At 57.9% G+C, this 56,077-nt stretch overlaps 1 protein-coding gene across 1 annotated transcript; it reads right to left on the minus strand.

Annotated features, from left to right (window-relative positions):
* Window positions 1–21,040: 21,040 nt before the first annotated feature.
* On the minus strand, window positions 21,041–49,174 carry LOXL1 (lysyl oxidase like 1). Its single transcript, XM_014573149.4, has 7 exons — window positions 47,658–49,174; window positions 30,937–31,045; window positions 28,322–28,459; window positions 27,631–27,787; window positions 25,801–25,896; window positions 24,891–25,006; window positions 21,041–21,345 (listed from the first exon to the last, which is right to left on the minus strand). Exons 1-7 carry the CDS (start codon window positions 48,859–48,861, stop codon window positions 21,339–21,341), a joined length of 1,827 nt encoding a protein of 608 aa, XP_014428635.3. The 5' UTR covers window positions 48,862–49,174; the 3' UTR covers window positions 21,041–21,338.
* Between the last annotated feature and the right edge of the window lie 6,903 nt (window positions 49,175–56,077).

Genomic DNA, 56,077 nt, shown 5'->3' on the forward strand with positions numbered 1-56,077 from the left:
TGGGGGGAGGGCACCGGGACCCACACCACTGCCGAATGCCTGGGGGGGGCACCGGGACCCACGCCACTGCCGAATGCCTGGGGGGGAGGGCACCGGGACCCACACCACTGCCGAATGCCTGGGGGGAGGGCACAGGGACCCACACCACTGCTGAATGCCTGGGGGGAGGGCACAGGGACCCACACCACTGCCGAATGCCTGGGGGGGGCACCGGGACCCACACCACTGCCGAATGCCTGGGGGGATGGCACCGGGACCCACACCACTGCCGAATGCCTGGGGGGGGCACCGGGACCCACACCACTGCCGGATGCCTGGGGGGAGGGCACCGGGACCCACACCACTGCCGAATGCCTGGGGGGATGGCACCGGGACCCACGCCACTGCCGAATGCCTGGGGGGAGGGCACAGGGACCCACACCACTGCCGAATGCCTGGGGGGAGGGCACCGGGACCCACACCACTGCCGAATGCCTGGGGGGAGGGCACAGGGACCCACACCACTGCCGAATGCCTGGGGGGGAGGGCACCGGGACCCACACCACTGCCGAATGCCTGGGGGGGAGGGCACAGGGACCCACGCCACTGCCGAATGCCTGGGGGGAGGGCACCGGGACCCACACCACTGCCGAATGCCTGGGGGGAGGGCACAGGGACCCACGCCACTGCCGAATGCCTGGGGGGAGGGCACCGGGACCCACACCACTGCCGAATGCCTGGGGGGAGGGCACCGGGACCCACACCACTGCCGAATGCCTGGGGGGGGCACCGGGACCCACACCACTGCCGAATGCCTGGGGGGAGGGCACAGGGACCCACACCACTGCCGAATACCTGGGGGGAGGGCACAGGGACCCACACCACTGCCGAATGCCTGGGGGGGGCACCGGGACCCACACCACTGCCGAATGCCTGGGGGGAGGGCACCGGGACCCACACCACTGCCGAATACCTGGGGGGAGGGCACAGGGACCCACACCACTGCCGAATGCCTGGGGGGAGGGACAGGGACCCACACCACTGCCGAATGCCTGGGGGGGGCACCGGGACCCACACCACTGCCGAATACCTGGGGGGAGGGCACCGGGACCCACACCACTGCCGAATGCCTGGGGGGATGGCACAGGGACCCACACCACTGCCGAATGCCTGGGGGGGGTGGCACCGGGACCCACGCCACTGCCGAATACCTGGGGGGAGGGCACCGGGACCCACACCACTGCCGAATACCTGGGGGGAGGCACAGGGACCCACACCACTGCCGAATACCTGGGGGGAGGGCACCGGGACCCACACCACTGCCGAATGCCTGGGGGGAGGCACAGGGACCCACACCACTGCCGAATACCTGGGGGGAGGGCACCGGGACCCACACCACTGCCGAATACCTGGGGGGAGGGCACCGGGACCCACACCACTGCCGAATACCTGGGGGGATGGCACAGGGACCCACACCACTGCCGAATGCCTGGGGGGGATGGCACCGGGACCCACACCAATGCCGAATGCCTGGGGGGATGGCACCGGGACCCACACCAATGCCGAATGCCTGGGGGGATGGCACCGGGACCCACACCAATGCCGAATGCCTGGGGGGATGGCACAGGGACCCACACCACTGCCGAATGCCGGGGGGGAGGGCACCGGGACCCACACCACTGCCGGATGCCTGGGGGGAGGGCACAGGGACCCACACCACTGCCGAATGCCTGGGGGGGAGGGCACCGGGACCCACACCACTGCCGAATGCCTGGGGGGAGGGCACAGGGACCCACACCACTGCCGAATGCCTGGGGGGAGGGCACCGAGACCCACACCACTGCCGAATACCTGGGGGGAGGGCACAGGGACCCACACCACTGCCGGATGCCTGGGGGGAGGGCACGGGGACCCACACCACTGCCGAATACCTGGGGGGAGGGCACAGGGACCCACACCACTGCCGAATGCCTGGGGGGAGGGCACAGGGACCCACACCACTGCCGAATGCCTGGGGGGAGGGCACCGGGACCCACACCACTGCCGGATGCCTGGGGGGAGGGCACAGGGACCCACACCACTGCCGAATGCCTGGGGGGAGGGCACCGAGACCCACGCCACTGCCGAATGCCTGGGGGGAGGGCACAGGGACCCACACCACTGCCGAATGCCTGGGGGGAGGGCACCGAGACCCACGCCACTGCCGAATGCCTGGGGGGACGGCACAGGGACCCACACCACTGCCGAATGCCTGGGGGGAGGGCACAGGGACCCACACCACTGCCGAATACCTGGGGGGGAGGCACAGGGACCCACACCACTGCCGAATGCCTGGGGGGAGGGCACAGGGACCCACACCACTGCCGAATGCCTGGGGGGGAGGGCACAGGGACCCACACCACTGCCGAATGCCTGGGGGCTGGGGGCTGAGGGCGGGGGGCCAGCGCCAATGCCGGATGCCTGGGGGCTGAGAGCGGGAGGACCTGCGCCAATGCCGGATGCCTGGGGGGAAGGGCGGGGGGCCAGTGCCAATGCCGGATGCCTGGGGGAAGGGCGGGGGGCCCTGCGCCAATGCCGGATGCCTGGGGGGAAGGGTGGGGGCCTGCGCCAATGCCGGATGCCTGGGGGGAAGGGCGGGGGGCCAGTGCCAATGCCGGATGCCTGGGGGGAAGGGTGGGGGGCCCTGCGCCAATGCTGGATGCCTGGGGGGAAGGGTGGGGGCCTGCGCCAATGCCGGATGCCTGGGGGGAAGGGCGGGGGCCCTGCGCCAATGCCGGATGCCTGGGGGGAAGGGCGGGGGGCCAGTGCCAATGCCGGATGCCTGGGGGGAAGGGTGGGGGGCCCTGCACCAATGCTGGATGCCTGGGGGGAAGGGTGGGGGCCTGCGCCAATGCCGGATGCCTGGGGGGAAGGGCGGGGGGCCCTGCACCAATGCCGGATGCCAGGGGGGAAGGGCGGGGGGACCTGCGCCAATGCCGGATGCCTGGGGGGAAGGGCGGGGGGCCCTGCGCCAATGCCGGATGCCGGGGGGGAAGGGCGGGGGGCCCTGCACCAATGCCGGATGCCAGGGGGGAAGGGCGGGGGGCCTGCGCCAATGCCGGATGCCTGGGGGGGAAGGGTGGGGGGCCCTGCACCAATGCTGGATGCCTGGGGGGAAGGGTGGGGGCCTGCGCCAATGCCGGATGCCTGGGGGGAAGGGCGGGGGGCCCTGCACCAATGCCGGATGCCAGGGGGGAAGGGCGGGGGGACCTGCGCCAATGCCGGATGCCTGGGGGGAAGGGCGGGGGGCCCTGCGCCAATGCCGGATGCCTGGGGGGAAGGGCGGGGGGCCCTGCACCAATGCCGGATGCCAGGGGGGAAGGGTGAGGGGCCCTGCGCCAATGCCGGATGCCTGGGGGGAAGGGCGGGGGGCCCTGCGCCAATGCCGGATGCCTGGGGGCTGAGAGCGGGGGGCCCTGCACCAATGCCGGATGCCTGGGGGCTGAGAGCGGGGGGCCTGCGCCAATGCCGGATGCCTGGGGGCTGAGAGCGGGGGGCCTGCGCCAATGCCGGATGCCTGGGGGCTGAGAGCGGGGGGCCTGCGCCAATGCCGGATGCCTGGGGGCTGAGAGCGGGGGTACCTGCGCCAATGCCGGATGCCTACGGGGGCTGTGTGGCATCTGGCCCCCTGCTCCCACTGATGCTGAGGCAGAATTAAACCTTGGCCGGCTCTGATGGGGCTTGTCCCAGCGGACCCTGAGCCCCTGCAGCAAGGGACACTCCCCAGCTCCCTGGGAAGGCCGCTCCCAGCTCAGCTCCCCTTGGCGCCTCCCCCAGCTCTCCGGGTGCCGCCAGGAAGGCCACTGCCCCATCGCCTCCCGCGAGCAGCTGCAGGCAGAGCAGTTCCAGCCGGTGGCCAGGTGCCCCTCACGCCAGAGGATGCCCAGCTTGTTAGGCTTCCCTGATTGGTCAGGATTCCCCCCGCCCCCCGCTGCGGTCCCTGAACTCTTCCCTTCGCGCCCGTACTGCAGGGGGCTGCCAGCAGAGCAGGGCCAACTTTGTGTTTTGCATGTGAGCCCCATATGGTTCCCCCGGGCTTTGGGGCGTGCAGCTCCTCCCACGGAGGCTCTGTGTGCTGAGACGCACTGGGAGGGGATAGTGGCCTGCAGCAGACAGGTGGCTCCTCCTCGCACCCCCGGCAAGCTCTCCAACGCGGAGCCTGGCGCGATTTGCCCACAGCTGGGGCAGTTGCAAATTCTCAGTGGGAGGAGGGAGCTCCTGTCCTCCATGGCCAGCGTGGGGGGAGGAGGCCAGGAAACGAGAAACCTGAGAGCTGAGGCGGGGAGACCCGCTGTCGATTGGGTAATCAGCCACGCTCTCTGTGCTTGGGTCCCCCCACCACCACCACCAGCCTGAGACACCAGGTTGCAGGGGGCCAACCTCCAGGCGTGTCCCGGAGTCTCCAGCACTAAAAACCAGGTTTTCATTGGAGATGGTCATGTGACATCCAGCCAGAACCAGCAGCCTTCTGTCCCTTCCTGGCTCTTGCCAGCTGCTGGCCTGCCTACTGCACACGCACATGTGCCCTGTGCCACTCAGGGCTGCTGGCTGTCCCGCCCCACGGCCAGAGCCATTCCCGGCAATGGTGCCCGGTGCGGCCAGCTGCAAGAAATGGGAAAATCAGAACAGAGGTGGAGGCCCCTGGAACAGACCAGGTCTTGCCCAGCCCTTCGCTCCTCTCAGCTGCCCCTTCCCCATGTGCATTACATCAGGGGAGAGCCCCTCAGGGTATGTCTACACTACAGCACTAATTCGAACTAACTTAATTTGAACTAAGCTAATTCGAATTAGCGCATCTAGACTTAAAAACTAGTTCGAATTAGCGTTTTGCTAATTCGAACTAACATGTCCACACTGAGTGGACCCTGAACTGAGGTTAAGGATGGCCGGAAGCAGTGCCGGCAGGGCATCAGCTTAGGACTTAGGGTATGTCTACACTACAGCGCTAATTCAAACTAACTTAGTTCGAATTAGTTAATTCGAACTAAGCTAATTCGAATTAGTGCATCTAGAACTAAAAAATAGTTCGAATTAGCGTTTTGCTAATTCGAACTAGCGCGTCCACATTAAGTGGACCCTGAACCAGGCTTAAGGATGGCCGGAAGCAGTGCCAGCAGGGTATCAGAGGAGGACTTAGAGCGTGGAGATGCTGCCTCAGGCTAGCCGAGGGCTGTGCTTAAAGGGTCCTGACCCCCACCCCGGACAGACAGTTCTCAGGGGTGCCCCGCTTGCAAAGCAGTCCTGGCTTGGAGTGCCCGGACTACCCACACTGGGCACATCACAGCACTCGGCCATCAGACCGGCTACACTTGCCGCAGGCTGCCATCTGAGGAAAGGGGGCAATTGGGGGGCTGCAGGAGAGCTTCCACCCCCAGAAGCCCGCAGAGCCAGCCCAGTCCTCCCCATCGGGGGCTCGTACCCCATTCCTCCCTCACCTCCTTCCACTTACCCTTCCCTAGCCCCTCTTCTTGATGTACAAAATAAAGGACAATTGTGTTCAAAAATGGAATCTGTCTTTATTGAACAAAACTGGGGGAGACTGGGAAAAGGAGGTGGGAGAGGGGAAGAGAGAGGCTGGGAGAGGGGAGGGCAACTAAAATGATCAGGGGTTGGGAACAGGTCCCATATGAAGAGAGGCTAAAGAGACTAGGACTTTTCAGCTTAGAAAAGAGGAGATGGAGGGGGGACAGGATAGAGGTCTCTAAAAGGAGGAGTTGGGTGGAGAGGGTGCATACAGAAGAGTTCTTCATTAGTTCCCATAAAGAAGGACTAGAGGACACCAAAGGAAAGGAATGGATAGCAGGCTTCAAACTAGTAACAGAAAGTTGTTCTTCACAAAGCAAAGAGTCAACCTGTGGAACTCCTTGCTGCAGGAGGCTGTGAAGGCTAGAACTGGAACAGAGTTTAAAGGAAAGTGAGATCAAGTCATGGAGGTTGTGTCCATGGAGTGGTATTAGCCAGGGAGTAGAAATGGTGTCCCTGGCCTCTGTTTGTGGAAGGCTGGAGATGGATGGCACGAGACAAATGGCTTGGTCATTGTCTTTGGTCCATCCCCTCCAGGATACCTAGTGTTGGCCGCTGTCGGCAGACAGGCTACTGGGCTAGCTGGACTTTTGGTCTGACCCAGGACGGCCATTCTAAGCTCAGGGCTCAGGGTCGGGGGTCTCACTGGACCACCTTGATTTTCATGCAAACCTGCTCCTGGGTGGCCAGGCTGGCAGCTCTCCTGCCCTAGATGGCCACTTTCCTGTGCCTAGTGCGGAGGTCGTGGATGAGGTCCACGATGTCCGCACTAGACCAGGTGGGCGCCCGCCTCTTGCGGCCCCAGGCAGGCTCCCGGGAGTCACCAGCCTGATCCCGGGAAGAGGCGGAGGGCTGGGTAGCAGCGGGTGGCCGGCTCGAGCCATGCCAGGTGCAGGGTCTGCTGGCTGGGTGCTGGCAGGCTTGCACCTGGCCTGGGCACTGTAGCCAGCTCGTGCCCCTTTAAGGGCTCCAGGGCTGGGAGGGGGGCAGAAGAGTTTCCCTGGTGGTGCCCAGAGTGGCCACCAGGGAAAGCTGGGGAGGGCTAGCCTCCCACTAGTTCGAATTAAGTGGCTACACAGCCCTTAATTGGAACTAGTTAATTCGAACTAGGCTTAGTCCTCGTAGAATGAGGTTTACCTAGTTCGAATTAAGCGCTCCGCTAGTTCGAATTAAGTTCGAACTAGCAGTTTGCATGTGTAGCGCCTATCAAAGTTAATTCGAACTAACGTCTGTTAGTTTGAATTAACTTTGTAGTGTAGACATACCCTCACTCTGACCCTGCAGCAAAGGGAAGGTGACGTGAAAAGGGGAGGGGTAAACACTTGTGACCAGGTTGGGGCTGGAAGAAAGCACAGGTTATACCAGCTGGGTTTTGCTGGAGTCTCTCCTCTGGACCCTGCTGCTGTTGCAATGTTACCCTACCTCTGCTCCCACATCTACCCGGGTGTAACGCCCTCTGCCCCGCTCTCCTGCTGACTGGGGTTAGCGGGGTCCTGGGGCTGCCACTTACATGTGTCTTTGGGTATGTCTACACTGCCACCCTAGTTCGAACTAGGGTGGCTAATGTAGGCATTCGAAATTGCAGGTACACCTCGTTCCACGAGGAGTAACGGTAGTTCGAATTAGAGAGCCTAATTCGAACTACCTACTCTGTGCCGCATGTAGCTGCGGGCACGGAGTCCTCATTAAGGGGGTTTTAAAAATGGTGGCGCCCGGCAAGATGCAAATGAAGGCTGGGATATTTAAATCCCGGGCTTCATTTGCAACTTCGAATGCCTACATTAGCCACCCTAGTTCGAACGAGGGTGGCAGTGTAGACAGACCCTTTGTAAATAAAATCCTGCTCACCTACAGCTTCAGGCAGCTGCTGGGAGCCGGGGTTTTGGAGGACTTACTTTGCACCTCTGAGACACACGAATCCAGCTCCCCCGCTCGGATGCTCCTTTGTCTGAAGTGAAGATGCTTTCTTTTTTGAAAGTTCCAATAACAATATTTAACCCCTCTGCTTCTGCAATCACAAGCAGCTACCTGCTTTCACCTACAGTTCTTCAGCTGGTGAAAATCGGTGTAGCTTGTTGATTTCAGCTGATCAATACTGACGCAAGCTCGCAAGCTCGGTATCTGGTTCTGCCAGGGGCCATGAGTTCCTGGCCGCTGACAGCCTGGGCCTGCCGTCCTAGCAGCCAGAGGATTCTCTGCCTGGTGCCACTACCCCTTGGCCTGACCACAGCCAGAGTAAAATTAATCAACAGCTTTGATTACATGAGTCCAGAGTGTCTGAGCCCAGCCCCCTACACAGCCCGGCCCGGCCCCGAGTGTCTGTGCCCAGCCCCCTACACAGCCCGGCCCGGCCCCGAGTGTCTGTGCCCAGCCCCCTACGCAGCCCAGCCCGGCCCCGAGTGTCTGTGCCCAACCCCCCTACACAGCCCGGCCCAGCAGCTGGGGGCTTGTACTTGCAGCTGCCTTGCCTCCGGCTTGGGGGCAGGAACACGGCAGTGAGAGATGCTGCAGAGCCCTCATGAGCACCATCAGGTGGCCTGCCTACAAGCCCTGCAAGGAGGCAGCACCGTCTAGTGGTCGGAGCCTTGAGCTGGGAGGCGGGAGCCTGGCACTCCTTGGGTAGGGCTGTTTTCTCACGCTGGGCTGGTGGCAGCGAGGACAAAATGCTCGCAGGCTGCAGGGTCAGCCTGCTGGCAGGAGTCCAGCTTTCCAAGGGTTAATCAGTAAGCCCGGCTTGCAGCGCGTGTTATGGGCTGTGCCGCTCTGACCCAGCAGGGGCTGCTTTCTTGAGCCAAGGGCTCTGCGCGCCTGCCAAGCCTTCCCCTCCCGCCCTCCTTTTTCCTAATGACTCCACTCAGCGGGAAGGGGGGCCGTGGCCGGTCTGCTGGCTGACCCTCCCAGCGCCGCCCATCAGGAGATGCTCTCTGGGCTGGCGTGAGGGAGGGAGCCTGGCCGGCCAGCCTAGGGCATTCCGGGCGCTGTCTGCATTAGGGAAATGACACAGCGCTGTTTGTTCTGCTCTGCTCTTCCAGCAAGCTCCCCCGGCCTGGCTGCCTCTGCTCCCCCGGCCTGGCTGCCTCTGCTCCCCCGGCCTGGCTGCCTCTGCTTCCCTGGGCCAGCCCTCCTCATACGGGCCTCGCCATGGTCGCGCTCCCATCGCTGTCTTGCTGGCGGTCGGGAATGGCCGCTCTGTCGGGCACAAGCTCTGATTGGCAGCGGGGGCCTGGGAACTGATATTAGAGGCTGCAGCTGCAATCGGCATCCCTCTGCGCTAGAGGCAGGCCCTGCCCCAGGCACTTACAGGCTGCATGGCCAGGCCCAGCACACGCACAGAAGGGAGGGAAGTGACTTGCCCTCAGTCCCGCAGCAGAAGGGCCTGGATCTCTGCTAGGTGCTCTAGCCATTAGTCCACGCTGCCTCCTGATGCAGAAGCCTTTTCAGGAGTAGCCTGGGGGTAGCTGTGGGGAGGGGGACGTGGCTTGCCAGGGCATCTTGCGGCATCTTCTCTGGCTGGCACTGCAGGGGGCAGATGAGCTGACTGCAATGGGCCCTGCTAGTTTTCAACCCATGACTCAGGCTGGGAGGGGAGCTGCAGGATCTGGCAGGCCAGCCACAGCTGCTGCCAGCACCTCCCAGGCCGGGCTGATGGGATGGGGAGGCCGGGCTGTCACAGGGCCAGGGTGTGTCCAGGAATAACTGCACTGGGTGTGGTGGCAGGGCTCAGGCCCTGCCAGGAGCACAGCTAGTGAAGGGCTCTGCATCTCGCCTCCCCGCCTTGGCTGCGGCCTCTGGATGTGGGACTCAAGCACCTGAGAGGTTACCAGACCCTATTCCAATGGGAGGCCCATTGCAGCTGGCCCAGCACGGAGCCATGGCAACACAGCCAGGCGTGCTGGGGAGGGGGCGGGAGGAGGAGACAGGACCCCGGTAGAGTTGCCAGATGGTTTAACAAAACTGAACAGCCGCCCCCCTCCCCCTCGTCCCCTTCCAAAAAAAAAACACCCGGAAAAAATTGTGTTGAGAAAAAAAAAGGTGGGAGACCAAAGTTCTAAAGCAAAAAAAAAAAAAGGGCGCTGTGCCTTTAAATGGCCCCACACGCCTCACTCCCCCGCCCCCGCCAGATGAATGCGAGGAAAATTGTCCCCGCCGGGCTTCCATCCGAGGCAAACGGGAAATACCGGACATTTCACGTGTCCAGTATTTTGCCTTTTTACCGGCCGGGGACCCGAATAACGAACAGTCCAGGCGAAAACCAGACATCTGGCAACCCTCGACCCCTGGGGGCTGACGAGTGGGGGGCGTTAGCAAAGTTTGCTTGGCCGGGGGTACCATGCTGAGCTGGCGGCTGGGCCAGAAGGGCTCTGGCAGAGCTGTGCAGGGCGCTGGGCTGCAGCCGTGCGGGGGCCCCCTTGGGGTCAGGCAGCCGGGGTGGGCATTACCAGGGCTGCGTGAGGGCCAGGCCTGGATTGCAGGGCCCGTTTGGAGCTGCCTGGAGGCCATTTGCTGCTGCTCCTGGCTGCAGTGCCGCTCCCTCCCCAAGCCCGTGGCCAGCCCCTGGCCAGCGAGCGCCATCAGGGCCCCCCAAGGCAGCCACTTTCCCCGCTGCCCGCCCATCTGACAGGGCTCCCGCCAGCCAAGAGTTGAGAGTGGGAGGAATGTGCTGTGGGGCTGCCACACCCCCCTCATTCCTGTCCGACTCCGCCTGGCCCTGCTTTCCCAGGCTCCTCTGCAGGGCTTGCTTTCCAAGGGCTCCTTGGCTCCCCCGCCGGAGGCTGCTTGCTCTCTGGCTGGGGAGGAAGAGGACAGACCGGCTTGCGGTCTCTGTAGCAACATGGTTTGCTTGTGGCCTTTCCAGCGGAGGCTCTAGAAACAAGTCCCCACAAGCAGTGAGCAGGCTGGGAAGCGCACGGCCAGGTGCACAGCATACCTGAGCCGCGTTAGCCCCACACGTTCCCAGCGCTGCCGCAGCGTACGTGCCTCGCAGACCGGCGCCGGCTGCTGCTGCTACTGCAGGTCTCCAAGAGGCAGTGTTCTGCGGGCACCGCACGGGACCGGAGTCCGGCCTTTACCTCCCCAGGGACCTGGGAGACACGGTACCTCCCTGGTACCCTCAGCGCATAGCCTTGCTTCCCAGTACAGCCGGCAGGAACCAGGGCTGGGTTCAATACTGAGGGGAGCCTTTTCACCCAGACACCGCTCGAGCCCCAGCCAGTGACCTGGGAATGTTACGCTGTGAGGCAAAACCTCCCCAGTTGCTAGCACAGGCTCCGGATGTAGCAAAGAAACTGGTCATGGAAGGAGGGAACATTGCTTAGGGAACGTGCCACAGCAGGATTCAGACACAAAGCTGTGAGCAGGACACACACCCCAGAGCGTGTGGGGCAGAGTCTCCTGCCTTGTTTCATTGAGTTCTGCCACTAAAAGTTCCTTTTCTGTGCCCCTGTCTGCTCCCTCCCCAAGCCTCACCCAGGGCTGCCCTGGCCAGGGAGGACCCAGGGTTCAGAGGAGTTTCTGTGTAAGTTCCCCTCCCAACTGGGGAAGAAGAAACCTGGCTCCTCTACTGTCTGGGCACCTGCTCTGGCTGGCTGTCTGCCAGTCATGGTTCCTCCGGTGGCCACCCTCTGCTTCTCCTGGCCACTTCTTCAGCCACTCATGGGCAGCTGACTGCGGGCTGTCTCCAGCATCCCTCACACCAACTTCAGCGTTCGTTGGAGCGCTTTGCCATAGCAAACGGGGCGCCCAGCGGAGTCTAGTTAGCTCTGTCTGTGAACCGTGAGAAGGCGCAAGTTAAACCAGAGCAGGGTCCCTCGGGGAGCACCTGTCCTCTCCCCTCTTGCTTTCACAGGCTTCTGGCATGCAAGGTGCTGTCCGCGGAGGGTGGGCTGCTCATCGGACAGGCGAAGCACACGCCTGCTCCCTTCGCTGACACACTAATGACAAGGACATTGACACAGCATCTCTCTGCCCCTGCATTCAGTACGACGGTGACTCGGAACCCCGTCACTGCCAGAGCCTTTTACTCTGAGCACCACGGGTCTGTCTGCGGGATCGCTAAGCAGCGGAGGTGTGTTCCTGTCAATACTGATTGCTCCTGCAGTGACAACTAGCTGTCGGTAGAATTCATTTGGAAGGACGGTCTGACTGTCAGGTCAGAGCTTTCATTTAGAGGGGCATGTGCCCTCACAATGCAGCACCACTCTGAAAAGCCACAAGGAAAAACAGAGCCTTGGAAGTGGAGACATTGGGGTGTTTTCTGACAAAACTTCTGCCACTGAAAAATGCCAAGTTGGGGAAATCAAACCTGTCTCCAAGCAAGGGTGGTTGTTAATGAATCTCCTGCTTAGGGAAGTTTTGTTCCAAATGGTCCTGTTGCATCATTTTCTTTTAAAGAAAAGTTTCATATTTTGGTTCACAATGACTTTGTTTCAAAATTGTAGTTAAATATCTACGCAGCTATATATTGTAGTTAAAATGTTTCACATCGAGTTATCAACAGATTTGTTTGAGCCAATTTGGAGAGGATTTTAGGGGGTTCTTTTTTTTGGGGGGGGGGGGAATTATTGGTTTGTAGATATTTTCAGCTTCTTGGATTTTTCACCCTGATGTAGCATGGTGGACCATCCAAAATCACGGGATGGTGGGAAAAAACATTTTCTGCTCAGCTCTACCTCAAGCCCCACTGCCGCATTCAGGAGTAGTATGGAGAGGCCAGCTCTTGCGTGCAGTGCTATGGACTACACTAAGCGCGTTGAGTAATGGAGACTCATCCTTGTCTCCATGCGGTGGCTGTGAACACTGGAGTATGTAAAGTAAAAACTTCAGTGAGAAAAGAGGCACGTTTGTCGATTTCCTTCCACCAGACCTTGGGCTTCATCACCAGAGCTGCTAGGTAACGTTCCATGGGCCCTCCAGGCAGCCTGTTGCATCACGAGGCACTGGAATCCCCGGGGTAAAAAGCGCAGGGAGAGTAAGAGCCTGGTCATTCATACATTGCATGCACTGTGCTGCTCGGGCTCTGGTTCCCATTGTAGCCAATAGAGCTTTTCTTCGACCTGGCGTGGGATGAGACGTACAGCCAATCTCTCTTGTGTGCAGAACAGGCCCGAGCGTCCCACAGCTGCCAACGTGTGGCTCTGCAAGCGACAGGCAAGGGGCTCTCCTGGTGGCAGAGTATGAGGAGGTTGCTCGGCTGGCCAGGTGCAGTGTGGTACTGTCTTCCTGGGATGGACCTGCTAGCTGTTAGCCAGGTACTAGCCATTTCCAAACGAAGCCTGGTCTAAGAAGCAACCAGGATTTTACTGTTTGCATTTTGAGTGCATTCCTTGAGGGTCATAAGAACGGCCACACTGCGTCAGAGCAAAGGTCTAGCTAGCCCAGTGCCCTGTCCTCCAATAGTGGCCAACGCCAGGTGCTTCAGAGAGAATGAACAGAACAGGAAATCATGAAATGTTCCATCCCGTCACCCATTCCCAGCTTCTGGCAGAGGCTAGGGACACCATTCCTGCCCATCCTGGCTAATAGCCATGGATGGACCTCACCTCTATAGTTCTTTTTTGAACACTGTTAGGGTATGTCTACACTACCCCGCTAGTTCGAACTAGCGGGGTAATGTAGGCATACCACACTTGCAAATGAAGCCCGGGATTTGAATTTCCCGGGCTTCATTTGCATAAGCGGGGAGCCGCCATTTTTAAAACCCCGCTGGTTCGAACCCCGTTCAGCGCGGCTACACTGGGCATGAACTAGGTAGTTCGAACTAGGCTTCCTAGTTCGAACTACCGTTACTCCTCGTGAAATGAGGAGTAACGGTAGTTCGAACTAGGCGGTTCGTGCCCCGTGTAGCCGCGCTGCACGGGGTTCGAACCAGCGGGGTTTTAAAAATGGCGGCTCCCCGCTTATGCAAATAAAGCCCGGGAAATTCAAATCCTGGGCTTCATTTGCAAGTGCGGTATGCCTCCATTACCCTCCTAGTTCGAACTAGGAGGGTAGTGTAGACATACCCTAAAAGACTTTGCCTTCACTACATCCTCCAGCAAGGAGTTCCACAGGTCATCTGTGAGAGTCCATAGTGCAAGTAGAATAACAAGTAGCAAATGCTTTTGTTTGGTTTCTGAATATCGGGCTTGGGCTGAAGAACAGCCAGTCTCTAAAGAGATAAGCAATCATGCCTGAAATAGCAAGATGGGGGCATGGTGGATGCAAACAACTCTTTGGATTTTGTACTGTAGTCCCCTTATTAAAGGGGCCTCTGACTTTTTCTGGGAAGATCCTTCTGGCCCTAGAGACTACAATTCCCATGAGCCCTTCAGGAAAACAGGGGAAGTAAGGCTTGTCTGAGCATGTTGGGAGGGGGGCTCTGCAGTTCTGGGGCTCTCCATTTTTGAGACAGAGGAGCCAGGCTGCTGCGGAGGAGCCTTATCCAGTCCAGGAGCTGTTGGGTTGCAGCTACAGCCTGGGACTGAGGGCCTGCGGGGCTTGGATCTAGCAGGCTGCTTGAGGGGCTGCTGATTGCCCTAGAGGGGAGAGACTCTGGCTGTGCTGTGGCTGAGAAGGACACACAACAACCAGCACACAGGAGGAGGCTGTAAGTAACTGGGCTCTTTGGGAAAGTGCTGCCTGGGACAGACCTCGGAGATACAGACTAACTCTGGGTCCAAAGAGAGGCAGAGTGTCCAGTCCAGTGAACCAGAGCTGCTGGCATTTGGTGGAGCCTGCTCCAGTGCCAGAGGGAGTTTGCAGCTGGCTGCTCAGCTTGGACTCACACACACAGAACCTCCACTCCAGCTGCAGACCCCCAAGCACGCTCACGCAAGCGTCTGGGACTCTGAGTCCAGAGGAGGGCACACTCTGGGGTGGGATACAAGGTGGCAGTGCAAATGCCAGCTAGAGAAGTTCCTATTCCTTCTGTGTACTTTGTTAATTGATTGTATTCACTGTTCATCTGTTAACCCCTGTTTCTTTACGTTGTTAAGTAAAGGTGTGTTCACTCTAATGTAATCAATTACATGTATATGTAACCCCCAAGGAGATTACTTGGATTCTTGGGGCCCTGTCTGCTGGCAGCTCAGGGAGAGGCTCTGAGTTTGCCTTGGCTTCCCCTCCCTACCAGGGCCAGAGTCTGCCCAGCAACCCATAGGGCGTGAGATGCCCCTCCCAGGGGGAAGGAGAGACCATGGTTCAGGGGAGTCTGGAGCCAGCCAGGAAAAGGGGAGGACTGAGTGTGTGGGAGCTAGTAAGCCCCAGGCCTGCATGCAGGGTTCCCCCTGAGAACTAGCCCCTAGGGATCTGACAGCAGGATCCCTCAGCTGGGTTTATGTCTCCCCTGTTGATTCCCAGTTGTGGAGTTTGCTGGGAGGCTTCCCCAGCCAGGCTGTGTTGGCTCCAGCTTCCTGGGTGAGACCAGTCACAGCATGGTCAGCTGGGCTCTAGCAGCAAGTTCAGGGCTGCTGCCTGCTGGGTGGGTCTGGAGGCTGGGCTGGGAGGCTGTAGTTTTGAATTTTGGTGCAGTTGTGTGGTCTGCATCTTGAGCCCTGCACCCCTTCACGGTGAGGGGAAATTCTGGGACCGAAGCAGCCTGGTTCCTGCTTGAAGAGGATCCCTGCGAGAAGAGAGCAGCCCTTTGCGGAGACTGAGTCATCTCTCAACCTGAAGCTCATTCATGGAGTGTGTGAGTGCACCCATTTTTAGTTAGTCAGGCAGGGAATTTGTTTGGGGATTTTATTACCTGCAGCCTATTAAACTGTGGAGGGATTTGCTGCCTTCTCCCATGTGTGAGTCCTTTGGGCTGTACTGGACCTAGTCAGCCCCACTGCTAAACCACTGCAGAGAAGGATTGTGTGGTCAAAAGTCATCAAGGGCCCCAACAAAGTACGCGTACCAACGGGACACTAACCTCACAGTTGCTGGGCACCGGTGACCCTAAAAATAGTGTTTTATCCTGTTCTGTTATAATTGTCTCTTCTTTAATATAATTGTGTTTATTATAGTGTATGTGTTTGTGCTATTTTCTGGGAGTCTCCAACTATCTGGCAAATACGTGGGGATTATCCTGGGCTAGAATTTTCCTCCCAAGCTGCCCTGGTGACCCTGCTAGGAAGGAGTGGGGGGGGGGGGGGGGGGGGGTGGAGGCACCGCCAAGTACATCAATCAGAAAGAATAAAATTGAGTGTGTGGCGGGATCCAGAAGAACCCAGACCTATCCATCCAAACCTGAAAGGAGATTGGCTTTAAAAGAAGGTAACCAGGTGGAGAGGGGGCACTACATATATTAGTTATCATTTTTGTCCTGGCGTCAGATCCAGATTATTGCTGGAATAATTGTATTCCTGGAGGCTCCCAAGGCGCACCATTAAGTGTGTACAGGGCCAGTCAAGTGAAGGTACCGCCACTGTGTATTCTTTATGAGCCAGGGACTGCAGCAAGTGGGTGGAGCGGGAACCCTCAACTAGACAACATCACCCCGGGGTACTCGGGATCTCCGTCTATGTTAAAACCATGAGGCGCCCAGGCACACCTGTGAGTGCGACCTGCTCCTGAGTAACCCGGGGAGGAAAAAGAGGGTTGCAGTACCAATGTGCCCCAAGACTGTTCTGCAGGGCTCAATCAGCTCTAATCATAACGATCTGCTGTGAATCCTCTGTGACGTAGTGGGGGGGTACCTTGCCGGTTGCTATGCTGGGCAGTGGGCTGTGAGTGACCTCCACTGGCTGCTGGCTGCAGCACGGCCCAGCAGGGCAGGGATGAGTCGTTATGCGAGGGGGCTTCCGAACCTGTCCGACCAGTATCTCCCAGGGAGCGGAACAATGGGAAGAAGGGGAGTGGAGCCCTGGCTGGGGGCAGGGCTGGAAGAGAGTTTAGTTTCTGTCTGGGATCATGGAGGAGACAGCCTAGGGAAGGGGGCTGGAATTTAGGGGCCCAGTCTCCCCCATCTCAAGGGGGCTGAGGCATCCTAGGCCTGCCCTGGAACCAGATGACATCTGTGCTATGCTGTATCCTAGAGAAGCAATAAACTCCCTCTAGTCTACTGGCTGGTGGAGTCTGTTCGTGCCATTACGGGGGTGCAGGAGACGGGGCAACCACAACGCGCCGTCACATCCTCCCTCAGTCCCCCCAGCCTGGCTGCCCTGGTCTGCTTTGAGATGAACTGGGAGGGGGTTGTGGTGGGGCACTACCCTGCAGGGGTTCTGGGGAGGGTTTGGTGTGTTTGCTGATGGGGGTAGCACTAGCAGCCTCCAGGCTGTGGAAATGCACACCGGGCAGACAGACAGTAGACGTGCTGCAAGCTCTAGCTCCAGTAGTACAATTCCAGCATGACCCGCCCCGACCCTGTGTCTGAGACCAATCATGCGACTTGGCTGCCCAGGGTAGACCTCCAAGGGGTTCTTAGCAGCTACAGCAACACGAGGCCTCACCAGCACTTTGCCCAACGCTTTTCTACTCGAGGTTTCACATTTTTCCTTTTCCATTTCCTCCTGGCCCCAGCTCGTTCTGCTCTCTGGCAGGGATCAAAACAAACCTGGGACCGGGCTCACCAGATTTATGGCCTAGTGGAAACCACATCTTGGGAGAGATTCTCACCAGCTCTGCAGAGTGCAACGGTTCTGCCGTATTCGTGGCTGTTTATCCACATTAGCCCTCTGGCTGCTCTGCAGGCTCCCGGATACCTGCTCTGGGGGCAAACCGGAGTACAGCAGAGTGCCGTTCACACAGCGTGTCTGCGCACCCCTGCCCTCTAGTGGATGGCACCAGAATGGCTTTGAGTGAGTATTATCTCGGCTCTGCCTAGTGCAGGGGTGGGCAAAAGGACCTCCGCGGGCCGGGTGCAGCCTGCCACGCGGGTTGATCCAGCCCCCGGGGGCCCTGCCAATTAGGGCCTGGGGACAGGGGAGCATGCAAAGCTTCCTCCTGCCCTGCCAGGAGCACACGGCCCTTTGAAGCGCCACGTGCTGCTCGCAGGGCGGAAGATGTCACACGCTGCCCCGCCCCCAAGCCCTGATTGGCCCGTGGGCAGGGGGAGCGCACGAAGCCTCCTCCAGCTGTGTGAGGAGACTTTGAAGTGCCGCGTGCTCCTGGCAGGGAGGGGGTAGGGCGAGAGGAGGCCTCACGCGCTGCCCCGCCCCCAAGTCCTGATTGGCCCGGGGGCAGGGCAGCATGCAAAGCCTCTTCCTGCCCTCCAGGGGCCTGGGTGCCTACTGGAAAGGGGGGGCAAAGGGGCTCCCCCTCCCCCAGAGCAACCATGGTCTGGGCATGGGGAAGCCCAGAAGCATTCTGGCCCCGCCCCGTCTGGTTTAAGGCCTTGCCCCTTCTGGGGCGGCCCGGGCCAAAAATTATTGCCCACCCCTGGCCTAATGGCTGGTAGCCCAACCCTGATAAAAGCCCTGCTATGGCAAACAGAGAGTCTCCTTTAGCTCAGGGCAGAGGCTTGTATCTACGATCCAGGAGAAACAAAGATCTCGCCCTGCTTACAACTGGGAAGTCCAGGCATCTCGGGGAGCACATGTGAGGAGCCAGCCCTTTGGCTGGAGGAAAGGAGAGACGCTGACCAGCCCCCAAGGACCCATGAAGGAAGAGAGGATGAAGAAGGGGCGGGGGTCTCCTGATAGCTCTACCCCAGTCTCCCCCAGGAAGAGCAGAAGCCAAGATTTCTTGCTCCTGTGGTCTGCTCATGAGGGGAGATGGAGAATGCCGGGGCAGGGCGGAGACCGGAAGAGCAGCAGGACTGACATGGGGCAGTCTCTTGTTCCTGCGGGGATTCACTGAGACTTGGGGGGAGGTGCACAGGGAGGGACCAGCTGGAGCCTCTGGAGACAGCAGCGCCTCCAGAGTGATGCTAGAGCCAGGCAGGACGCCCCCTGGGCCCTGGAGGCAGCACTGAGCTCAGGCGCCACCAGGATCAGCTCCGCCTGGCTCCAGTGCCGCACCCGGGCAGCTCTGTTCTGCTTCTCACTACTGGCTCCAAACTGCCCCGAGCCCCACTCCCTGCACTCTGGGGAGGTGAGACCTAGAGCCGAGCACAGAGCTCGACCCATTCCTCGAGAGAACACAGAGGAGCCTCCTTGCGCTCCCGCTCCGGCACTGGGAGGATGGGAATGTGGGAGCAGGGGCATCACGCCCGTCGGGCAGCCAGGGAAGCAAGCAGCCAGGGGCAGCTCTGCTGGAGCTGCAGGTACAATGGCAAGCAGCACTTGGTCCCGCAAGGAGAATGCTAATTTCCTGCCTCCTGGGGTTTTCCTCCCTGCATTGGCTCACACGGACAGTTATGCTCTGTCACTTACAATACCTTTAGCCCGTCCACCCACCACTTACGCCTCCATATTATTGTGGTGCTCGACCTGACACACAAATGAGACACAAATGGGTCCAGATGAGACGTTCAAGGGGGACAGGGTTTGGCTCCGGGGCTTTGTCCCCTCTGCTATGGAGCCCTGAAGAAATAGAACCACACATGCAGCTGCAACCGTCCCTGGGGGTATACCTGCACTGCAGCTGTGCACAGCCTAGCCTGGCCGACCTAGCTGGCATCCAGCTAGCACAGGTAATGGCAACAGGAAAGGTGGTGCCGTGTGAGCTGGCATGTGTATATCACCTGCCCTGTGCTGTTTTCTGAGTGTGCATCACCTGCCCTGTGCCGTTTTCATTGCTCTTGTTGGCCAGTCTAGCTGGATTCATGCTAACCCCTGCACAGCTTTTATGAAATAGACACCCCGAGGGTACTCGACACAGTCCCCATTAGCGAAATCACCCTGAACGTACTTTGCACCCGCTCAAATTCACTCCTAGCCCAAGAGCCAGGGTCTATGCCCCACTTCCATCCTACTGAAGAGCTCTTTGCTGCTTTTGGCCCGATGGGAGAACGTCTCCCGCTGGGCCTTTCGCTTGGAGGGTCAGTTTCACTTCCTTAGTCTACTTCATACCCAGTTCTCATTCCTTAGCGCCCCTGCCCTGTTGGTGTTTGGGTTCATAAAACTGCAGCGGAAAATTTAACTGTAATTTTAAACAAATTATGAATCAACTTGATGTGATTATTATTTTTCTTCAAAATCACGTGACTAAAATATTTCCAGTTGTATTAGGATTTATAATCTCTTCCGCCTTTTTAAACAAAATATAAATACTCACTTGACAATATCCCTTTAAGCTGAATAAAAGTGAACAGACCCAGCCAAACTCAGGTCTCAGGGCGACCAATATAAACGGGGATAACCCCTCTGACTGCGACCTCCGTGCAAAGCAGCGTTGCGTTACTTTACTTGTCAAATGGCTGGGCTAGGACAGGCTTGTTGTTCTGTATCTGCACAGCACCTCGCACACTGGACCCTGGTCCAGGACTCGGGCTGCTAGGCACCAGGCAATACGAGTGTCCTGTATGTCTGAGAGAGTGTCGGTCTATGTGTCTGTCTGTCTGACCGAGAATCCCTACTAACCAGACAGAGCTAGGACTCCCACATTCGGTCGACAGCTTCCTCTTCTCATCACTTACAGCAAGGTCAGGATGGTTGTGCCAGGGCAATGGGTGTGCCTGGAATGGGATTGCTTCTCAGAAAACCATGCAGAAAAGAGACAGAATCACAAGGCTGGTGAAAGGGGCTGGCTGGGGGCACGGTCCCCACTCCCCCGTCTGGGACTGCCCCAGGCCTGAGCCTCTCACCCCCAGGTGCCCGTTAGGGAGGGTGGCAGAGGGCTGAAGCCCCCCTTTTGTAGGGAACATGGCTGGCTGTTCCCCTTTGTCAGGGAGCGAGGGCAAAGTGCCCCGTTTGCTGCATTCCTCACTCTGGCTGGGAAGCGCAGGGGGCAGACGAACCTGGACCTGCTCCAGGCAGGGAACATGCCCCCTCCCCTGGCTGTGCCCACTGGAGCTGCAGTGGCCATGGAGAGGCGCTTCTCTCCTGGCCCTGAGCTGCTGTGGTGAGAGGGCTGGGGCTGTCCCCTCTCCATGGGGCAGCCTGCACCTGAACCCCTCCCCACCAGATGCACCCCAGAGCCATGAGTGGAATGAAGAAAACCAAAAGTGACTTGAGTTAAGGGCCCCACAGCACCAGGTACAAAGTCACCAAATAATAACCCCTGCGCAGTGGCATTGCCCCTACCGAGAGCTGACTGTAGCCCTCGAGGTTTGCCGAACTGCTGGGTCTCCTGAGGCAGAGCAGCGCGGGCTTGGCTGCCCACAGTTCCAGCTGACGGCTGTGGAATTGCAGGGCTAAGGACTTCTGACACTCCCACCGAGACGTCTTCGCTTGGGCACTCTGCATGCAGACAAAACCAGAGGCCACATTGAAACTTCACCTTAATTCCTGTTTGTGGCACGTTGGTGTCAGATTATTTATAATATAAAAAAATGCATCCAAATCGCAGCTGTTCTCTTCCTGCGAGGCTGAGGGCTATGGTTTGCAGTGTCACTAGCGAACCTGCACAAAAGCACAGCCCTGTATTGTACAGCTGGGCACAGGTTAGACTGGAGAGCTACCCATGACACAGTGCATAATCTACTGGTAGTGCCTGCTACAGTAATAATCCCTTTTTTATTTAACCTAAATCCTCAGAAAACTCCACTTTGAAACAGGGAAATGCCCCAAAGAGTAAAGAAAAGTTATGTATAAAAGTATTCAAAATAAACACTCTTATTTCCCTCATGTTCTTAAAATCGAGACATCGTTTCTCTCGGGGCTGCTGGAATGGAGAAACGTCTGATGCCCTCGGTACTGTGCCTCCCAGAAGCTGACATCTCAAGTGCCATCTTGAAAGCGTTGCATTTGGGATCAGCGGTGGGGGTGGGTGTTAGGCATCCCTCCCTGGATGGCTCACGACCTGCAAGGGGAAATAAGAACACCCCGCAGGCAGACTGGTTAGAAAATGCTCATTATTTCCAGGAACCAATGCCCAGTGTTTCCCTCGTCCCCTTCCCCCACTATTTTGGCAAACGCACATTTAGCAAAAGCTGTCAATGCCTGAAACCGAAAAGACAAATTGAAAAACCAGGCTGTTTACAGAAACCCGCAATCACGACGACCAAAAATGGCCATTTCAATTTTTAAACAAAAAGCTGTTTTTTCACTGGAAAAAATGTTGCAATGAAATGTATTGTGTCTGTTTATGTGAAGGGTGGGTGGCCCCGCTAAGTTTCAGCTGCGAAATAGCACAGGCACCATGGCCTAGCCCCTGACAGGGAAGTAGGAACCAGAGAGCTCCAGAAAGATCTCCTACTTGGAAATCCCAGACCCCATAAAATACTGCCTGGGTCTCCCTGGGATCTGGAGCACTGGAGCATGGAACTCTGGCCCTGCTGAAATCAATGGCAAAGCCAGCCCTGAATGTGAATGGGCCCAGGATGTCAGCCTGCAGGTTCGCTGCAATCCATGACGTGCAGAACTCCAGCAGGGCACCCTGTCCTCTAGCAGGGCCCGGCAGGAATTGCCCCATCTTCTGAGGCAGGCTGGGGGCGCTAAAGCCTGCGGCCTGACTCTACCCCAACGTACTGTGATCCAGCCCACAGTGATCGCCACACGGGCGGACAGACACCGGGCACTAGAGCGGGCAGGGACCTCGAGAGTTCAAGTCCGGACCCTGCCCACATGGCAGGGCCCAGCACCGTCTAGACAACGTTTCTCAACCTTTCTCTATAAAGTACCCCTTTTTCCAAAAAAAAAATGGTAAGTACCCCAGTGCCTACACTTTTCAGACACACACATTTTTTTCTACCATTGCAACACATTTGTTTAAACAACTTAATCGTAGCCAGGTGGGCAATGAAATGTTTGGGTGTAAAAAGTACAAAAATAATACTGTAAAAGTGCTGTAAAACTTAAAACAAACATTCTGTTTTCTCCAAATTTCAGTTGTGTTGACATCCCCCCCCCCAGACTTCTCTCGAGTGCCCTTAAGGGTACTTGTACCACTGGTCTAGACCATCCCTGATAGATGTCTATCCAACCTGCTCTCCAGAGATGGAGATTCCACGACCTCCCCAGGCAACTTATTCCAGTGTTTAACCACCCTGATAGGTAGGAAGTTTTTCCTGATGTCCAACCTAAACCTCCCTTGCTGCAGTTTAAGCCCATTGCTTCTTGTCCCGTCCTCAGAGGCCAAGGGGAACAATTTTTCTCCCTCCTCCTTGTCACACCCTTTTAGATACTTGAAAACCGCTATCATGTCCCCCCTCAGTCTTCTCTTTTCTAAACTAAACAAGCCCAGTTCTTTCAGCCTTCCCTCATAGGTCTTGTTCTCTAGACCTTTCATCATTCTTGTTGCTCTTCACTGGACCTTCTCCAATTTCTCCACATCTCTCTCGAAATGTGGCACCCAGAACTGGACACACTATTCTAGTTGAGGTCTAATCAGTGCGGAACAGAGCGGAAGAATGACTCCTCCTGTCGTGCTCACAACACTCCTGTTAATGCCTCCTAGAATCATTTTGCCTTTTTTGCAAAAGTGTTGCACTGTTGACTCATATTTAGCTTGTGGTCCACTCTGACCCCTAGATCCCTTTCTGCCGTACTCCTTCCCAGACAGTCACTTCCCATTCTGTATGTATGAAACGGATTGTTCCTTCCTAAGTGGAGCACTTTGCATTTGTCCTTATTAAACTTCATCCTGTTTCCCTCAGACCATTTCTCCAGTTTGTCCAGACCATTTTGAATTCTGACCCATCCTCCAAAGTATTGCAATCTCTCCCAGCTTCCTATCATCTGCAGACTTAATAAGCGTCCTCTCTATGCTGATATCTAAATGGTTGATGATGATATTGAAAGAACCAGCCCCAAACCAGACCCCTGCGGAACCCGGCTCGTTCTGCCCTTCCAGCATGACTGGGACCCGTTAACTCCTCTCTGGGAACGGCTGTCCAGCCAGTGATGCACCCCCCCAACAGTGGCCCCATCTAGGTTGTATTTGCCTAGTTTATCTCCAAGCGTCAGACATCCCGCAGGGCTGGAGCACACGTGCCGGCTGGCCCTGCTGGGGGAGGCTCTAAGGCATGGAGCCCTGCTCCCCACCCTCCCCATGGGCTGGAGAACGGCTCCCTGAGCCGAGGGTGAGTGAGGTGAGAGTGGGTTTTCCTCACTCCAGGTGGCCCCCAGCTGCTTTTTCTGTCGGTCAGTGACCAAGGTTCACTGCCCTGTGCTAAGGTGGGCAGTGCCCCTCCTTGCTGGAGTCTGCTGCCCTCCCTGCCAGTGCCTGTGAGTTGGCCTTTCCCACCAGGGCCCAGTGTGAGCCAGGTGCAAAACACATTTCTTACGAGAAAGTGAAAACATCCGTTCCCCTCCTGGCGAGTGTGTCCGAACCACCCGCTCTCCACGAAGGCGCCCTGGGGCCTGGCTGCGCGGCCCTGGGTGCGCAGGGCCGTCGGAGACCCGGCAGCGCGCCCCAAAAGTGTGCACAGAGAGGGCTGCGCTGTGTCCACTTGTGGGTTTGCCTTGGCCCCTCCCCCTGCCTCACGTGCACTGGGGTGAAGCTGGGCAAGGAGGGGCAGCACGTGGAGCAGCCTGGGAGCTGCCAGCTCTGGCGGGCGTTAGCGCAGCCCCAAAGCTGCTCTGATTTGTCCCAGGGCCAACATGGCCTTCCCCGTGAGCTCTGGGTCGGGAGGTGGAACTGTAGCACAATTCCCCGGTGCACTGACCCCCTTGGGAACTAGCCCTTTTGGCTGAGGCCTGCCGTGGGCATCAGGGATCATCAGATTAACCCACCTGACAGGGAGGCCTACGGAGGCGTCAGGCCTGATTCCCAGAGCCGATAAACTCCACAAGAGCAGCTGGTGCTCAGCGCCTCTGAAAATCGAGCCCCCAGTGTCTTGCCCTGGTCCCACGGTGAGTCAGTGGCAGAGCTGGCAGAGACTCCAGAGCTGTGGGTCCCAGGTGTGTGCTTGGACAACCCTCGGCCATGCAAAGCAGCAGGGTGTGGGGACACGCCTGCATGGGCCTGGCCTGGGGGAGCAGGGGCTGGGAGTCGAGGGCCTGGCCTAGGAGGTGTTTTCTGGGGTTTCTTGCGTAAGTGTTAGCAATGGAGACGTCTCACAGGACCGGCGCTGATGTGACCCCGGCCTAGCAGCGAGCCCAGGGCAGAGCGAGGTGCTTTTCGCTCTGCGTGGAGACCAGAGCACTCCGCAGGTGCATCCCGATACAGAACTGCTCCGCCTCAGGTCTAGCCTGGAAAGACGGTGCCGACCCCCAGCCCCTCCTCCAAAGTCCATCACTGGCAGCAGGTCCTGGCCCCTCCAGCCTCCCATTTCCCTTCCCCTCTCCGAGCCCATTCACCCACCCCACACGAAGGGCGGGGGGGGGGCGAGGGGAGCTGCCTGGGTGCTGCAGGGAGGGGCCGCGAGGAAAGACCAGGAGCAGGAGTTTCACGAAGGCTCTTACTGGGCAATTTTGCAGTTTGTGGTGGCAACGTAGCGTCCAGTATAGTGAATATTGCACCTCACCGCATTGTTGGTGAAGTCTGACTCCAGCACCAGGTACTTGGGGTTCACCTGAACCTGAGAAGACAAGGCAGAGACCACATGAGAACCCACCCCCGGCGCGCAGTGTAGGGCGAGAAAGGGATGGAATTGTGCATCCCACCTGGGTCCCATCTCTTGTGTCTAGCCCAGCTACCCCTGGGAGCTGTACAGCCCCATGCACAACAGGCCCTGCTCTTGGCGGGTCCCCGGCTCAACTGTAATCCGCAGCTTTGCAATGACAAGCGCAGCCGATTGCTGGGGAGGGGCCGGAATTCCCTTTAGGGACATGAACTGCCTGGCAGCTTTGCTTGCCCACTGTCCCCGGTTCGAGTTCGTGCTTCCTCCTGCAGGCGAAGTGCCTGCGCATCCGTCCCAGAAAACAAAGCGGTTTCTGTCCTGATGCCCTGTCCTGCTTCTCTGCAGCAAATGGCAAGAAAAGAAAAGTGGAAGCAGAGAGGGTCCAGCGCTGGCGTGACTGGGCTTAGCCTGCCTGGAGCTCAGTGGCACTGGGCCCGCTTGGAGCTGGGCTTCATTCGCTCCTCACAGGGCGTTTGTGTACAAGGAAAAGCAGCAGAACAAGGGCTCCAGGGGACCCCCAGTTGTTTCATTTCCTAGCCCCCCGCTGCCAATGCGCAGCTTGTCCTGGGCCTCCGGCAGCTGCTTGCTCCTCAGAGCCCGTCTGACCGGCTGTGCTGCTCAGCTGCGTGGCGATGGGCGGGCTGTGGACACACGCAAGCCAAACCCAGCACTAGCGTCACCCTGGCTGTGCAGGGAACAGCTCCCTCCAGCCACAGGCCTGCCGGAGAGGCCCAGCGAGCCGGGACACCAACCTTGAGGATGTAGTTTCCAGGCTGCACGTCTGTGATGTCAATCCACTGGCAATCGATGTCCGCGTTGTAGGTGTCATAGCAACCGGGACTCAGGCCCTGGCAGAGGGAGAGCAGTGGCCACAGGCCGTGGCGTCAGCGTTTCTCATGAGCCGCTCGCTCTGCACATGGGAACACGCTCACCCGCGGTGCGGCTCTGGGCACGGGAACACGCTCGCCCGCGGTGCGGCTCTGGGCACGGGAACACGCTCGCCCGCAGTGCGGCTCTGGGCACGGGAACACGCTCACCCGCGGTGCGGCTCTGGGCACGGGAACACGCTCACCCGCGGTGCGGCTCTGCGCACGGGAACACGCTCGCCCGCGGTGCGGCTCTGGGCACGGGAACACGCTCGCCCGCGGTGCGGCTCTGGGCACGGGAACACGCTCGCCCGCGGTGCGGCTCTGCGCACGGGAACACGCTCGCCCGCGGTGCGGCTCCGGGCACGGGAACACGCTCGCCCGCGGTGCGGCTCCGGGCACGGGAACACGCTCGCCCGCGGTGCGGCTCTGGGCACGGGAACACGCTCGCCCGCGGTGCGGCTCTGCGCACGGGAACACGCTCACCCACGGTGCAGCTCTGGGCACGGGAACACGCTCGCCCGCGGTGCGGCTCTGGGCACGGGAACACGCTCGCCCGCGGTGCGGCTCTGGGCACGGGAACACGCTCGCCCGCGGTGCGGCTCTGGGCACGGGAACACGCTCGCCCGCGGTGCGGCTCTGGGCACGGGAACACGCTCGCCCGCGGTGCGGCTCTGGGCATGGGAACACGCTCGCCCGCGGTGCGGCTCTGGGCGCGGGAACACGCTCGCCCGCGGTGCGGCTCTGGGCGCGGGAACACGCTCGCCCGCGGTGCGGCTCTGGGCACGGGAACACGCTCGCCCGCGGTGCGGCTCTGGGCACGGGAACACGCTCGCCCGCGGTGCGGCTCTGGGCACGGGAACACGCTCGCCCGCGGTGCGGCTCTGGGCACGGGAACACGCTCGCCCGCGGTGCGGCTCTGGGCACGGGAACACGCTCGCCCGCGGTGCGGCTCTGGGCACGGGAACACGCCCGCCCGCGGTGCGGCTCTGGGCACGGGAACACGCTCGCCCGCGGTGCAGCTCTGCACGGGCCACGGCTGGTCTCGCCTGCTAGTGCAGCGTGCACGTTCGCCTCCCGGCAGCGCTCGGGCCCATTGCAGGTGGCCCCGGGCGCCGGTCAGGGGTGTTAATGCACAGGCAAGGAGGACACTGTCCGTCAAATGTGGCGGTGCTCTGGAAATCCTGGGGTGGATTCCTACGCATGCCGGGGGGGTTGCTGTCGTGTGGATCGTGCGAAGGGCTCAGAGCTAGCTGTGCACTGAGTGCTCTACCCGGGAGAGCGCTGCCTGGGCTGCTTGCCCCACTGTGCCTTGCTGCCCCTTTGCCGGGCAGCCCAGGAACAGAGGGAGGCCTCAGATGGGGGCCAGGACAGCCGCAGAGGAGCCTGGCATGTGGGGCACCCCCGGCCGTGCCCCTGCCCAGGGCTGCTGTGGGGAGCCAGGGACCCAGGACATGGGCCAAACGCCCTGCCCCCACCTACCCCCCGGGGCCTGCCTGGGGGACACACTTGGACCTGCGCCAGAGCCGGCTTGTATTGCAGGGGGCATGTGAGCCTGGCGCTGGCCCAAGGGGACGGGGTCTGGTCCTGGAGCACTTGCCCAGGGCCCGGCTCTCCCGGCAGGGGGCTGGGCGGGAGCCTGCTCCCATGGGGACAGGGTCTGATCCGGGAGCGCTAGCGCAGGGCCCGGCTGCTCCCATGGGGACGGCCACTCACCTGGGTGTGGGAGGTGCAGGCGTAGCGCTTCAGGTTCCCGAAGTCGCAGGTGGTGTCCTCCAGGCAGAAACTCGCCTTGTGGCCCTCGGCCACCTTCTTCCCGCTGGTGGCGTCCAGCAGGTCGTAGTGACTGAACTCGTCCATGCTGTGGTAGTGCCTGGCGACCGGGAGAGGCCTGTACCACAGGGCTGTTCCCAGATGCCTGCCCGGGCGTCGATGGGGGCAGGGAAGTGGCAGGACCCAGACCCTCCCCTCCCCTCCCCACGCCACAGCGGCATAGTGGGCGTGTCAGGCACCCGCGCCCACAATGCATCACTCACCGCTGCAGAAGCCAGAGCTGCTCTTGGGCTGGAGCCACTAGTCCCGGGCTCTGCGATGATGTGGCCTGGCCCTTTGGGAGCCGCCCAGGGTGCTGAGCAGCACAGGGGCTCCTGGACACAAGCCGGGGAGCGGGAGGGCAGGGGATTTGGAGTTGGGATAGGTCAATGGAGGAGGGGAGGAACGGGGGGGAGCAAGTGAAGGAGAAAATGGAGAGAGGAAGCCCAGGTGGGTGCGGGATGGAGGGGCCAGTCCATTGACCTAGAGCCAGGGGTGGCTGCTTTACTGACCCGGAGCCTTGCCCTGAGCCAGCCTGGGGACCCGCTTCTGCCCACCAGTGCAAGGAGAGGGACTAGCACGGCGCTCAACTCACTGGTGGCAGCTGTGCCACTCCCAGCTGTGGCGGGGACGGTTGGGCAGGAAGTCTGCTGTGCCCTGGTTCTTCACCCGCTGTGGAAACCTCAGCAGCACCCGCACGTCGTAGTCGGTGGCCTCGGGGGTGTAGGCCGTGCTGCCGGTTCAAGAGGAGATGGGCAAAAGTCACACCACCCTGAAAGCAGCGGGAGACAGCCGAGGAGCTTCCACTGGGAGCACAGGGAATGCTTTTCGGTGAATGGCTTCTTTGGTGAAAAGGCATTTTTGGCAGGGGAAGAGGGGGAGGCGCATGCTGTTCCTGAATGCAGGTGAAAGTGGATGGTTCCTTTTGGCTTTGTCTGAAGTCAAACTGTTTGTTTCAGCTTTTCAGTGGAAGCAGCGCGTGTGTGTGCATGTGTGTGTGTGTGCGCGTGCATGTGTGTGTGCGCGTGCGTGCATGTGTGTGCGCGTGCGTGGGCATGTTGGCCAAATCAGAACAGAACCCAGGAAAGCGGATTCACTGCAGGACGACTGCAGCGTCCCCAGGGCAGACTGACCAGTATCTGGAAGCAGAAGACCCTGGGTTTGGTTTGACTTCAAGCTGCCTTTCCTTCAGCCAACCTGAAACCCGTAGTTTGCTCCGTTTGGCTTGTCATCACCTGTCCCTGGGGGAGGGGATGCTCCGTCCTAACTCCAGGCAGCGGGGGCCTGTTCTACAGCACATAGAGCCAAGGGACGCGTGTCTATTGCTTTCCAGAGCTGGTGGGTTAGAGCAGGCGCTCAGGGTCACAGTCACAGATGCACATCAAGTTGAGCGCTAGGCTTGCCAATGAGTCACTGGGCTGGCCTGTGGGCTCTGGAATTGCTGCTCACTTAAGCCCTGCCTCCCCTCGACCAGGGCTGGCATCACTGCCCTCCCTGCAGCAACCTGATGTGCAACAGCTTCATAATAACCTGGAGGAGGGGATGGGTCGCACCCTCAGCAAGTTCGCAGATGACACTGAGCTAAGGGGAGAGGTAGATACGCTGGAGGGCAGGGACAGGGTCCAGAATGACCTACACAGATTAGAGGCTTGGGCCAAAAGAAATCTGAGGAGGTTCAAGAAGGACAGGTGCAGAGTCCTGCCCTTGGGACGGAAGGATCCCAAGCACTGGTACAGGCTGGGGGCCGACTGGCTAAGTAGCAGTTCTGCAGAAAAGGCCTTGGGGATTGCAGTGGATGAGAAGCTGGATATGAGGTAACAGTGCGCCCTTGTAGCCAAGAAGGCGAATGGCATATTAGGGAGCATTAGGAGGAGAATTGCCAGCAGAGCCAGAGAAGTCATTATTCCCCTTTATTCGGCTCTGGTGAGGCCACATCTGGAGTATTGTATCCAGGTCTGGGCCCCCCACTACAGAAAGGATGTGGACGCATTGGAGAGGGTTCAGGGGAGGGAAACCAGAACTGATCAGGGGGCTGGAGCACATTCCTTAGGAGGGATTTGGTTTGTTTAGTCTGGAGAAGCGAAGACTCAGGGGGGATTTGAGAGCAGCCTTCAACTTCCTGAAGGGAGGTTCCAAAGAGGATGGGGAGAGGCTGTTCTCAATAGTGATGGATGGCAGAACAAGGAGCAATGGTCTCCAGTTACGGGGGAGGAGGGTCTAGGTTGGATATTAGGACAAATAATTTCCCTAGGCGGGTGGGGAAGCCCTGGGCTGGGTTCCCTAGGGAGGGGGGAATCTCCACCCCTTGGGGTGTTAAGTCCCGTCTTGACAGAGCCCTGGCTGGGGTGGTTGAGGTGGGATTGGTCCTGCCTTGGGCAGGGGATTGGACTCAGTGACTCCTGAGGTCCCTTCCAGCCCTAGGATTCCACTGTACCCACCATGAACGGGGGAAGATTTTCAGAGGCACAAATGACAATTGGGTGAACAGAATTCAGCAAAGCAAAAATGGATTGTCACTGAGCATTCTGAAGCATTGTTTTGGAGCTTTTCCTTCACAATGCCATTGAAAAAAATGGATGACAACACAATTTTTCTGTAAAATATTTTTGTTATACCTCAATTTTTGCTACTAGCAGAAGTTTTCATTGTAATTTTGACCCATCTTGGGACTCTGGGCGTATGCAGGAGAGGGCCTGTCCAACAATAAAACAACCAGCCTCAGACTCATTCTCTCCTAGTGGTCCTTGCCTTTGCCAGCCGCACGTTTGCACACTTCTGAGTTCATAGCTGGCACCAGAAGCGGAAATGTCATTGCAGTATCTCCAAACAATTTAGCCAGAACCATGCAATTCTTAATTACCCACCTGATCTATGGGCCCAAGAACTTTCCAGATTCAACCAGATTTTTGACTGGCCCATCTTTAACCTCAAGGCAGGAACATCAGTATCATGATCTCCAGACATTCAAACATCATGAGATTGTCTTAACATTCATGAGACTGAAAAAAAATGGATTCTTGTTCTTTGTCTTCATTTTCTGAGCCTTCACGTTTCACGGTTTCAAGCTTTTCTCTGCAACCATGAGGACTAGAACCCTCTCTTATAAAGGGAAGTTCTGATTCTCCCCTAGCACCTGACTCCAGGGGACCCCACATAGCACGAAAGGCATGATGTAATCACAGGAGCTGGCAACACGGAGTCCCCCCTTACCTGGCGAGGCACTTCTCCTCAGCAGCACAGCGGAGAGAGTAGAGGTGAGCTCTTTGGACGTAGGTGGAGGCCTGGACATAGTTGGGGTCGGGCACTAAGTCAGGGAGGCCTGCAAAAGATAGAGATGCAGCCTGAGAAAAACCGGAAACCCCACCGGCCACTTTCAGGTGAGGCTGACCTGAGAAAAACCGGAAACCCCACCGGCCACTTTCAGGTGAGGCTGGCCTGAGAAAAACCGGAAACCCCACCGGCCACTTTCAGGTGAGGCTGACCTGAGAAAAACCGGAAACCCCACCGGCCACTTTCAGGTGAGGCTGGCCTGAGAAAAACCGGAAACCCCACCGGCCACTTTCAGGTGAGGCTGACCTGAGAAAAACCGGAAACCCCACCGGCCACTTTCAGGTGAGGCTGACCCAGCAGCATTCTCAGGCCTGGAGGCAGCTGCTCCTGATTTCCTTGGTGACGGCCCAGTTTTTGAATTTCAGCTAAAGATGGAAACCCTGCCTGCTCCCCCTCCCCTTACATTTTCAAAGGCTGGCTGCTCCCTCTGGCCTCCGGGGACTGATTACAAGGCACATCCCATTGGCCGGGTTACCCTTCTAACTTGCCTTGGATTGTGGCTACTTTTCGCTTGCAAACCAGCAGCGATAGCAGCTGCCTTTGTGCTGCCTGGCTGGGGAGGCAGCCCCAGGCGTCAGTTCCTGCTGTTTCGTGATTCGTTTGTAAGTGAGCTGATGGGCCAGGAAAGGTGCTGGATGAACAGCCGTGGTAGCGGTGGACCGGAGCCAGCGAAGGAAGCTTTGAGCCCTTCGCTCGTTGGGTAGATCGCACCACTTGGGGTGCTTTCGCAGGACTCTGGAGCGGAACCGAGGCTGCGTTCTAGGCCTGGGTGCCGCCATGGCTCCGGACGGAGCTGCCGGGCAGAGAGGCCTGCTGGGGAATGTGCTGCTGGAGCTTGGCACCGGACCTGGCTGCGGTGTCCGAGGAGAAGAGCCCGGGAGATGGCAAGCAGGGAGCTCACCATGCTGTGAGAAGAGGGGAAGGGCCACGAGGGACTTTCCTTTGCACCCCAAGGGCGGCAGGATTCAGATGTTGCCAAAGCTAAACAGGAAAGGGGAGGGGCATAGGCATGAACTCCATGGTACTGCAGGGCTGTAGCACCCACGGAAAAGACTCAATGGGTGCTTGGCACCTACCCGCAGCCTGGCAGGGGGCGGACTGGGGACAGGTGGGGCAGGGGACTTGGGGCAGAGCACGGGTTGAGCACCCGTGGGACAAGGACTAAGCCGGGGCTCCCAAAAGGTCAATGGCAGGAATCAGAGCCAGTGCAGCCCCTTCCTCCTTTGTAACCTCAGGAGCTGGAACCCTGGGCCACGAGCAGCGGGCCACCGGGCGGTCGAGACGCCGAAGGAGCACTTATCGCCTGGGGTTAAGAATAATCGTCCGTTTCATGACTGGAGTCAGCAACCTGCGGTCAGCTGGCTCCAACGCCACCAGGGCGCCTGGGGACTGGGCAGTGTTTCTTGGCCAGTGGCACGAGCACCCTAAGGGGCACTGGAGAGACGTCGGGGGAGGGGGGATCAACGCAACTGAAATTGGGAGAAAACAGAATTTTTGTTTTAAGTTTTACAGCGCTTAATTATTTGTGTATTTCTTACACCCAAAAATCTCATCGCCCACCCGGCTACAATTAAGTTGCTTAAACAAATGTGTTGCAAGAGTAGAAAAAAATGTGTGTGTCTGACAACTGCAGGTACTGGGGGGACTTATGGGGTTTTTTGAAAAAGGGGTACTTTATACAAAAGGGGTTGAAAACCACCCACCTAGGTGATGGATGGAGCTTTTCCTCTCCTCTGCGCCTGTTCCCCGCTACTGTCATCCTGCACGCTGTTGCGCTGGGGTTGCCGCGGATTCGGAAAGGCCCGATCCACCGCTTACACAGCCCGTGTTTGGGGGCTCTCTGAGACAGTAACATCACCAGACTCCAACCTCCCAAGCGTTCTCTCTCTGGCTCTTATCAGAGTGGACCTTGGCCTGCCTTGGGTGTTTCCAGTTTGGCAGCTACCGGCGAGTGAGTCCGATTGGAGTGTTCTCGCAGATTGTGCAGGGCGTCCAACTCCCTCCAGCTGAGCGCCACTAGTGTGCCAGGTGAGCTGTTCAGGCGGCCTCGCACTTAGTAGACACGGCGGGGGCTGCTCTGCGGGCCAGGAGGGCTATGGGCATCGGGGAATCCCAATTGTGCCCATTGGCATCAACCAGTTTCCTCACCAGCATTTTTATAGTTCGACCATCCCAGACGACAGTGGTCGGGAGGGGATGTGGGGCCGCTGCTGGACTCAGTCTTTGGAAAACTGCCCTGTGACGTGCGATCCCTGGTCTGATTCTGCCTCCGCGGGAGGAGCTTTGCTCCACCAGCCCTTTGGCCGCGGCCTTTGCGGTGTTGCTTTTCGGCGGAAAAGCCTCCCCCATTTGGAAAAGGGATCTGTGATTACCAGAAAACCCGGATCCCGCCTGGGGTTTGTGGTCGAGGGCCTATGACAGCAATCCACATAGCCAGCCATGAGACTTTAGGGTGCATTCCATTGGGATGGGTTAGGGCTAACCGAGCACAAGTGAAGCGATCGTCACACTGTTGGGACACATCTAATCCTGGGAGTGGCCACCAACCCCTGCTCTAAAGGTGTTGGACGGTTTGGCTACTCCCAGATGTCCCCCGTAGGGCTGCCAGGGGTCCGGTTTTGGGCCAGACAGTCCAGTGTTTGAGCTTTTTGTTCGGGAAACAAACGGAAAAAACAGAACTGTCCGGGATTTTCTAACTCAGATCGGATGTAGATTGGGACGTCATGTCCAGTGTGTCCGGGATTTTTGCTGAAACCATCTGGCAACCCTAGCCCCCCTCGTGGGAGTGTCGTGAAGCATATAGCTCAGTGGCTCCCACCTGTGGTCCGCAGACCCCGCGGGCCCATGACGGCACTCTAGGGATCTGTGGACAGTTTAGGAAAGGAGAGGGAAAGAAAAGTCAGGATCGGGCCCACCGTGGGACTGGGACTTTCCACCAGGCAATTCTCGCCCTTCGTGATCAGCTGCTCGCTGCCTCCTGCCCTTGGGATGGGATCTCGATACCCCGGGAGGCACCGTTGGTCCTCCCACCACCAGCTGCGCTGCCGTTTGCGCTCCAATCCCGTGGTGGGCCTGACCCTTCCTTTGCCTTTCCTTGTTTGGTCTCCCCAGGGCTCTGTGCCTGGCCAAGGGTGGAGAGCTGGGGCAGGAGCTGCCCTTGGCCCCATAGCCCCTCTGTGGATGGGCAGGGGATGGCTGAGGAAGCAGCGCAGCCAAGGGACATGGTGCCCCCGGGGGGTCTGGAAATGTTACCAGATTGAAAAGGGCTCTGCATGCCCGAAATGACTGGGAACCCCTGCCCTAGGCCATTTCCCTTCTCCAAGGGGCAGGCCCCCCCCAGACGTGCAGTTGCAGACCGGCCCCCATCTCCCTGGGCTCCTGCATTCCCATGTCTCGGGGGCAGCTGGTCACCGGCCCCCATCTCCCTGGGCTCCTGCATTCCCGTGTCTCGGGGGCAGCTGGTCACCGGCCCCCATCTCCCTGGGCTCCTGCATTCCCGTGTCTCGGGGGCAGCTGGTCACCGGCCCCCATCTCCCTGGGCTCCTGCATTCCCGTGTCTCGGGGGCAGCTGGTCACCGGCCCCCATCTCCCTGGGCTCCTGCATTCCCGTGTCTCGGGGGAAGCTGGTCACCGGCCCCCATCTCCCTGGGCTCCTGCATTCCCGTGTCTCGGGGGCAGCTGGTCACCGGCCCCCATCTCCCTGGGCTCCTGCATTCCCGTGTCTTGGGGACAGCTGGTCAGGGTGTAACTTGAAAAGTGGCGAGTGCCTTGCCGAGTGCAGCCAGGCCTTCCTCGGGGCACTGGCCTCCCGGGACGACTGCAGCCCACTCCCACATCAGGGCAGCCCCGGGAAGCACCCGACAGTGGGGTCGTTTGTCCGAGGGAGCTGCGCGAGGCTGACCCTCTGCCTGCGTCAGGGCAGGACCCTTCTGTGCTGCAGGGGGTGTGCCGGATTCCAGACGTCAGCCCTGCTCCAGTTCCCGCAGGAGTCGGTGGGAACCGTTCCACCCGTTTCAATGGGAACTGGAGCAGGTCCGGCGCGGGTTTTCCCAGAGAACAATGCCTTCTTGTTTCTCGGCTGGCTTCCCTGGAGAGATCACGTCACTAGCTTGGATCGTGTTTCCTGCCTCTCTGCTTGGTCATCGCTGGTGATGTAATGCACAAGGGGCTGCAAACAAAGGCCAGGAGAAGGCATCAAGGGGAGCAACTGTTGTTTCGAAAGAAGCTGCTCCCTACAAAGACCAGAGAAAGGGAAGAGCCCGGGCTAAGCTGCCGTGCTTTGCCCCAGCCTTCTCCCGCGATGAGCTGCGCCTCCAGGACCCTTGCCAGGGGATTGGTCATTATTTACAAAACGTTTCCTTTTCACTGATGTGTATAATTCGTCTTGGAAACTTGAGACAGCAATCGGGTTCCTTTGCCAGCATGGGCCCTCCCCTCCCCCGAACTGCCTTGTTATTGTAGGGCTGCTCCAAAGCACTGGCCAGAGCACCCTGCCTTGTTGCGGCAGCACCGCACTCCTGACTTGTTACTCTGATCCCTCAGTAGTGCCGGGCTGTGCAAGCTAGTTGGCCGGGGAAGAAGGGTTTATTATTGTAGGGTTGCTCATCGCATGAGTTTGTTTGGTTATTGTAGGGTTGCTTTCAAGGGCTAGGCTACATGACCTGCTCTGCCGACTGGAGTTCTGTCTGAGAAAGCACCGAGGCGAAAGGCAGGTTCGGGCTTTTGTTCAAGAACCCTCAACATATTTGACTAATCACTGAATATAGAACTTGTGGCTTAAGCCACTATCAAGTTTACATGCACAAGAACCTCGACTGGTTTTGAGAACACTAGTAATGGATGTACACATCTTACAAGGGTCATTCAACTCAGTTCGCTTTCTTTCTTTCTTTCTTTCTAATTCACTGCTAGTAAAAGGAAGCAATTGGCAGCCTCACCGCACATGGTAGCTCAGCCAAAGGGGAAACACTTTGTGAAAATGTTATCAACATTTACCCACCATTTTCTTAACAATTCCCAGCTCTCCCAGGGTATGTCTACACTACCACCCTAGTTCGAACTAGGGTGGTTAATGTAGGCAACCAAAGTTGCAAATGAAGCCTGGGATTTAACTACCCCGGGCTTCATTTGCATCTTCAAATGGGTGCCGCCATTTTTAAAGCCCCGGTTGTTCAGACTCCGTGCCCGCGGCTACACGCGGCATGGAGTAGGTAGTTTGGATTAGGCTCTCTAATCCGAACTACTGGTACACCTTGTTCCACAAGGAGTAACGGTAGTTTGGATTAGAGTGCCTAATCCAAACTACCTACTCCGTGCTGTGTGTAGCCGTGGGCACGGAGTCTGAACTACCGGGGCTTTAAAAATGGCGGCGCCTGGCAAGATGCAAATGAAGCCCGGGATATTTAAATCCCAGGCTTCATTTGCAACTTCGGTTGCCTACATTAACCACCCTAGTTCGAACTAGGGTGGTAGTGTAGACATACCCCCAGTGGTCCGTGTGGGATGTTGAGCTACTTCCTTCACTGCCCCATGCCTCAGTTTCCCCTCTGTCAAAGGGGAACAGTGGCAGGGCCCTAGGGGTGGGCCCCGGGCACAGGACCAAGGCAGCACAGAGTGTAAAGTCAGAAACTGCTCCGCACCGGCAGGGGAGAGCTGGGCAGATGTGGCCCAGACTTCTCCCTGTTTCCTCCTGGCACAGGACTGGGGTGGGGGACAAGCAGTGCTGCACAGATACTGCTCCCCCAATGCTCCTCTGGTCCCCAAGGGCCGTGAGTGGCGCTTACGCAGCCCAGGTGGGGGAGGCGCCCTGGTGTCAGTCCTGGCCCTGGGGGCAGGCAGAGGAGCGAGTGGCTATGCCAGATGCTCCGTGCAGCTGGGTCACTCTCTGTATGTGGGTGCAGGGCTGAGGGGCACGGGGACACGATGCAGGTGGGAGGGGAGTGCGGGGGGTGGGGACAAGGAGAGGAGACATGGGGGCCAGGGACAATAGGAGCACTGCACCCACATGGGCCAGGGGGACATTGTCCTTAAGGCTGGCCCTGGATGGCACAACTAAGCCTCTTTGTAAACTGACTTGCACTTGCTGATGGAAAGAGCTGGAGTTGCTCTTCCGGAGGAAGGTTTGGAACAAGGGCCCCGAGAGTCCATGTCCAGCCCTGCTGCCGTGGCGCATGCTCTGGGAATGGGAATAGACCCGGCCCCACCTCGCCCACGGTGCATTCGCCAGTGTTGCGAATGGCTTTGCGATCCGGCCAGGGGAAGAAGTGGGGAAGCCTGCCGGTAGCGGCACACCCCGCCCCCGCCATGCGGGAACACCGGTACCTCGGGGCACGGGCCGCTCTGCTCTGCTTGCAGCGGGCCCAGGAGGAGCCTGGCTTCCCCCATGGAAGCTGCCCAGGGATTCTGAGCTCAGCCAGAATGGAAGTGCGGGGCCTGGCACTCCTGTGCAGTGTGAGAGGAAGGGCGCCGGGCTCAGGGGAAGGACCCATGAGCGCGAGAGAGCAAGGGAGGGAGGGGGCCTGTTATTCCCCTGGCACGCTGAACTCACATGTGGCAGTACATGTGAAGAAAGCCCCAGCCCTCCCAAGCAAGCCGCCCACAGAGTGAACACGGATCCCTGTGGGAAACCAAGACAACTCTGTTGGGCTGAGTGGTTGCTAGGTGACCTGCATACAGACAGGAAAATCCATCTAATCAGAGCCATGTGGAGGCAAGGGAAGGGACTGCGCCGCGCGGAGCGGCCAGGCCTCGCCGAGAGCCCCCCGCCAGGCCGTGGGATGGATGCCTGACCCCGTGGAAGAAGGCCCCATCAGTGCATGTGTCAGCCAGGATGCCCTCAGGTGGGCTGTGAGCGTCCGAGAGCTGCCCCAGCGGCACTGCTCCTGCAGCTGAGCTAGCTAGCTCTGTATGTCCACACACCCTGCGATCACACCATGAGCACGCCTGCCCCAGCTCCCCTCGGGAGCAGCTGCCCTGCAGGAGCCATAGGCTTGGTCTGCCTGCTGTTAGGGGAAGGAGATGGGAACTGGGGGAAGACTGGGATGGTGTTTGGCTCCTGGACATCACAATCAAACAATCCTGCACCTATACCAGCCCCCTGGCCAACTGGTCCGCTGATGGAGAAAGCCTTCCTGGGAAGACTGTGGTCGCTTATGAACAATCCCCTGGAGAGAGGGGCCGTGCTGTCCGTTCTCACAATTCTAGCCCAAGTCTCATGATCATTAGAGTTTGTTTGAAATCTCCAGCTCCTGGAATCATGGGATGACATTTTAATTTCTTTCAAGTAAGTTTCTAGTTCTTGTCTCAGAGAAAAGCCTGAGAACAACCAGAAAGCAAAGAAAAACACCAGATTTGTCAACATTTTTGTAATCTCACAAGTTTCTTTTCTTGTTATTGTTTCAGTTCTCCAAGTCATACATTCCTGGTGGATCTTTGTCTGGATTGCTTACAGACAGATGAGCAAAACCTGGGAGTGGGTTTTCAGTGAAAAGATGTTAGAGGAGAGAAGGAAGGAAGGAGACAGGAGACAGACACAAATGGCAGCCAATGGAGTGCACGAGAAAGAAGATGCAACGGAGAAAGTAAAACAAGTGTTGGAAATAAATATTGAGGTAAAAGGAAGGAGAAAGAGAAGGGATGGGGAAGAGGAAAACACTGACAGCAGAGAGGATGTTAGCAGCAGAGAGAGAGAGAGTAAAACAAGAGCTGGGGTAAATGGACCAAAGAATGGGGGGTTGCGTTTATTTTAGAAAATTCACATGTGTTCAGTATTGCGAGTTGACAAGAATATACACACGCAGCTCCCCTTTGCCTCTGCAGCCCCTGGAGCCCCTGGAGCCAGGCCAGAAGGAAATGAGGTCAAGCTCATAAAATTAGCCCTTTGTTCAGCGCTGCTTGCATGAAACACGGACACGGAGGCATCTGATCACAAGCACCAACACATGCTTCACGCTGCCATGCCCATGAAGGCTGGGATTTTCCAGTCACGGCATCTCAGCACAGGTTAGTTTTCTTCCTAAGCTGAAGACACCCACACAAGGTACAAAGTGGAGTCATAAGAACATAAGAACGGCCAGACTGGGTCAGACCAAAGGTCCATCCAGTCCAGTACCCTGTCTGCCGACAGTGGCCAATGCCAGGTGCCCCAGAGGAAGGGAATACAACAGGCAATCCTCACGTGATCCCTCCCGTCACCCACCTCCAGACACACAGAGGCTAGGGATACCATTCCTACCCATCCTGGCTAATAGCCATTGATTAACCTAATCTCCATGAATCTATCTAGCTCTTTTTTGAACCCTGTTAAAGTCCTAGCCTTCACCACATCCTCTGGCAAGGAGTTCCACAGGTTGACTGTGCACTGAGTGAAGAAAAATGTCCTTTTGTTTATTTTAAACCTGCTGCCTATTAATTTCATTTGGTGACCCCTAGTTCTGATATTGTGGGAATAAGTAAATAACTTTTCCTTATTCACTTTTTCCACACCAATCATGATTTTATGGACCTCTATCATATCCCCCCTTAGTCTCCTCTTTTCTAAGCTGAAAAGTCCCAGTCTTTTTAATCTCTCTTCATATGGGACCTGTTCTAAACCCCTCATCATTTTTATTGCCCTTTTTTGAATTTTTTCCAATGCCAATATATCTTTTTTTAGATGAGACGACCACATCTGTACAGTATTCAAGATGTGGGCGTATCATGGTTTTTACACAGAGGCAATAAGATATTCTCTGTCTTATTCTGTAACCCTTTTTAAATTATTCCTAATATTCTGTTTGCTTTTTTGACTGACATTGCACACAGAATGGATTTTTTCAGAGAACTGTCCATAGTGACTCCAAGATCTCTCTTGAGTAGTTGTAGCCAAATTAGTCCCCATCATTTTGTGTGTATAGTTGGGGTTATTTTTTCCAATGTGCATTACTTTACATTTATCCACATTACATTTCATTTGCCATTTTGTTGCCCAGTCACTTAGGGTGTGTCTAGACTACATGCCTCCTTCGACGGAGGCATGTAGATTAGCCAGATCGGAAGAGGGAAATGAAGCCGCGATTAAAATAATCGCGGCTTCATTTAAATTTAAATGGCTGCCCCGATCTGCCGATCAGCTGTTTGTCGGCAGATCGGGGCAGTCTGGACGCGACGCGCCGACAAAGAAGCCTTTCTTCATCGGCACAGGTAAGCCTCGTGAAACCAGGTTTACCTGTGCCGATGAAGAAAGGCTTCTTTGTCGGCGCATCGCGTCCAGACTGCCCCGATCTGCCGACAAACAGCTGATCGGCAGATCGGGGCAGCCATTTAAATTTAAATGAAGCCGCGATTATTTTAATCGCGGCTTCATTTCCCTCTTCCGATCTGGCTAATCTACATGCCTCCGTCGAAGGAGGCATGTAGTCTAGACACACCCTTAGTTTGGTGAGATTTTTTTGAAGCTCTTCCCAGTCTGCTTTGGTCTTAACTCTCTTGAGCAGTTTGGGATCATCTGCAAATTTTACCACCTCACTGTTTACCCCTTTCTCTAGATCATTTATAAATAGGCTGAATAGGAAAACTGACCATTTATTCCTACCCTTTGTTTCCTGTCTTTTAACCGGTCATCAGTCTACAAAAGGACCTTCCCTCTTACCCCATGACAACTTACTTAACTTCAGAGCCTTTGGTGAGGGACCTTGTCAAAGGCTTTCTGCAAACCTACGTACACTATATCTACTGGACCCCCTTGTCCACATGTTTGTTGACCCACACAAAGAACTCTAGCAGATCAGTAAGGCAGGATTTCCCTTTACAGAAACCATGTTGACTTTCCCCCAACAGATTATATTCATCCACATGTCTGAAAATTTTATTCTTTTCTATAGTTTCAAAATCCCACCCAGCGAGTTCATGGCATATGGGGCAGGTGGGAGGGAGGGAAAGGTGTGCTGGGAAGAGTTGCTGGGCCACCATCAATAACGTCCAAGCTGGAATGGACACCACAGGGATGCCTAGAAGGTTTCTCAGACATCCAGGCAATTTTTTGCTGCTTGCGTAGGAGGGCCTTGAATTAAATCAGGGACAGGTCTACAGGGCTACGGTGTCATCACCTCCGGTTTGGACCACGTGGCTACTGTTGCACTGTGTTGCTGGGCCCCGACTGCTCTGTCCAGGCCAAAGGAGAAGGCCAGGGTGAAGTTTAGATTCAGCAATTTCAGTGAACTTTGTAGCCAATGGGAGAAACCAGGCCTGAGCTACTCTAGTTCAGTTCTTCCTGGAGTCACTTGACTCTGTCCTAGCCCGGCCTCCTCCCTCCACCCAGAGCTGACCAGCCAGCTGGACTGTTGGAGGGTTACAGTAGGCCCCGTGGAGATTTTTGGACAACATGATCAGTAGAGCCGGTTGGCTGGGCTTGCTGTGACCCTTCCCCTCCGCACTAGGTCATGGGTATGTTTACTCCTCATTGACTTTTGCCTTGAGTGCCATGTGCTGACACAAGAACTGGCCAACAATCATCAGCTAAAACACTTTTTTTTTTCCTTCTGAAAAAATGCACATTTTTGTTGACCAAAATATTTTGCAAATTCCAGTTGAAATTGCCAAGCTGGCTGGCAGGAAGGTGAGGGGGAGGGAGCAGGGACAGGGGAAAATGCTGAGAAAGTCTAAATGTCTCATTTTGATATTTTTGAAATGAAACATTTTGATCAGAAAAAATGCTTTTGTTTGGGATTGCACGGCATCTTTCATTAATAAGGGAAACCTCCCAAAGTCAAAACAAAATATTTCAAGTCAAACTGTTTTGTTTGATCTAAATGAAGGGGTTGTGGTTTGTTTCACAGGGAAAAGGTATTTTGAGTTGACCCCAAATGATTTTTCCGGAATTTTTGGTTTGACCACTGAACCAAAATATCAGTTATTCACATAACTCTACCCTGAAGGCTCAGAGTGAATCTCCGTGGCTACGAGAGATTCACCTGCTTCAGAGCTGAACCCTAAGTCAGTCTGGGCTCTCTTGAAGTCCAGATTGTATTGAATCCCAAGAGGGTTGTGATGCTCAGTGACTCTGAATGCAGGCTTTGCTGTAGGAAGGAAATCCCAAAGATGCCCATTTCAGACAGTTTCAAAATTCATTTTGTACATCTCTGGCAGTCATGAGTGAGAGCCTTTCCTGAAACTCTGAAGTTTCACCCTTGTCTTTGAGAGACCCTTGTGTTGACTAATAGGGCTGGCTAGCATATTAATAACATGAATTATCTGCACCATGTATGGTACTCCGGTATCCATTAAGCACTAGTAACATTAGCTAAAACCACCTATATCATAAGCGTCTTCACTTATACAAAGTATCCCATAACTCCATGGATTTGCTGAAGCAAACATTTGGCATAAGCAGATAGGAAATTTGTCGAAATCAAGAGACATTGGCTGGGTATCTTAGGACACACTAGGGAAGTTCCTTCGGAGACCGGTCCCTGGAATGCTCATGCTCACAACAAAGATAAGAAAAGAAACAAAACACATTAGGGAACTGGGTCAAACTGATGGGCTGGCCGTTAGTGACGTCACATAAATAGTGCCAGCCGAAAGGCGTGACTTGAGGAGCACACCTAGGGTGTGTCTAGACTACACGGCTCCGTCGACGGAGCCATGTAGATGAGGTTTCTAGATATAGGGAAATGAAGCAGCGATTTAAATAATCGCCGCTTCATTTACATCAAAATGGCCGCTGCGCTGTGGCGATCAGCTGTTTGGTGGCACAGCGGGGCAGTCTGGACGTTCTGCGGTCAACAAGGGAAGCCCTTGTCGACCGCCCTGTTATGTCTCGTGGAATGAGGTCTACCGGGGCAGTCGACAAGGGCTGTGCGATGAGGTTTACTGGGGAGGTCGACAAATGCCTTTGATGTTGACCGCGGCGCATCCAGACTGCCCTGCTGTGCCGCCAAACAGCTGGTCGGCACAGCGCGGCGGCCATTTTGATGTAAATGAAGCGGCGATTATTTAAATCACTGCTTCATTTCACTTTTTCGAGTACACGAATCTACATGGCTCTGTCGACGGAGCCATGTAATTTAGACGTAGCCCTAGACTAGGCTTTTGTCGTCAGAAGCTGTGTCGACAAAGAGCGTCTAGACTCCAGCCAGTTCTGTCGACAAAGCCAGTCGCTTTCTCGACAGAGGATCTAGATGGTCCCTTTTGAAAAGCCCAGTGTGGATGCAATAGCGCCCTCTGTCGACAGAACTCTGTGGACAAAAGGCGTCATCCCTCATAGAACGAGCTCTTTGCCCTGACTTTGTGACTCGGGGCAATCACTTTGCCTCCCTGTGCCACTTTCCGTGGCTACAGGGTGGGGCTAACAAACGTCAGCACCTTGGCTATGGTGAGCTGCTGTGAGCTCTCAGGGAGAGAAGCAGGCCTCTGTCGGCACCACCATTGTAGCATTGCGAGCACCAGTCCCACACTAACGTGGACGCTACCGTGGCATTGCCAGCATGGGACTGCAACGTCCCACTAACAGAAGGAGTCAGGAGGAGTGGACTGCAGAGGAAGGGGCCAGCTTGCACTTAAATAGAAATCAACAAGGACCGACCCTAGCAGCTGAAAGGGTGGCGTTTGGTTTGGCCCTGAGAATGTGCCAGGGTGAGGGAGGGCGGGCTCACGGAGCATTTGGCTGTGCAGGTGCAGGAGGGAGGGAGAGGCCCGCACGGTGCACAAGACACAGCTCCCACAACCCAGTGGTCCGACTGCTCGGATACAAGGGGATGTAACCAGCACAGCGAGTGGCCTGGGCTGCATCAGCCCCTTGCAGGCCCAGCTGTGACGTGGGTGGACGGATGGAGCGTTCCAAGGCATAGAAATGGCAATTCGCTGTGATTCCAGCTAGCAGGGATTCAGAGAAACCCGCCTGGACACCTGCCCTGGGGACTCACCGTCTCGGTCAGTCAGCAAAGCTCAGGGGCAGCCTTGGCTCTTGGCCAGCTGAACGGTAGGGGAGAAAGAGGAGGGAGTAGCTGGACCCTGGTCAGGAGACCTCGGAGCTGTCCCCTGGAGTCCGCCACTGAGCCACTCTGCGACCTCAGGCAAGTCACGCCTCCTTTCCCCTTAGCCTGGGACAGGGCCTGCTTCTGTGCACGACAGCCCCTAGCGCAGGGGCTGGGACCCAGCTGAGGCCTTGGGATGCTACATTAGTGACCATGCTTAGGGCTGCTTTTGACCGGGGAGCTGTGTGACGGCGCGTTGGGGGTCCCCCGTCTCCTGCACCCCGAAATGGCACAAACAGACTCCACCAGCCAGTGGAATTGAGGGTGGTTTATTGCTCCTCCAGGACAGCGCAGCACAGATGTAATCTGGTTACAGGAACTGGGGCTAAGAGGCCTCAGTGCCCCCCTTGAGATAGGGGAGTCCCAGCCCCCCTCCCCAGCTCCTTCTCCCCTGCTTTCCAGACAGGAACTAACTTCCCCTCTTCCAGCCCTGCCCACAGCCAGGGCAGCATTCCACCTCCCTTTGTTTCTCCCCATGGGGGCCGCAGGTCAGACAGGTTTTTGAGTCACCTTTGCATAATGAGGTTTTCCCTGCTGGGTCTTGCTCCAGACAGCAGAGGTCACCACAGCCCAGCAAGTACCCCCACTACGTCACTACAGCCCAGCAAGTACCCCCACTACGTCACAAGCTGTCTTCCCAAAGCACCCACATGACTCTGAGAACCTGCCTGAAAACTCAAAGCAGAGCTGCATGGAAGGGAAAACAGCAGCTTCCTTCTGCCCCAGAGCAGAAAGCAGCCAACCAGAAATAAGCCCAAACCAAAGCACCCCCCCCCCCCCACCGTGCCCTGGGGAACTGGGTCAGCAGCACCTGGAAGGCCAATGGGATGTCTTGGACCAAGTGGTGGAGACATTACAAAGCTGAGGGCCCAGCAGCTCCTCCCCTCGTACAGGGTCCATGGAGCCCGTCTCTTTCCTGCAGGTCCCAGGCCATCGAGCATGGGACAGGGAACCTCCAGCACCACCAGCGGAGGGCAGTAGGAAGCCAGAGCAGATCACAGAGGAGAGGTGAGAACCACGGAGCCCAGTCCCTCTTGGGGACTGCTCCGCGGGGAGAGAACGGGCACTACGAGCTGCCCTCCTCCCCACGCTAGAGCTTCTGCGGGAAGCAGCAAGAAACCGCAATCCACAGCCCGGCCGGGTCTCAGCACGGACGCCTGCCAAGCAGCCCAGCCAGAGGGCCCCGTGCAATCTGCTGAGAAAGGCAAAGGGAGGCTAATTGATGCCAATGGTGAGACCAGGGGCTGCCTGGGTGGGGCTGGGTGGGCAGCGCGGAGGATCCTTGGCTCCAGGGCACCAGCCAGCCCATTTCAGACGTGCGTATCCAGTACCCACGAGGGCCTGGCCGGGCTAAAGGGGGGTTCTGCTGAGCTGGATTTCCAGGGGCTCATCCAACCCGTTCAACTCCAGGGGCTCCTGTCCCACAGCCGAGGCTTCGCTTCCAGTTCCAGCCCGCCAGCGTGGGACTGGCGACAGCGCCGGGGCCAAGCCGCGGGAACCCCCAGGGCTCTACTCTGCCCTGGCAGCACACGCCACAGCAGATCCTCCTGCACTGTGCAGGGCTGCCCAGGGCCACACGGCCCGGCCCAGCCCAACCTGGCCCGGCCCCTCTCGGGACATGGCGCAGAGCACAAGCCAGGAACAGGTGCCACTGCAGATTGGCCCGCAGCTGGAGAGCACAGCGAACGGGCCCCACGCCGCAGGATTCTGAGCCCAGGAGTACGGCGCACATCGCCCGCGCAATGCAGCGCAGCCCACCCCCCGATGCAGCACCGCTGGGCCCCTGGAATGCAGTGCAGACCCCCCCTGCCAATGCAGCACCGCTGGGCCCCTGGAATGCAGTGCAGACCCCCCCTGCCGATGCAGCACCGCTGGGCCCCTGGAATGCAGTGCAGACCCCCCCTGCCGATGCAGCACCGCTGGGCCCCTGGAATGCAGTGCAGACCCCCCCTGCCGATGCAGTGCCGCTGGGCCCCTGGAATGCAGTGCAGACCCCCCCCCCCCGCCGATGCAGCGCCGCTGGGCCCCTGGAATGCAGTGCAGACCCCCCCGCCAATGCAGTGCCACTGGTCCCCTGGAATGCAGTGTAGACCCCCTCCCCCGCTGATGCAGTGCCACTGGGCCCCTGGAATACAGTCCAGCTCAGCCCCTCCCCGATGCAGTGCTGCTGGGCCCCAGGAATATAATGCAGACCCCTCCCCCCCCCACCGATGCAGTGCCGCTGGTCCGCTGGAATACAGTCCAGCTCAGCCTCTCCCTGATGCAGTGCCGTTAGGTTCCTGGAATATAGTGCAGCTCACCCCCCCGATGCAGTGCCGCTGGGCCCCTGGAATGCAGTGCAGCTCCCCCACCACCACCACCACCTCAATGGAGTTCTGTTGGGTCCCAGGAGTACAACACAGTTCAACATCCGGGGTACCGTGCTGCTAGGCCCCAGGAGTACAGCACAATTCACCCCTTTGATGCAGTGCTATGGGCCCCTGGAATACAGTGCAGCTCAGCCCCTCCCCGATGCAGTGCTGTGGGCCCCTGGAATACAGTGCAGCTCAGCCCCTCCCCGATGCAGTGCTGTGGGCCCCTGGAATACAGTGCAGCTCAGCCCCTCCCCGATGCAGTGCTGTGGGCCCCTGGAATACAGTGCAGCTCAGCCCCTCCCCGATGCAGTGCTGTGGGCCCCTGGAATACAGTGCAGCTCAACCCCTGCAATGCAGTGCTGTGGGCCCTCGGAATACAGTGCAGCTCAGCCCCTCCCCGATGCAGTGCTGTGGGCCCCTGGAATACAGTGCAGTTCAGCCCCTGCATGCAGGGCTGTGGATCCCTGGAATACAGTGCAGCTCAGCCCCTCCCCGATGCAGTGCTGTGGGCCCCTGGAATACAGTGCAGCTCAACCCCTGCAATGCAGTGCTGTGGGCCCTCGGAATACAGTGCAGCTCAGCCCCTCCCCGATGCAGTGCTGTGGGCCCCTGGAATACAGTGCAGTTCAGCCCCTGCATGCAGTGCTGTGGGCCCCTGAAATACAGTGCAGCGGGCCCCTGGAATACAGTGCAGCTCAGCCCCTGCATGCAGTGCTGTGGGCCCCTGGAATACAGTGCAGCTCAGCCCCTGCATGCAGTGCTGTGGGCCCCTGGAATACAGTGCAGCTCAGCCCCTGCATGCAGTGCTGTGGGCCCCTGGAATACAGTGCAGCTCAGCCCCTGCATGCAGTGCTGCTGGCCCCAGTCTCAGGTTCACTGTCCAGTTCACCCTGATCTATGTAAGGTGTGAGGCTTCAGCCACCAGCATGTAATGGCACCTTCCCCACGTGTGCCCGACCCCCGAACATGCAGAAATGTCTCCCCCTGGCTCTGCTCAGCTGGCAAGCCACCCCCACTCCTCAGAAGTGCAGCAGATGCCTTGGGCCGCCATGAGCAGCTGGCCGGCTTGTGACCCAGGTGGACCCCCAGCGTACAGCGGCCCGGAGCAGGGGCGTCTCCGCTCGCTCTGCCCACCGCGAGTCCCTGGCAAGGGGCAGGCTGTAACGTGGGGCTAGCTCAGGTGCCTTGCAGCACTCCTACCTCTCCCCCCCGGCCTGCAGGCCCGAGGACTCACCCCGTCCGTTCTGAGGGGGTCTGTAAACGCTGCCCACGCTGATCCGGGCCTGGCTCTCAGGTATCACTTGTGGGGCTTCTGGGCTCCGCACAGGCAGGTAGGGTTGGGGTCGCAGTGCCCCATAGGGGTCCACGCTCCGGAAAGGGGGCTGGGAGTCCACGCTGTGGGGCGGGATGTAGGGCTCCAGTGGCACATTGCCATACGGGGGGTATCGCCCCAGTCGTGGGTCAGTGACATACCCGGGGCCGGCCCCCACCGGGAAGCCCGGGCTGAGCTGGATGTTGTCTGTAGCAGGCACCCCCTGTCCCGCGGCCTGCTGAGCCTGAGCAGCTGCATAAGGGTCTGGGAAGCCATGCTCAGCGACGGCTCCGGTGTCCTGATACAAGCTGTGGGAGTATCGCCTGTCCAGCCCGTCAGCAGGCTGCAGCTGGGGTGGCACCGCGCCGTAGGGCCTCTCTGGTGCGGGGTAGGGGCCTTGGGCTCCGTAGGGATTCTGCTCCTCCCCGTACTCCAACCGGGCCCTGGGCTGGGCGGGGTACAGGACCCCGACCCCGGCGGCGGCGGCTGCCACCGCGCCCCCTCCGTTTGCCGCGCTCCGGTAGTACAGGTAACTCTCGTCGTAGGCATGGGGCACCGGGGCGTCGTAGGGCTCAGCCTGGTGCCCGAAAGGGGGCTGGGGGAAGGGGAGCTGTGGGTAGGAGGGCTGCCCAAAGGAAGAGTGGGAGAACGCGGAGGCGGAGGCGGAGGCAGAGGCGGCGGCCACGCTGGTCTGGCGTTGCTGGCTGGTGGCTGGCCTGACCCGCTGGGAGCTGGTGCTGTCTCCGATGGGCCCTTCCCGCCAGTTCTCTGGGACCTGGCCAAAGCCAAAGGGGTGGCGCGTCTGGCCCCGGATGGTGCCGGAGCCTGGCCGGACTGGCAAGGTGGGCGCTTGCCTCCTGAGGATCCCCGGCCCCCTTCTGCCATGGCTGCTGGGGGTGTCGGCCAGCATGACCCTGGTGCTGCCGTCCACTGGCTCAGGGCCAGCAGGCACGTACTCGGAGCCCGTGTTCAGCAGGCTGTACACCCGGCCATTGTTCTCCCACTGGATCATCTGCCGCCACCGACTGCCGTCTGGGTTGCTGCTCTGCGGCTGCTGCCCCTGCACCAGCAGAAAGACCCCGCAGCCCAGCACAGCCCACCAGTCCCACATGCTCCAGGCTGTCATTGCGGCCACAGGAGAGCGGGTGCTTGACCGGCCGTATCCGGGGGGCCTCCGCCAGCTGCTCCTCTCTCCAGAGACTCTACGCCTGCCTCCTGATGGGACCAGCTCTAACTGTGCCCATCCCTGCCCAGGTGGGAGCCACACCGCTCTGCCTCCGGCTGCATGGCCAAGCCAGAGCTGGGTCGCAGGAAAAGAGCCGCTCGGGGTCTCCCGGGCCTCGGGTTTCACCCTGCTGCGGTGTCTAGCCCGCCCGCCCGCCTTTGGGCCGAGGGGGTTTTACTGCTCCAGGTCCCAATGAATAAGCACCAGGCGGTGAAAAGTTTGGAGGTCTGAAGACAGCTCAAGTGACGTTCCTCCGCGGGGTCCTAGAGCCCGTCAGTTTGCAGTAATGCAGCCGCTCCGCAGGCTCCGGAAGCCAGTTTCGGAGCTTGTGTCCCAGAGGGAGCCTGGCTTACTAGCAACACGTTCAGAGCAGCCCTCCCTGCGTCTCCCTCAGCTGAGAGCGAGGGGCGGCCTGTTCCACCGGCCCAGAGATCTCCAAGTGCCAGAACCCCCGGCCTCTGCGGAGCCCGTCCGCCGCGCGCTAGGTCACGTAGAAGTGGCGGGCAGGCCACGGGCCCCGTCCCCTCCCCCAAATGGGGCTGGGAGGAGGGCTCAGGCGGCCACGCTCCACAAGAGGCCTTGCTGGAGGCAGAGCCACAAGCGAACGTTCGGCACATCGAGTCCAGCCTCCAGCCCCGAGCACCGCACTGAGCCGAGGTGACATCCAGTCACCAGATAGCCCCCCAGCCCCTGTGACACGGGCAAGGTGTGTCGGGGGGGCTGGCTCCGTGCCCCCAGAAGGGGCAGGGCCTCAGGTGGAAGGAGTGGGGGCAGGGCAGCCAGCTTTCCACCTCCCGCCAGCAGACCTCAGCACCGCCCGCAGCACGGTGCCCCCCCAGCTAGGAGCCCCAGGGCCCTTGGAATCGCCAGGTCCTGGGGCAACTGTCCCTTTTGTCCTCCATGTCTGGGGCCTGTGCATCCCTAATGTACATGGGGATTTGCCGCAGCCATGGCCATCTCTTCCAACAGTTACTCACTGGGACTTTTTAGTCCAGCCCTTTTCCTAGCTTTCACCCGTCGGTCTGGTGTCTTCTTGGGTACAAAATGTTCATGTTTCTCTCGAAGCTCCCTGGTTTGTTCACCGCTCCGTTCGCCACAGAATGTGGATCGTGGTTTCAACTGGCCAGCATCTCTCCGTAGTGCCTGCCGGGTCTGGCGCTAGAGCTGCTAGAACAAACACAATTTCTGTCCCACAGGGAATTCTATGACTTTGAAATTTTGTTTTTGTTCTTGGGATGGGGTGGACGAGCCTGAGGCCTCCTCTGCAGGCCGTGTGGCCGTGCCACACCCCGTGCCAGAAAAGGGCAGTGGAGAGGGTCCTCTGAGCTGCCTAGAGCGGCTGTGGGACGCAGGCAGGCAGGGCCCAGAAGGTCAGTGTGAGAAGAGCTGCAGGACCAGAGGAAGTCCAGGTTCCTGGTAGCGCTGGAGGAGCATAGCTGGTGGCTGGCCGGAGGAGCTGCAGGACCTTGCATGAGGCAGGGCTGTGGAGAAGCGGCCCAGGGAATGGGAGCAGCAGTGCAGTTTATTCAAAAAGAGTTGTTGTGGATGACTGCTCTCTGTCGGTCCCTGGCCTGGGACCCCAAGTAGAGGGCCGGCCCAGGTAACCGCCCCCCAGCCTGTGGGAAAGTGGCCTGGAGTTGAGGCACCCCAGAGGGGGACTGACCTGGAATGGGCCAGCTGAAGGGCTGGTGCCAGAAAGTCCCTGAGAAGGCGAACATGGGGCCTCCGGGGAGGAGTGGGGGGCGCCAGTCTGGTCTGGAGCAGGAGAGGTGGCAGAGGCACTGAGAGAAGCCCCACGGGGCTCGCTTTGCTTTCATCTTACCGAGTTCTGAGCAGCAGAGACCCACACGCCCAGCTCGGGGGCAGCCCCGGCTTTTCAGATCTTCCGTTTACAAAACCAGAAAAGGGGAAATGGAAAACCCTCCGGTTAAACCGCACTGACGGGCGCAGCACAGCCGCGCAGAAAGCCTTCCACAATGGCAGGGCCGGCTTCCATGCTGCCGTGATGAGCACGATCTCTCAGTCCAGGGAAGGGAATTCATCCCTGAGCAACCCCCGAGTGTGGGACGGATCCAGAGTCCCAGTTCCTCCATGTGCTGGTTGGTAGCAACCTGGCACAGTGGGCGTGGGGCAGGCGCGGGGCTCCTGGGTGCCACCACCCTTCAAGTAGCAAGTGACATATTCGTGCCACTCATTCTCCTTTCACCTGGCTTAGCTTGGCCGCTACTGGCCAGCAGCCCCCGGTGTGACCAGCAGCCCGGCCATAGTGGCCCAGCGGTTAAGGCCAGGAGGGGCTGACCTCCGGCCTAGCATTTGCACAGCTCCAGGTGGGAAGCCCTAGTCCATGGACCCGCCAGGGCGTCCTGCGTGCCGTATGGCGGGCAGGGGCTGCCCACAGGCGCTGCTGGCGGCTCCCCTCGCCCTGGGGCGGTTCCAGCGTCAAGGGGAAGCTGGCTGATACGATCCATGGACGAGGCTGCAGGGCCGGTCCCGGGCACAGTGAAGACAAGCCCTAAGGCAGCTCACACCCCAGGGCCCAGGCAGGAAGCAGGAGGCACTGAAGTGCCACAGTGGGAAGCCGCAGCCCCTGCCAGGGGATTGGGAGGAACTTGCCAAGATGGCGTCAGCAGGCCCCTGCTCCTCACGCTACAGGGAAGAGGCGACAGAACCAGGATCCCAGTCGGCTCCTTCCCAACCCAAACCTAGCGCCAGAGTTGCCGGGGCCGGGCGCCAGGAGCGGATTCTCCGTGCTGCCACACAGCACCCATGCCCAATCTGTAGGCCCGGTCGGGTGGCCAGCTCGCACTGCATGTGTTCCAGGGGATTTCTTCTCTTGCCGTGCAAATGGCTCTAGTTCCTGGGGGCTGCCGGGGTGGGGACGGCACAGTCACAGCCAGTCCGATGGCTGAATAGAGGAGGGGGCACCTTCAGTGACAGAAACCCCCTCCTGTGGCCCTCCCCCTGGCTCTACAGCGGCATGTGCCGGTGCCGCGCCGGAGGTGTGAGCCGCAGGGCCTACCTGAGGCACACCAGTAGCTTTCCACACATGACCAGTTCCACGGGCCACACAAGCACAGAGCCTGCAGCGGGCCCACGGCAGGCAGGCCCTGGGGCCATAGCAGCTTCCTGAGCCGTGACCCCTCCGTAGTCCGGCCACACACGCAGTGCGTCTGCGCCCCTGCTCTGGCCCTTGCCCACTCCAGCGAGCCAGTACTAGACAGCCCTACATGGCCTCGTTCCACAGTCTGCCCACGCCCCCTCGTGGCCACAAGGCCCAGCAATAGGCATCGGCCAGGCATTACAAAGAGCGCATAACAGAGCAACAGGCCGAAGGCACTGGGACGCTGACAGTGGGTCAAACAGCTGCCTCAGATCAAACTCTGCAAGAGGAGAATGCTGCTGCATTTTCAGGAACAGCTTGTGGTTCAGTCCAGTCACAGGGCGATGCGGGAGTGCTAGCTGTCTGGCCACACGCTTTTCCCACCGTAGCTCCCCGCAGGCCTGGCCGTAGCCTCGCCACATTTCCGGGAGCGAGCGCTGAGGGATGAATTCGATTGGGCTTTTTCCAGTGGCCATTCCAATGTTTCTGCATTAACAGCCCCGTTGTTCATCACAGCCCTTTCCCCCTCGATTCGCGTCAGCACACGCCCTGCCATCCCCCAAAAGGACCATGCCGGAGACCAGCCTGGACGTGCTTAGTATAGACAGCTTCTCCAACGGTGCCACTGTGTTCTCCAGCACGCGGGTCAGGCTGCTGCTCTTGCTCTTTCACAGCTTTCCCCTCTGAGTGCGGATGCAGAAGGTCCCACTAACATCCCTACTAGGGACAGGCTCGCACGTGGTTGCTGGTAACGAGGCACTTTTGCATTGTTCATGGCTCCGGGTAAGCTTCCAAATCCCTCTTGAAAGCACCCAGTTGTCCATTCCGCAAAGGGCGGGTGAAACGCTGAATGTGCTTTTGCTTCCCAAGTCTTTGGTATTACATGCGAGTAAAAGAACGTCCGTTCGCCGAAACGAGCTGTCCTGGTCAACCACGGACACGGACACTGAGCTCAGCCTTGCTTTTTCTGTGCTGACTTCACCGCGGCATGCATTCGTGGGGCACGCGTTTACTCATCTGCAACCATTTCTCCCAGAGATGGCCAAGCACAGTCCTTATGCACCCTTCGTCCAGGGCCTATCTGGCCTCTCCCAAGGTGGAGCAGAGCCACAGAGAGAGCTTTGTGGACCTTTTTCTCTCTCCTGGGACTGTGCCTTCCTCTCTATGGGTATGTCTACACTACCCCGCTAGTTCGAACTAGCGGGGTAATGTAGACATACCCTATGCTAGTATCCCCCCTTGAGCCCCGGCACGTCGATCTGGGCTAACGCTAGTATCCCCCCGGAGCCCCGGCACGTCGATCTGGGCTAACGCTAGTATCCCCCCGGAGCCCCGGCACGTCGTTCTGGGCTAACGCTAGTATCCCCCCGGAGCCCCGGCACGTTGTTCTGGGCTAACACTTGCATTCCAGCAGCACCTGGGGGTGTCGCACTCAGCGAGTACATTATGTAGCTGAAGTTGCATGATTTAGATTGAGGGCCCAGGGTAGCGTAGGCCAGGCCTAGGGTTACTGCATCACTGATAAGAAGGGGTGCTTTGGTCCCACATATGTGTGAGCACTGGATCGTTACCAGTCTGTGGTTTTACCTGCAATGCTGTCACTGGCGATGCCGCGAGAGTCCATTAGTAACACTCCCTCTTCCTTTCGGTTGCTTTTGTGAGTCTCTGGTAAAGGCAACTGGCTTAGTGCAGCTGCATTTCTTACAATGGTCCATTCCTAGGCTGTGAGTGTCACTGCCCATCTCTGGCTTGTGGATGATGTTATCTATGGCACAGCTTCCATCTCATTAAGCAGTGACATCAGGGCGACACACACAGACACACGCACGCACACAGACACACGCACACACGCACACACAGACACACAACTTCTGCATTCCAGAGATAACAGCTAATCCCTCTTGATCTAGCTGTGAATAATGATGTTAAGCAGAAGACAGAGACCGGAACACAAACCTGGTTGGTTTCCCTGACCCATCCTCCATCTGATGAGCTCAAATGGCTCCTATTCCATAAGGAGATGTATTACACGTCAGTATCGGTCCTTTGTCAGCTCAATAGCCTGGGACTTCAGAAGCCTGCAGATAGAGTTCCTGCACTGATGTCCAATAGCATTTACCCCTTTTGCATAAGATACAGAGAGGCATTAGAAGTATTGACAAGCTGGCAAAGATGTCCCATAGCGATTCTGTAAGCCGTTAGCTCGGCAATATCCCTAGCGTGTCTCATTGTTATTACTTCATCTCTCACTGGGCGTAGCCCCTGAGCATGCCCACTGGATATCACTGCATGTGCCACAAAGGAATGCTGACCTCTTTTCGGGTGTCAGACCTGCCTCCTTTAACTGTCGAGCACTTCTGCTGAACGAGTCTGTGTCTGTGTCCCTGTGATTAGTGCAACACCAAGGGATACTGCCCCATGGAACTCCGGGAATAAATCCAGGAATAAATCCCCCAGTGTTCTTTGGAAGACAGCAGGGGCTGAGAATACACCAAACAGCAACTGGTTATACTTAACCTGTCCTTTGTAAGTATTTACAGTGACTAGGGCCCTACAAAATTCATGGCCACGTAAAATGCGTCACTGACCATGAAATCTGGTCTCCCACCATAAAACCTGCCGCTTCGTGTGCTTTTACTTGTACTATACAGATTTCACAGTGACGTTTCTCAGACTGGGGATTCTCACTCAAAAGGGAGCTGCAGGGGGTTGCAAGGTTATTTTAGGGGTCGCAGTATTGCCACCCTTCTATGCTGTCTTCAGAGCTGGGCAGCTGGAGAGCAGCAGCTGCTGGTTGGGCACCCAGCTCTGAAGGCAGCGACCTGCCAACAGCTGCCCAGAAGTAAGGGTAGCAATACCACCCCATGCTACGCTGAGTTCTGCACTTCTGCTTTCAGAGCTGAGTGGCTGGAGAGTGATGGCTGCTGGCCTTCAGCAGCATCCCAGAAATAAGGGTGGCAGTACTACAACCCCCTCACATACCCAGAAACCTAGCGACCCACTCACAGCTCTGTTTTGTGTCAGGATCCTTACAATTACACCACCACGGACTTGTACATTTCAATGGCTGAAATAATGAAATTAGTGATTTTTAAAAACCTATGACTGTGAAACTGACCAACATTGCCCATGAATTTGGTAGAGCCCTAACAGAGACAAACCACTTGGACTCTCCTTCCCGGGTGATCTGTTGGTAGGTATGGCTCATGTCGAACTGCCCTCCTGCTAAAACTGCAAACAGAGCCTCCTTTTTTGGAACTGGGTACTATTCTAACTGTGAGTCTATTTACAGGCAACGTACAGTCATCCCAAGTGAACGGAGCCATCAGGCTTCCACATTGCTGCTCTGGTGCTGCCCACTTAGAAAAGTTTATAGATAATCCAGTCCTACCAATTGTCTATAGCCTTTTTATCCCAATTCATTCTGTTTGTTTCACGGCAAAGTGTACAGATCTGGGTTTGAAACAACCAAGTATGATATTGGAGTTTAAAGTGCCCAGTTCATCTCCCTTCCGCTCATTTAAAACAGTTCCCTGCACTAGATCATCTTCTGATTCCAAGTCATGTACTTTTCCTTTCCAGTCCATGAAAAGGTCAGCTCTCTGCTGCATAGGTTACAGACAGTGCCTGCGACTGCTAGGGAAAGCAGATGTCTTAGTTGGCGTTGGGGGAAAACAATTCACATTGGTGGCTCTCAGTATCTTTACTGCTTCTCTGGTGCACGTTTTTAATCTTACCCTACATTTATTTCTGCACTGGAGGCTGTTCATTACCCTTCTGCAAGGGCTCATGTGCTACTCGGAATCCCATGTCACGCTCCAGAGGACTTTTACGTTTTCCTCACAGACAGTCCCCTGTGAACAGAACCTACTCCAGGATTATTGGCTTCAATCATAGTATAGACAGTATCAGCTGCTTGCTCAGCTTCTTCGTCACTACTTTCCTCCCCAAGTCCATGGAAAGCTCTGTGACTACGAGGCTGTTTTTTATAGTGGTTTTGCCTCTTCCAGGGTGGCA

This window comes from Pelodiscus sinensis, chromosome 14, assembly GCF_052426305.1.
Source record: "Pelodiscus sinensis isolate ZL-2025 chromosome 14, ASM5242630v1, whole genome shotgun sequence".
NCBI classification, from domain to species: Eukaryota; Metazoa; Chordata; order Testudines; family Trionychidae; genus Pelodiscus; species Pelodiscus sinensis.

Coding starts and splice junctions, on each gene's coding strand:
- LOXL1 (XM_014573149.4), bottom strand. CDS start 48,861: ATGACAGCCTGGAGCATGTGGGACTGGTGGGCTGTGCTGGGCTGCGGG. Junction 27,788..28,321: donor GAGTGGCACAGCTGCCACCA/GTGAGTTGAGCG, acceptor CCCGGTCGCCAG/GCACTACCACAGCATGGACG. Junction 25,007..25,800: donor CTGGAAACTACATCCTCAAG/GTTGGTGTCCCG, acceptor TTGTCTTCTCAG/GTTCAGGTGAACCCCAAGTA.